Source organism: Ceratotherium simum, chromosome 31 (genome assembly GCF_057802395.1).
Source record: "Ceratotherium simum simum isolate JZ-2026a chromosome 31, ASM5780239v1, whole genome shotgun sequence".
NCBI classification, from domain to species: Eukaryota; Metazoa; Chordata; class Mammalia; order Perissodactyla; family Rhinocerotidae; genus Ceratotherium; species Ceratotherium simum.
In genome coordinates, this window is record NC_141930.1 from 7,469,507 (window position 1) to 7,541,595 (window position 72,089).

At 38.5% G+C, this 72,089-nt stretch overlaps 1 protein-coding gene across 1 annotated transcript; it reads right to left on the reverse strand.

Annotated features, from left to right (window-relative positions):
* Nucleotides 1–5,269: 5,269 nt before the first annotated feature.
* ZBTB10 (zinc finger and BTB domain containing 10) lies at nt 5,270–39,532 on the reverse strand. The gene is made up of 6 exons (XM_004427170.3): nt 38,510–39,532; nt 28,231–29,119; nt 13,488–13,586; nt 9,425–9,601; nt 8,802–8,974; nt 5,270–8,536 (listed from the first exon to the last, which is right to left on the reverse strand). Exons 1-6 carry the CDS (start codon nt 39,464–39,466, stop codon nt 8,231–8,233), a joined length of 2,601 nt encoding a protein of 866 aa, XP_004427227.2. The 5' UTR covers nt 39,467–39,532; the 3' UTR covers nt 5,270–8,230.
* Nucleotides 39,533–72,089: the final 32,557 nt, after the last annotated feature.

Consider the following 72,089-nt stretch of genomic DNA (forward strand, 5'->3'; position numbering starts at 1 on the left):
TAGAAACACTTTTGTTTGCTAGTTAAGACAAAAATATTAAGGTCCATGCAAAAATTATAGGGGTAACAAATCTTTTTTCCCAAAGACTTTATTAAGATATATTTTCCAGGTGAAAGTATTTTTTCTACTGTTATTATGTCTAAGGGAGACAATGCGGGGTGCTGTGTGTGCATTACTTCAACTTAATCTGCACCATTTTATGTTTTTAATCATCCTACTTGTCCACTCCTTCCAATCACTCCTGCTTTTTAAAATTGCTGAAATGAAGGGCCTTTTTGACTACGTTCCCTGCCTGTCTAATTTTGCATCTTTTCCCATCCCAAATGGCTTGTAGTAAAAATAACTGAGAACAGAATATACAGTGTGCTCTCTTATCCAATACAGGTAACCAATTTCTCACAAATGGGTATTCAATATATCATCCATTAAATACATGTATGACAAGAGAGGAAAGACTATAGACTGGAATGGGAGCTCACATGTTGAGTGTGGTGTAACTCAACCAACGGCCCAGTAGTAACCAACGGCCAGAAAACAGATGAGGGTGCCAAAGAGCTCCCTTCAGAAGGCACTAATAGGGCAAAAGTTTAGAATGATTAATGGTTCCAAAAACGGTCTGAACTCTAATGCAGGATTCTAATAAACATCTTAAGTCTGTGAAATAAAATCTTAAAAGGAGGCAAATTTAAGAATACCAATGAAAGAAAAAAAAATATATATGACATATGTAAGACTTTGTTTACCTAAAGCCTTAAAATAATTTCTTCAAATTTCCTTTGCAATAGAAGAAGGATAAGGCCCTGGACTAGTACTCTTGGAGGCTGATCCACTTCCTATAATTGCCATTCTCTGGAATGAGCTCATTGTTTTATTTAATGAGTTAGGTGTCAATTACTCGAAAAATTAGTGTGTAAAACCTGCTTTAGAGAATTACCCATGTCTCTACGTAAATGCCACCATCTCAGTTTAGGAATCCAGGTGCCACCAAAATCCAAGTGGATGACTCAAGAACAGGGGACAGGGTGACTGAAGTACTAGGCCCCAGGTACCTTTCACATGAACACCTATTTGTCTTTCATATGGTAAAATATAAATCCCAACACTCAACATGCCTCTTCACAAATACAAAAACCATATTGGCAACTAAAACATCAGATCCAAATATCTTACTGATGCATTGTTGCACTCTACATCAAGGAATAAACTCCAGAGGGTTTTCTGTCTAGTTTTTCGCCTTACGCTGATTAGACATTTAGATGTTAGTGGTGGCTATGCCAGTCATTATTTTAAAACAAGTATTTTGCAGCAAATAGCTAATACTTAATCTTGTCACTAACTATTCCGAGTTAGGGAGATGGTGTAGGTTAAAAAGACACCACGAGGCCAGCCAGGTGGCATAGTAGTTAAGTTTGTGCGCTCAGCTTCGGCGGCCCAGGGTTTGCAGGTTCAAATCCTGGGCACGGACCTACGTACCGCTCAACAAGCCATGCTGTGGTGGTGTCCCACACCCAAAATAGAGGAAGATGGGCACAGATGTTAGCTCAGGGCCAATCTTCCTCACCACCAACAAAAGAAACCCATCACAAAAGACTGCTTGCATTGAGATCTGTATAGTAATGTTTACTCTAGGTTGGGTTTGGTCATTGTCTTCTGGTATGGTCATCTCTGGGTATATTGGGAGAAAGGGTCCCAAGGGCTTGGTGTGATTCCACATATCCTCTGCTTGGCAACACAAACTACTTCTAAATACAATTAGCTTGATAGCTACATGCCATTACATACTAGCAGGCAAAATCCTGAGATTGCTGATGTCTTTAAATAATCACTCACTTAGTAAATAATTTTGAGCTCAGACTATGTGCCAGGAATTGTCCTTGAATATACTTTGTAGTCCCTAACTTCAGAGCTTTCCCAAATCTTAAATATTTATTGAATGAGTTTAATACAGGGAAATAAACACCGAAATGGAAGGTCAGGAGCCCTGGATCCTAAAATTGACTGCAGTCACTGTAGTAATGTTGCTGGGGATCAATTCTTTATTAGACACACTTAAAGTTTCTTTCAACCTAAAAAATTCTACACTTATCTTGAAACCATTTTATGTATTGTTATGTCACCAACTATTGGGACAATGTGCCAAGAAGTAAAAGATTGTCTTTTGCATATCTTTCACTAAGATTCTAAAACATACCTAACTAAGCTTGGAAGATTAGTATTTTCTTATTGCCAAACTTTGGTTGTGTTGGAAAAAAAAATCTAGCTGATGGTCAGAAGGTAGTATTAATAGCGTGTAAGGCACTATGCGGCTGTGGAGCCTAGTTTTTATTCACTTTAATTAACTGAATTGATTTCCTATAGTCTATTTTTTTATTTCCTTCTTTAGTTCAAAAGTCAGAAAGATAGTTATGACATAGACTAAGATCTGAAGGACCTTTAATTTTCTTATCTAACCAGAGATCCAATAATTGAATTTCCTTACACTAGCTTCCAAACACTGTCTGTGATGATCTGTACTGAAAAACAAAAAAGCTCAAGTAGCAATATTTTCCATAAAGCTAAATATGATTCCTAAATTTCAACTGTGTCCTTTTTAGTGTCAAAACATCCTGAGATACTTATGCATACAGAATTTTCTTAACTAAGCAAGACAAAAGTTGGTAACTACAATAGTCCAAAAAATTTTTTAAAAAAAGCACCTTTAAATAGAAATGTTTGGTCAATACTGCCTTAGCCAAAATGCTTGTCAGGTAATCTTTCGCCTTATCTAGAACATCTCCAGTGGTAGATTTGGATTTTTTCTGAAGCAATCCCAAAAACTGCTTTTTAATCTTGAGCCAAGCAGACCCAACCTTACCCTCTTGGAACCATATAGAATATATCGAATTCTTCTGCCACATGACAGTTCTCTCACGAGTTTAAAGACAGGACGCATTATATGCTATGAGCACCCCGCTCCCCTCCTTTAATTCACTTTTCTCTAAGCTAAATCGAAACTTTCATTTCTTTAGTAAAGTCTAAATATCTGGTCATTCTATGATTTCCCTTGTTCTATTACTACCACCACCACCACAAAAACCTTAAAAAACTAGTTAAGTATGTTTTCTCTATATTATTAAAGTTTCAAAGACTTGAAACTTATATACTTATTTCTAAACCATTAGTCCACTAATATGCAGTATATATGGGATGAAGTAGTTTACCTTTGCTTTTCAACCCATTTCCAAAATTATGCACATGTGTAAATTACAGGGGAAATATTTTAATGTTTTCTAAAACCTGTCGACAATCCCAAAAGTAATCAAGATGAAAAACAGATGATATGCTGATTACAGATCACCCACATCTATTAATTAAAGCAGCTCTCCAAGCATTACTAAGAGGTAGTTTGAGTCATTAACGTACTTCATATAAAAACATACAAACCAAAAAACCCTTATAACATTCTATAATTCAAACTTGTAAACCTTAAGTACAAAGATATCTGAATTATACGTTAAGTCAAAGTTTACAAAGGTGTCCCCCTAGCCGAATTAGTCTAAGTTAGTACACTTTAAATGCAAAGAAATCTGAATAAAATGTGAAGAGTCAACAAAATTCACAAAGCCAGAAGCAGTTTAGTGCTCACAAGTTTATATTTTTAGGTTTGATAAAGATTCTTGTGTATTTTCTAAATACACAGACAACACAGTTCTGGAAGTTTACATACATGTCTTAGGACATTTATACTAGGTAGGTAAATTACATTAAAAAATTGGTCTTCGTAAAAGATCTTCCCAAAGAGCTTTTACAAACAGCAGGCAGAAGAAAGTGTTCTTTTTTGTTTACAGTGTTTAAAATGCTGATTCTCCCATTTCATAATGGCCTCAACCATCCCTCTCCTCAACCCCAAATTTTTTCTCAATAGCCAGTGTACTCCAAATTTAAGTACCCAATGTCATAAAATTCAGGGCTAGAAAACATCCTTTAAAGTGTGCTTATCCCAAACACATTTTAAATTAATCTAGAACTGTTCAATTTTACTTGAAAGCAGGGATACAGGAGGAAAAAAACTTTTCACTTTCAATCCTAAAGTGACTAAGAAAAAATATCTGTTAGTTCTAAGCACGTATATTATGTACCATAGTTAAGTTTAAGGATCTGGGTGACTGAACGGCACAAAAACTGGGGTTCACATCTAGTTCTGCAGTTAAAAACTGTCCTTTCAAAAATGAAAACGCCACAGCCACTTAAGAGCGTGAGCTCCACTGAGGTGGACTATCTCGTTTAGTCAGGTGACAAGACCACCGTGGCATCAGGAGGCACGAGTAACGGGTGTTTGGGGGAGGAAGGGTCAGACACCCAAATTCCTAGCGTAGCTGTTTGACAGGGGAAGTATGTCTCCACAGACGGACTCCTTTTAAGAGCTGCAACCCTACAAAAGTTGTTTAATGAGGCAGCGAGAGGCCCCTAAAAAGAGCAGGGGCCTCAGAATCGGACCTGGAAAAGCCCAGCTCTGCCACTTCGTAGCTGTGCTCCGTTAGGCAAGGTAAATGAGGCAGATTTCTTGGAGCCTTTCCTCTTCCAGAAAACGGAGACAAGAGCACCCACCTAACGGGATTGGTTAAAATAAGGTAAAGCGCAATGGCACGTGTAGGCACTGAGAAACCCAATAGCTTTTGAGATCATGATCCAGAAAATCAACTCGTCATTCTATGTTGACAAAATCCTAACAATATAAATAAAGCTTATCGAAGTTCTCAAATTTCATCACACCACATTTCCCCCAATATTACACTACTCCAGTCATCTTCAAGCCTTTTACGCTATATTTATATAAATTTCCAAGCCGTGATCCTTTCATTTCCTATTTTCTCCCTCTTTTCCCGTTCTCATTTCTTCTTTTCCTCTTGGTTCACATCTATATTAAACAACTAAGGTGTATTATGCCCCTATTATGTACCAGCGTTCTAAGCGCTTTACGTGAATTAACTCATTCATTTCACTCCATCAGGATGGCTCTACCAAAACCAGCGAGTGTTTTCCCCCAAAATTTCAAAGCTACTCTTTACTGTTCAGTTTTCCCTTCCTATACTGTTTTTTTTTTTTAGCTCTTAATTGCTAGGGTACTAATATTTAGCAAAACATCAAGTGAATATGAAAAATGAGGGCCAATAACAACGACAAAGCAGGGACCATAAGGAAGTAACTGTCTGAGAATCCTAAGAAATAATACATGATCTTGATTTATAAGAGAGGGTCTATCCTGTTACTACAGAGTGAATAGGAAAGAAACAGTTTATACTCTTCCCCTTTATTAAAATTAAAAGCTCTAAAATATTTTTCATTTAAAATATAAGTTACAAGAGAAAAATTCAGCAAATGTGTAACACATAATTCTGCCAGGGCTCCACAGACAAAATTATGAGTATTCCATTGTTACCTCTCTGAGACCAATCATAAGTTCTTAGTATCTATCAACTTCCTGAAATTGTACTGTAAGTCAGAAAAAGAATATACTTAAAAAAATAGAAACGTCCAGTAGTACACCTTAGTACTAAAACTATTTTTTAAAAAGATCTAGAAGGAAAAAGGCAGTCCCTCAAGACCATGAAACAAAATAAGTTAGGCAGTCAGCAAGTAGAAAAATCTGTCAATTCTGTTTCTGGTACATGTTTACTTTAAAGAAGAAATTTTTATATAGGCTGAGGCTAATATATTCAAGAGTATAAACATTTTTCCTTTGGATTACCTTTCTAAAACCAAACTTTTAAAGTATCATATTTCAGTTGACTAAAAAATATAGCCAAATCTGTCACAACACAACATAAAAGGTAATGGACAATTATAGAATATTTTAAATTAACAGTAACAAGCCATCTACATCAAACCTTGTTTCCAACTAAAACCAAAACAAAAGCACAACAATCCCGTAGTGTACCAAGTGTGTATTTCAATTTACTGTATGCAATCTAACAAAAATTTGGTCATAATTTACCAGATATACATAAATGATTTAAGTAGTAAAAGAAAATTCAGCTTAACGAGAGTAAGTTCATATCTTGAGGAAAAGTAAAAGTACATTAAGAATGTAAAGCCAAGTCCAGTTTCTATGCAATAAGTGAACTGTAGTCTAATAAAGCAGATTTAGGTGATTTTCAGATATATATCTTTTCTCTTTAATATATATTTATATATAGACAGATCTACCAATTGTAAACTATGGTTTTTTTTAAAGGAGGGGGATAAATGGGATGAAAGAAATCTTTATACTATACTTACATATTCACAAAGCAGAACATTTTACGTTTAAAATACTTTTTCATTCATAGTATCTTTGCCCCACTAACGTCTACTTTGGACCCCACCAGAATTACATTTTACTCATTTGTCTAGAACATTGAGAATAAGATGTATTCTTCAGTCTTAAACAAAAATCAAACCAAAAAAACTATTCATGTCAGTTTTACAGTTATGTAGAAACTACAATAAAGTTTAGATGACAAAACTTGCATCTAACCATGTAACTGTACTTTGATTCAGCCAAGCAGAAAAACACCAATATCTAACATTAGACCATTGTTCTACTGAAATCAGAGACAATGAGGAAGGCTGTCTCTTTAACAACATATCAACTTTTTAACTTTGATCAGATGGAGCACCAAAAGGATTATGTCTGTCAAAGTGTACTTTGCATTTTTTCCCACACAACTAGCATAATTTAGTTACCTGATATAAAATAGGAAAATATACTCAACTTCTATTTAAAAGAAAGCTGAAAATATGATATCCCTCAATCTTATATAATATACAATTATGTTCCTGATAAATGTCGTGCATGTTAATATTGATTATGTGAAATGTTGCTGTGAGTTTAACAATCAGCTAATTCATCTGTCATCAGGCTAAATAAATCTGACAATTTCAACATAATATATCACCCCTTTTACCTTGAAGAATTTAGTTAATAGAATAATAAACTGTAAAGCCTCTCAATATTTTATTTGTAAGATTTTTGCAGATTGTTGAATCATAGCGACTACTAGAAAGACTACATATCAAGGTGTAGTGACTTTAAATAATTGAAAAAAAAATTAATTATCTATCATAATTTCAAAACACTCAATATCCCGGTAAGTATGAAACAAAAGAGAATGCACTTTTTGTGTTAATTTTAATGATAAAAAGGGCACAGGAGTAAAAACCTGATATTTCACTTATATTGCATAACAAGCTAACCAAACTGGACATGGAGGATAAATTATAAAACAAATCATTTTACTTATTGTTTCTATGAATTTTCTTTCGATTATATTTCTGTCTTTTCAAATAGGACTGAGGTATAGTACACTGGCAAAAATAAAAAGAGGCAAACAAGAATAGTGCCAAAGTAACAGATACCCAAACCGAATACCATGTCAGATAATGTCATATAGTAACCATTTATCAGATTAGAGCAGCAGGAGAAAGTTACTTCTAAATCATAATCATTTTAGTGGTATTTGTCAACTTCGCCACGGTAACTTTGCAACATCATTCTTCATTTGTGAAGTAGTAAAATTCATGTCAGAAAGGAAAAGGGGAACAGAGGGAGTCAGTCAGTTCATTCCAATAAATTACCTCTCCAGTTCTTACAAACATGTCCATCAGCACAAAATCGAGAAATAATACCCAAGACTAGAAGAGACTTGGTTTAAGTTATGAAGCAAATTAAAATGGAAAATACAGAAAAGTAGAACCAATGGGGTTGAAAAGGCCCCTCACTGAAAATCTGTATTAAAAAAAAATAAAATTAATAAAAATAAAAATAGAAACAAACTCTACTAGTACAAACTAGCCTGAGTGGTTTGATGGACAGAGTAATTGGGTCAGCTGTCACTGTACTCTCATAAATGGACTTCCTCATTCATGTTCAAGTGGCACATGAATGCAGCTCTTTAAGGACAAGTACTGTATTTTCATGGGACCCAAATAGTTACTGTAGATCCTATAAATAAAAAACATTTTCACTTTGATAACTGACTGAAGATGTGGGGACTCCATGTAATCCAACCACAAGGTTGTTTGCTGTACAGTCCTGTGCAAATATAAAAAAAATTTTTTTTTGCTATAAGGCTTTGACCCTACAGTTTTCACAGCAACATAACTACCATCCAGCATGTACCATATTTTGCAAGCCTTCGAGTTCAACAATTCAAATTGTTGATTCATATTATGTCCAAATGCAGCATCCTTGAGGAGTATAGTGGGTCAGTCAATCATCTAGAGACATGCAAATATCTCCTGACTCATCCCAACGAGATGGCTCATTCTGATCTTCGCCATCATCAACCAGCTCTTCATCAGCATCTCCCACTTCGTTCTCCTCGTATTCTTCATCCCGAGGGAAATCTGTGTCCTGTCCCTGATCTACACCTTCTTGCCCTCCTGGCTGTGATTTATCTGCACAGTCTACACAAACACCATAGCGTCGAGATCCATGTCTTATTCCAACACTGGCTGCTAACATGAAGATCTTCTTACACACCATACATTTGTATTTTTTATCCTTTTTATGCACCTAATTGAAGGGGGGAAAAATCCAATATAAGGATAGCAATAGACAATATAATGCATTTGAACCACTCAAATTAGCTTAAACCACCCATTTAACAACGAGTGAATATATGAAGTTCAGTACCAGTTCATAAATCACATTCTTTGTTTAAAGCAATCTAATAATCAATATTCCTTAAATTTGCAGGAAACAGTGTTAAAAAACCTTAAACTTCACTGACATAAATATAATTTATCTCAAAGATCACTTTATATTTAAAGTTACTTACCAGGGAATGTCTTTTTACATGTTCTCTGCGAGTAAACAGTTTTCCACAAATATCACAGCTAAATGATCTGACTCCCGTATGAATGAGCAAATGCCTTTTTAGTGTTCGTCTGTATTTGGCTACATAGCTACAATGAGGGCATTTTAACTTGTTCATGATTAGAGATGATTCACCTTTGAGAATTAAAAAAAAAAAGCACTTATTATATATTAAACAAAAATCTTGCTATCAAAAGCTTGTCTATCTCTGAGAACAGGGGATGTTATATGGCTACTACTATCTAATTTTTTTTTTTTTTTTGTGAGGAGGACCAGCCCTGAGCTAACATCCAATGCCAATCCTCCTCTTTTTTGCTGAGGAAGACTGGCCCTGGGCTAATATCCGTGCCCATCTTCCTCCACTTTATATGGCACACCGCCACAGCATGGCTTAACAAGCGGTGCGTTGGTGTGCGCCGGGGATCCAAACCGGCAAAGCCCGGGCCTCCGCAGCGGAGCATGCGCATTTAACCGCTGGCGCCACTGGGCCAGCCCACTAATGTTTTTAAAACCCAGAATATGGAAGCTTTTAATTGTTAAAAATTATTTAAGAATTTTGTAGACGCTTAGTTGACTAATACTTGCCATTTTCCCAAGTTTCTTGTTTTGGCCAAGATTCGGGCAATAATCCATACTTGAAATCATTTGAAGCACCTGGTAGCAATCCATACTTGAAATCATTTGAAGTACCTGGTAGCAATCCATACTTGAAATCACTTGAAGGGCCAGGCATCAGACCATACTTGAAATCATGTGAAGTACCTAATACAATTTAGAAGAGATTTTGATGTAATGATGGTAATAAAGATCTGTCTCTTATTAGAATCAAAAAACAGAAAATGTTTATTTATATCTTATGAGCATAATGACAGAACAGCTTAATATAAAACAGTTAAATAAAAACTTTACATTTTAGTCTAAAAATGAGATGTCTTCATACTTTTTAATCCAAATTACAATATCCTGATTGGCAGGCACCTTAAATAGAAAATAAACTAAAGTTTAAAATACAATGCAACCAGAGGAAAAAAATTCAGTGAAATAAATCTGAATACTACTTAATGGTTTCGTGGAGGCCACATGCAACCACCCTTTTAAACACTGTATTTCAAACACCTTCAAAACAGAACTCACTCTTAATAGTTGCTATCCCTAACTATTCCAACACTTGAGACTACCACCCTGACGCCCAGCTGTAGAATAGGACAGTCTCCTTATTGTCCCCAAAACAATCGCATAATCTTAAGACTAAGTAGTTCAGAAAAATGGACTAAGGATGAAGAATATAAATACCTAAGGGAAACTAAGTTCTTGTATTATTATTAGACCCGTTTGTTGTTTCAGACACATTGCGGCAAGGTAACTGAACGTTCTCTTGGGCGTTCATCAAAACCTCTCTTTCTAACTCCATCCTAAAATAAATGAAAATCCATAAGGTAGAATCAAAATAGAATAGTCATGTCCCTTAGGGTATTTATGCCTGAGGATCTTCAGACTAGCTGGATAGGAATTATCTTCCTCTGGAGTTAATTTCATCTTGAATATGTATGTATTTCCTTGGATCCAGGAGTCCTTTGGCAGTGTCAATATATCCGGAATCCTCCATAGCTACTGCCACCCTGATCCAACTGACCATCAACTCTTGCCTCTGCATTATTTTCAGTAGTCATCAGTTTGTCTCTCAGCTCCCACTGTTGCCTTCCTGGAGTCTGTTCTCGACAAAGTAATCAGAGAGTCTTTTAAAACTTGAAATCAGAGCCTGGCACCACTCTGCTCAAAACCCTGCAAGGACTACCCGTCTCACTCACAGTAAAAGCCAAAGGCTTCCCAGAGCCTACAAAAAGCCTTATCTGATCTAGCCCTTGCTTCCCACTGGCCCCTTGGTGACTCTATGCCAACCATACTGGCCTTGATGCTCTTCCTCCATGGTACGGTGGCTCCCACATCAAGGCCTTTGTACTTACTCTTTCCTCTGCCTGGAACACTCCTTTCCAGAACATATGCATAGCTTACTCATGCAGCAACTTATTAATTTTCCTCCTATGGACACCATGGATTTTATAAAAGAATGCTTGCCAAAATGGGCTTTCTAAGAATTCATTTTCCTTTGTCTATTTGCCAGATACATTGCCTCTCTTAAAAATAAAAAGAAATTAAGATTTCCTCTTTGGTGAAAATATCAATACCCAACAATGTAAAAAGGTCTCTAAGGTATTTTAAAAATTGCACTTCATTACTATTAATGCAAATTGTTTTGTATGTGGGATACCTTCACCCACTTTTTTTAATGTTAGGAAAACCCTCTGAATCCACAATTACATGAGACTGGGATGGGGTGGTAGCTTGTGAAGGTGAATCTATCAATTTTCAGTTTCACATTTCCAAATAAAGTTTGAGCTTTCTGACTCACAGTTCATGTCCAAATCAGGGCACAACAAAGCTCTGAGAGCAAGGACTGTCTGTGCCTCTCTTATTTACCTTAGTACTTCCAAGGTCCAAAACATAGCCCCTTCAATCACTTGTTGAATAAAGGTACCTAGCAAATGCTAACATGCACACAATATTTTTGACTTACTCAAAATACTTGGAAAGCTAACATTAGAAATCATGTTAGATATGCTTATATCCTCAACTAAATATTATTCACTACATATAACAATAAAGAGATAGAAGAACAGCCCTAAAACAAGGTATGAATTGATAATCTGAGATTCTGGATTCAAGATTTTTAATGCTTGAAATTCCATCTCTCTAGATAATGTACAATAAAGATGTAATAAAAAGCATCCATGTTAACAAGCAAGAAACATCATATCTGGAATACAAATGATAATTCAAATTTAGAAAGCCTCATCCCAAAATTTTCGTCTCTCATCAACAAGCCAGAAACACCATATCTGGAACACAAATGCTAACCCAAATTAAGAAAGCCTCATCCCAAACTTCTTTCATCTCTCCAAATTCTTATGATTACTTGTAGGAAGTATAAGAGCAATTTGAACAAAGGTATTGCCTTTCTAATTCAATACACTGAAGGATCATTAAGATCTACTTCAAAATTGTGCTTACTGTTCAGTAATACCCTCCTAGGTACATTATTCCATAATGGCAAACTAAGAAGAAAGCAATGTTTTCGAAGTCACAATCACAAGATAAAGGCTTATGCAAAAATAATAATGGATCAAAATGTCCCCTAACGAGAATGACTCTAAATCAAGGGTTTACTTTTTTGAGAATGAGATAAATTATATGGATGATTCTCCACTGAAAACATTTATATGCACAAATTTAAAATTTTACATATGAATTCACATAGCCCAACAAACCCATTCTTGAACCAGATTTCTAAACCAAGAAAGCAAATGTGATAAAATAATCTCCCACTATTAGTGATTTTCTGTGCAAGCAAAAAGTCTTCAAAATTCAACTGATCTGATCTGTAAACTGCTGATTTCAAAACCTATTTTTGTAAATTCTTTTCAACGGTTAGGAGAATTCACCTTAAGGCAGTTCCTTGAGAATTATGGCTTAATTTTGGTCAGCGCATACTGTATTCAGAAGCCCCTGGCGGTTTTCTGTAGAGTACCCCTAGCTGTCCCCCACCCATCAAGTTTTAATTGACATAATGCATTTAGTTGGTCTCCTTGCATCTAGTGGTTCCTATGCTTGCCTTTCACGGCATTAACATTTTAGAATCTGGACTAGCTGGATTTGTCTGGTTTTTTCCCTTACGATTAGATTTGGGAGAAACATTTTGGCAAGAAAACTACATAGGTGACGTGTGCCAGCTAGTGCATCATGTCAGGAGGCACGTGACTTCAGTTTCTTTTATTACTAGTATTAAGTTTATTCACTTGGTTATGGTAATGTTCATCAGATCTCTTCATTGTAAAGGTATCTTTTCCCCCTTATAATTGGAAGTGATCTGTTGTATGATACTGAGACCATGTGAATGCGCTATTACAATAAGCTTTCGTCCAGTTATCTTGGGATAAGTGCATCAACAGTGGCTTAACATCCACTGATGATCTTGAATTATCTCCTGTGGGGTTGCAAAATAGGTCTTTTTCCAATTCATCATTTTATATTTATTAGCTTGGCATTCTTCTGTAAAGAGAGCTTTCACCTTTCTAATTCACTCATCACATACTCATGTTATTCTTTGGAATATTCATAGATTCTTTGTCTTTATGTGCAGGACACTTTGATCAAAGTACAGTTGATACAAATATTACTATTTAGAATTAACATTTTCTATAGCCATCAACAACCATATTGTTATCTTACATCAAAGCTAATTAAAATACATTAGCCAACCATTCTCCTAATTACCCTTCTCGTTCCATCTATATACTAGCAGGAAGCCACAAGCTCTAGTACTTTAATTACTTTTGATATTTAAGAGTTTTAGTAACTCGAAACAAATGACTCCCCAAACAAACCAGAAACACCTATCCATTTGTACTTACCAGGCTTCCCAAGTGTATCATAAACATAATCTGTCTACCACAGATTGAAAGTATTTACATATAATACTTTTCGTTAAGGGAAAGAAACTGCAGTAGGTCCTTAATAAACATGTATACAAATATTGCCCAATCTTCAAATTCTCTTGAATGTACTCTTGTTAAAATCCTACTGTACCTACCAGCATCACTTCCATCTTGACCGGAGCTGGCTTCAGCCAATAAACTTGCATTCACATTCCTATCACAATCTGGCCCTGAGAGTAGAGCACCATCCAGATCTGAAAAGGAGATACAGAATAATCTGTTATTTATAACCACACCATAGCCATCACCCAAAACACCATTCCTTTCTTGGAATTGTTTCTTATGCAGACTAAGTAGAGAGGGTATCTCCAAGAATTGAATATCTACTGTGTATTTAATGCTACAAGGCACAGAAGCATCAAACATGGTTTTCAACCACAAGAACACATGCACACTCAGCGGTAAGTACAGTGCACTACATAGGAATGAACTTTAGAGCCAGGGTGATTTAGTGCCCTAGCTCCACCTGTTACTGGCTTGTGAGCATGTGCCTCAGTTTCCTCATATGTATCCACCTATATCATATATTTGATACAGACAATTGGGTAATACAAGCCAAGTGTTACAATTATGGTGTCTGGCACCCAAAAGATAGCTGAAAAAAGATATATAAAACATTATTGTTCCTGTATTGGTTCAGAAGTGGAAAAGACCAATTAAAGCTAGAACAGTAAAGGAAGACTTCAGAGAAGAGGTAATTCCCAAGGGTAAATCTTGAAATATGGAAAGGACGTGGAGAGGCAGCATAAAAAAGGCATACTAATGAGATGAATACTTTTGGTTCTAATCTGCTAATTTCCTTTGCATCTGTTCCACCCCTTCCATTTCTCTACCACTGCCTTAACTCAAGCACTCATCACTACTCTCCTGGATTAGCTACGTGAACCACTGAAACTGTTTCTTGCTCTCCTTGCTTCCAAAATACAGCGTTTGCTGTATTTGAGATCTTCATAAAACATATATTTTAAGTTGCTCCTTTACTTAAAATCTTCAATGATTCACACAGTTTTCAGTATAATCTTCAAATACCTTAGTTTAGAACACAAGGTCCTCATATTCAGGTTTCTGCTTACAAATCTAGCATCACCCCACTGGTACTATCATCTCCCTATCTTCTCTCTCAAATTAATTAAGAGTCTCTCAAGATATTTTTAAACTGCCACTTTTTTATGGACTCTCTCTCCTCCACCTCCCATTCGAGACTCATCTTTGGTATCACCATCCTGTACTGCTCTAGCTTCCCAACACTCAAGGAAAAAAAACAAAAACAAAACAATACTCCTCATCTTTACATAAGCAGATATTTACTTAAAAAAAAATTTATGGGGTCGGCCCAGTGGTGCAAGCAGTTACGTGTATGCACTCTGCTGTGGCGGCCCGGGGTTTGCGGGTTCAGATCCTGGGCACGCACCAAAGCACCGCTTGTCACGCCATGCTGTGGCGGCATCCCATATAAAGTGCAGGAAGATGGGCACAGATGTTATTAGCTCAGGGCCAATCTTCCTTGGCAAAAAAAAAAGAGGAGGATCAGCATCAGGTGTTAGCTCAGGGCTGATCTCCCTCACAAAAGACAAAAAAATTTATGGTGCAGCAAATAAATTGCAGTATAGTCATACAATGGAATACTATCCAGCAATGCTTCTAGTGTATAGTTTAAAACACAAAATCACTGAACAGATCTGGCACTTATATACTAAGAGGCCAGTAGGATTACATAATTGCTTAACAACTGAGAGAGAGAACAGTATAAAATGATCCTCAGGTCATATAGAGCCCCACAGGCCATGGTAAGGATTTGGGCTTTATTCTAAAAGCAGTAAAAGGATTTTCAACAGGGAATTAATTTCTTCTGCTTTTAAAAACTATTCTTCGTATTGTATAATTGAATTAATGGAGGGCAAGAGGTGATATAGGGAGACCAGTCAGGAAGCTTCAGGTGAGAGCAGATGGTGGCCTTGACTTGCTTGATGGCAGTGGCAAGTGGAGGAAAGTGGATGAACTTGGGAAGTGTGGGAGAGAACTGATAGGGCTTGGCGACAGATTGAATATTGGGGGTGGGGGGGGATAGTACCGAGGGACGTTTCTAGCCTATTCTAATGGCAGCTAGGGCACCCTGGAAGAGGACCAGTTTTGGGGGGAATAGGAGGTTTAGGAAGTTTAGTTTATGAACTTATTGAGTCTGACATGCCTAAGAAAGAGGTAGTATGATATGTTTGAGGTGGGGATGGTGTTAAAAGCATAAGTTCTAGATACTGCCTGGGATCAAATCTCAGCTCTGCCACTTCCCAGCTGTGTGACAGCTGTGAAGCAGGTTATTTTGCCTCTCTAACATAGAGGTTCTCAAAGTGTAGTCCCTAGACCAGCAGCATCATTTGACCCTTAAACTTAAAGGATCAAATGAGATAATAAATGAAAAGTGCTTAGCTCTTTGCCTGGCATATGGCAAACATTCAAAATTTTAATTCTTTTTTTTCGTTTAAGCTTCCAAGTGGAGAAATTCAGTACCAAAGGCTATAGATCTGTGCTTGAGGTAGTAATAAAAATGTTTGAGTTGCCAGAATATACATGGTAAATAAAGCAATGGAATGAGCCGATAAGACCGTGAGGAAAAGCCTATGACAAATACATTGAGGAATCCTAGCATAAGTTAGAAAAGGATATAAAAAGACTTAAGCAAAAGAGTATTTCAAGAAGTAGTCCACTGTGACAATGCTGCCAGAAATTCAAGATGAGGACTGAAATGTGCATTCCTCTCATTTCATTCAGTAAATATTGAGCACCCAGGTGGTCACTGGTGATCTCAGGGAGACTGACACTGGCAGATCAGCGGGGCAAGTGAAAGAGTAGGAGTAGCTTATGTTGTGAATTGAAGATGATGAATTACCAGATACAAAACAGACAATTTGAGAAATCTGGCTGTAAAAGAGTGAGAAATAAGAGTAAAAAGAGTTTTAAGGTGAAAGTAAGAAACATATTTAAATACTGAAAGGAAGAAGTCACTAAGAAAACGAGAAGTTAAAAGATATTGAAGAAACACTGCAAAGAGAAGGAATTATCAATTTTGTAAGATTCCTAGGCAATCTGGTATCCAGAAGCATACATTTGAGCACTTCAGAGCGACAGCAAAGACAACCAGTATAGAGAGAGGGAAGTGTGAAGACGGGCACTTGAGGACATTCCAGTTACTAGCTTTTACACTCTCCGTAAAGCAGAAGAGTGGAACGGGAGGTCACTGCCTGCAGCAAATGGGCTGGAAGTCTGGACAATGAACACGCAGTTGAAGGGGAAAGCAGGAACAGTAAATAGACTCCTTCACCTGTTCCTTGAGAGCAGGGATACTGTTTAGGTTTTATTTTCCCAGTATTTATCACAATGCATGACAAATAAAAGGCTCTTCAACAAATGTTGTCAGATGTTGGCTTGAATATTCTGCCCTTTGCAACCTGTATTACTAGTCTAGTTTTAATTAATGGTATTTGAAGACTAATTTCTCAGTTTTCTGGTGTACGATAACACTAAAACATATCCATAAACTGAAAACAGTTAACTTAAATTTAGTGGCTTTGTTTTCCTATGAAAAGTTAAATGTATTTCAATAATCAAAAAATAACATTTAAATCATTATCCAAACATTTTACTAGGTTTCCCAATATCTTTTTTAAAAAGTCATTATTCTAAAGTGTAGAGTCTGTTCAGAAGATATTTCTTAAAATTCTGCCAAGAAAGTTTGTAAATACAGGGTGTTTCTATTTATGTAGCATTCTATAGTGATCTGTTGAAGGCTTTCCTCAGCTAGTTCTTAACATAGACATTTCCTGTCTCCTACTCTACCTCTAAAGTATTAGAATTCATTTGTGATGTTTAATCCTACATAGACACCAAGTACAGAGCATCTCAACATAAAAGCGTACTAGATGGCAAATGTATTCTTCCGGGGAACAATATTTCCTCTCTAAACCAAAATCACACCCATGCAACAGATATTAAATCTCTGAACAGTACCAACTACTTGGCTCTTGATATCAAAAACAAATCTCAAAATAGGCGAGCTCTTTCAGGATGACAATACATAACAGCATGCTTAACTCAGGAATCAACACATATAATTACATCACTGCTGCACCTTATTTGAAACCCGCCAAACCACCTAGCAACTCATTTTTTATCAGTTATGTTGATGTGAGTGGGTAGAGCCAGGCAACCAACCATTAACTTGATACAGGAATGAATTTTGCTTCACTAGGAAGCAAAAGCAGTTAATTCTTAATCATCTTTTTCTCTAGAACTACAGGATTAAAAAATAAACTCTAATATACTTGCTTTTGTGACACTCATGACCTTCTTATGGCAACTTTTCAGTTCATTTAAACTTAGCAAAAAAGGCTAAGATCTCTCCGCAAACAACAAAAGACCTTTTTGAAGAGCTATTAAAACGTTAGTCTCACAAGATAACAGCTACCTTTCTGAATGGTAGCAGGTATATGTGCGCTATGTAATACCACTGAAATGATCAGGGCTAAATGATCAGCCACATACGACTTCTTTCATTTTTACAAAGGTCTTTCCCCAGGGAACAGGTAAAAGCAGACCTCTCCCCAAAAGAACACACTAACAAAACACAGATTTTACGCATCAAGCAGTAAGTCCTTTTGTACACGCTATCTCATTTAAATTTCACTATCTATTGATGTAATAATAGTAAGACAATTCTTATCCTCAACTTGATGAGGAAACTAAGCTAAGCTAGTGGCAGAGTGCTGCACTATTTACAAACTGTATTACACTGCCTCCTGATAATATATTATGAGCACAAAACCTGTGTGCCTGCCATACAGCAGGTAATCAAAACAACCGTACAATTTGCAGTACTGCAAATGAGAGCGCAGAAGTACACTCATCTTAAGCTAACTTTCCTAATGATACTTGATGTACTTTTTTACTAAATGAACAAAGTTAAACCTTACCTATACTGTGTGTTAAACCAGCATTCACTTTATTAACTTTCTCTTCATTTAATAAAACCATCTCCAAAATCTTAAGTGTACCTAGGCATCAGCTATCACTGTTCTTTATAGTAATACACTTGTCTATCTTGAAAGCAACCTCCTTAGAATTCATTTTTTTATAATTCTGATTAACCATGTATTGCATTTTTAAAAATGATATTTTACTCATGGGTTTAAAAACACCTGATCAATAAGCAATGCAAAGAGAATGAGATTAAAAAGAATGGTATATTGGGCCGGCGCCATGGCTTAGCGGTTAAGTGCACGCGCTCTGCTGCTGGCGGCCCGGGTTCAGATCCCGGGCGCGCACCGACGCACCGCTTCTCCGGCCACGCTGAGGCCGTGTCCCACATACAGCAACTAGAAGGATGTGCAGCTATGACGTACAACTATCTACTGGGGTTTTGGGGGAAATAAATAAATAAATAAATAAAATTAAAAAGAATGGTATAATCTCAGTCTCTACCCCCCAAAAATCATAACTTTATTTTCTTCACATGGAAAAGAGTAGCAATATTTTCCCACTTTACAAGGTTGCTATGAAAAGTGACATCAGTAAATGAAAATACTGAGTAAATTATAAAGTGCAATATAACTCAAGGTGTCGTTCAGAGAGCTTAACTTTGGTGCTTGTGGTTCCAGGATTCTCTTGGACCACAGTGGGCCAGCAAGGCTTCCAAACCATCTGGTGAGTGAGCAGTCCAGCACCTGCCTGTGAGTGCTAACCATCCTATGTTGGGAAGAATGTCTCCCTGATCAGACACGAGGGAGGTGCAGACTAATCCACATTTTCTTAAAACACAAATATTCATGAAAAGAATGAAATATGAGAGAGGACATCAGAAATCAAGGTTTTAGAAATAACTAAAATGCCATTGTACAAAAACTCTTAAGAGACTCTACAGTAAGATCTATTAGCTTTCGCTTTCATAAAAAAAATATACCAGCATCAAGTTTCTCTTCTCTGAAGACAAATAGTTTCAGAACTAAGGTCTTTTGTTTTTTCATAAACAGGTACAGACTGTTTTCTCTTCATTCATTCGATCAGGTTTTTTCCCCCTTTCAGTGGAAAGTAAATTCAGTTGCAAATGTATTATACAAAGCACACTTAACAGTTCCTGTAGCAGCCTAGACTCAACAAATAGTAGTTTCCATTCACGCCCAAACTCCTTGACTCAAGTGACTGCCTCGTCTTACTTAGACTAGGCTCCGCTGTTCTTCTTTGCACTACTCAAACAAGGCTGTTATTTCTGCCATTACTAGGCCGTAACAAGTCTCCAGGTTACTCCCCACTCCAATCCATAAACAACATCATCCAAACGTTTTTGTGTTAAAGACAAATATAAACAAATTGAATCTCTAGTTCAAACCTCTCATTGCCTCCGAGCCTGTAAAATAAAACTCACAATTTATTACCATGTAAAACAAAGAGAATCACAATCTAGTGCTAACCTATTGACCCAATCTCATCTCCCTACTACCCTCCTCTTTCTATTCTTTTATCACTTATCCAATTTCTTGCCACCCTGTAGTCAGTGAATGCCATTTTCCCTCTCTGGGCAAACCGCTACACCATATGAGATCCAACTCTGTTGCTGCCTTCTCTATGAAGCTTCCTCCAACTCTTCTGAGCAGTCAGGAACCTCCCACTGCACCCCCTGCCATACTTCTTATTTTAAGGTTTATCACATTGCACTGGGTATGTTTCTACCCGACAGCCATCCTATTGCGAACAAGTTCCAGGTAAGGGACTCTTCTCAATCTTGACATCAACACCATATGGCATGCTTATTAGTTTCTTGGATTTATTTATTTCTTTATTTATTTTTTTTTCCCCTCCAAAGCCCCAGCAGATAGATGTATGTCATAGCTGCATATCCTTCTAGTTGCTGTACGTGGGACGCGGCCTCAGCATGGCTGGAAAAGCGGTGCGTCGGTGCGCGCCCGGGATCTGAACCCGGGCCGCCAGCAGCGGAGCACGCGCACTTAACCGCTAAGCCACCGGGCCGGCCCCAGTTTCTTGGATTTAAATAAAAATTTTATTACCAAATTTCTTCTTATATTATGATGTGGAAAGCTACTTTGGAGTCCCAGAAAAATAATATTTGGTTATAACATATTTTTCTGGAGAGTAAGCTTTGAATGAAAATTTAACACTATCAGGTCACCCCAGAATATTAAGGCTGTGTCAGAAATCAAAAATTCAGGGGCTGGCCCAGTGGCTTAGTGGTTAAGTGCTCGCACTCCGCTGCTGGCAGCCCAGGTTCGGATCCCGGGCGCGCACCGACGCACCGCTTGTCAGGCCATGCTGTGGCAGTGCCCCATATAAAGTGGAGGAAGATGGGTACGGATGTGAGCCCAGGGCCAGTCTTCCTCAGCAAAAAGAGGAGGATTGGCAGATGTTAGCTCAGGGCTGATCTTTCCTCACAAAAAAAAAAAAAAAAAAAAAAGGAAGAAAAATCAAAAATTCAGTTTTATAAAAATGCTCAGATTGACACTTATAGGATTTAGACAACTTAATACCCTCAGCAGGCAGAAGTCACAAAAATGCTTTTATAACTGATCCACACAAGGCTTCTTCAGTACCCAGCTTTAGTCTGGCCACACAAATTCTATTTCTTTGTTTTTTGTGAGGAGGACCAGCCCTGAGCTAACATCCATGCTAATCTTCCTCTTGTTTTGCTGAGTAAGACCAGCTCTGAGCTAACATCTATTGCCAATCCTCCTCCTTTTTTTTTTTTTTCCTCCCCCAAAGCCCCAGTAGACAGTTGTATGTCATAGCTGCAGATCCTTCTAGTCGCTGTATGTGGGCCATGGCCTCAGCATGGCCAGAGAAGCGGTGCGTCGGTGCGCGCCCGGGATCTGAACCCAGGCCGCCAGCAGCGGAGCGTGCGCACTTAACCGCTAAGCCATGGGGCTGGCCCACAAATTCTATTTCCTTAGGGTTCCTAAATTATAGGTAATAATCATTAGTACAGCCATCTCTTGGGTCAAATATGGCAGACAGGGAAGGAAAGGAACACTAGGAAGAGGAAAAATAAAGAGGAAGGGAAAAAAAGATGGCAGAATATTCCTACTACCATATTCAGTCATGTGCCATATAACAGCATTTTGGTCCACGACAGACTGCATATACGCCAGGGGTCCCATAAGATTAGTACCAGATAGCCTAGGTGTGTAGTAGGCTATACCATCTAGGTTTGTGTAAGTATACTGTATGATGTTCGTTTGACAAAATCGCTGAATGACACTTTTCTCAGAATGTATCCCCGTTGTTCAGCAACCCATGACTGTAGCTGCCTACTTATCATCCTTTTAAGATTAAATATTGAAGAATCTTATGTATTGGTATATTTTACAGCCTTTAACTACTGGTGGACAATTATTTTCTAAAATGAGCATCAGGTCTTCAAACCATTTAATAACCTGACTATAACAGTTTCTAAGAAAAATGACTTAACATTATCACTTGTAGCTCATCCTTCATAGCATACTCAACCAAAAGAACGCCTGAAAGGTAGAGCAGAACATCTGGAATCCCCCATGAGAAAGAAAACTAATCCGGGTCCATAAATCTGTTTCCTGAAACGCTTGGGGTAAGATGTAGAATGCAGACATTTTCAGATTTTAGAAAAGTAATAACTGCAACACCCCCAGTATGGTGTAGGGTAGCATGCTGTAACTAAAACAGTATTTCTGCAACAAAACATATAGATATTCATATATACGGAATTAAGTAAAAAATACAAATAGCTGGTTTTGCTGCCAACTGGGTATCAGGTTTGTTGCCAAAATGATTAAGAAAAAGGTTTGGGTAGTTTCTACAGCTTTCAATATGCAGAATTATGAAATTTTTCCCTCCTTCTTTCCCATTAGAGACATTATACGGGATACACTCAAGGCTAGTTAAGTGTCAGAACTGAGTCCAAAGCCCAAATTTCATGGTTTTAAAACATATTTTAAATAGTTCATACAGTAAATTTATATGGCATGGTCAAAATATTAGGAAGTCTCAACTCAATCTGGCCAATTTTCGAAATTGTAAAAGTGTAATAATTTAAAAAATTTGATCATGTAGGAAGCATTTCAAGTTTCCGAAACATCTGAAAGTAACGCCAAATATTAATTATCACCCAAAACACAGACGGCAGAAGCACTGTTTAGTAGATAACTCTAATTAAAGAGTTTACTGCAATTAGAAGTAATAATTCATTACTTCAAATATACGACTCATTAGGATATCTTAAAGATATTTAGTTTGAGCATTCTTTTCTCAGACTTGTTTTCTAAATACTCAAATTATATGTTCTTTAACCAGATGGCAATTATACAAATTGAAAATGAAAAGCTTAAACCTGATTTTTAACTCTACTTAAAGTAAAGATTAATAAAAATTTACAAATGTTGTAAAGCTGTTTTTCCACCAGAAGTGTAGATCAGAGAAAAGAATTTTTACTTAAAACAACTCTAAACTGGGGCCAGCCTGGTGGCGCTACAGTTAAGTGCATGGGCTCCGCTGCTGGTGGCCCGGGTTCGGATCCCGGGCGCGCAGTGATTGTCAGGCCATGCTGTGCAGTGTCCCATATAAAGTGAAGGAAGATGGGCACAGATGTTGGCCCAGGGCCAATCTTCCTCGGCAAAAAGAGAAGGATTGAGGATTGGCATTGGATGTTATCTCAGGGCTGATCTTCCTCAAAACAAAACAAAACAAAAAAAAAAAAGGGCCGGCCAGGTGGCACGGGCTGTTAAGCGTGCGCGCTCCGCTGCAGCGGTCCGGGGTTCGCCGGTTCGGATCCGGGTGCGAACCGACACACCGCTTGTCAAGGCATGCTATGGCAGCGTCCCACATAAAGTGGAGGAAGATGGGCAGAGATGTTAGCCCAGGGCCAGTCTTCCTCAGCAAAAAGAGGAGGATTGGCAGATGTTAGCTCAGGGCCGATCTTCTTCACACACACACACACCAAAAAACTCTATATCCTTCAATCAACTAAAACCACCTTGCATCTGAATACTTTTATGGCATTAAGAAAAATTTCAATCATCTGTACAAAATTATATTAGCTTTTATTAAATACAAAAATCAGGGGCCGGCCTGGTGGCGTAGCAGTTAAGTTCTCGCACTCTGCTTCGGCCTGCGGTTTGCAGGTTCAGATCCCAGCGCGAACCAACGCACCACTGTCAAGCCATGCTGTGGTGGCATCCCATATAACCCATATAAAGTAGAGGAAGATGGGCATGGAAGTTAGTCCAGGGCCAATCTTCCTCAGCAAAAAAAGGACTGGCAACAGGTGTTAGCTCAGGGCTAATATTCCTCACAAAAAACAAACAAATAAATAAATATAAAAATTAATGATATAATCTACTGCTGCATTTACTAGAAAATGCTTTTGAGGAAACTGTCCATTATACTACGTGGTGTCAACTAAACAAAACCCCACTGGATAAATTCCTTTCAGAATTCAGTACCAGAAAAGTCTATCATCCTGCAGACCTGGCGTGTTTCCTTCTTTTGAGAGGCTGCTTAGTATCTTAGAGCCAATTAAAAGCTTAATTAGAGCCACCATATTAACACCCTTAACAAGTGCACAAAACTTCTTTATTGCTAAATTTTAGTTGTATTTTGCTAATCTGTTTATCAGCCATTTCAAAATCTTTGTTTCAAAATGAGGTATGTATGCATGCATAAATAAAATGTATGTATATACATGCAAAGTACAGTTATTTACAAAGGGTGCAACCTGCTAGTGTGACTGGTATAAATATTATAAAAATCTAGACTCAGAAAACCATATTCCATACGGGTCCAGAGCATCAAAAGATCAAAAACAGGATTAATATCTGACTCGTTCTGATTAAAAGCAACAACATACGTGAATACACTTTCTAAAACATTTCAGGCATTGTTTTTACTTCTAAAATTTCATTTCTAATCTTAGACTTTTATCTACCTTATTTGGCTGAAATTTATTTTCTGGTTGTGAATCACCAAGACAATGATTTGAAATTCACAGCAATTCATTAATGACACTTTTTTTCCTATTTTATTACCCAGAATTTAGTTTTTCCTGACAATTATCCCATAAACCCAATAAAACAGTAAAAAAGAAGTTTCTCACCTTTCCTGAGTTCTACTTTCAAGTATCCTCATGATTATCAAAAATGATTTGAAGCGAATCCCAGTGGTGCGTCAAATAACAGATATGCTAGCCTCTTTAAGATTAAAAAACTACCATCTGAATAAAATCCCTGATATCTGTGGGTATACTTTCTTATCTCAATATCTTAAAACCTTTCTTTATGAGGCATCCAAACACCAGCTTCAACATCATGTGGCAAGAAGACAACATCATTCAGAGCTGTGGTTTACAAACTGCAGGCTTAAAAATCTGGGGAAGTCACAGTTCCTACAAGGGATCCACAAATCCAAATACGATGCCAAGCACTGCTTGTAGACTAAATGAATAATTCACTATGACTTTTCAGAAGTTTAGGTATAGAACTTTAAATTCATTTAAAGGCATTTATTTTACTGAAATTTTTCACTGTTTTCTCAATAAATGAAAATTAAAGTATAACCAGTGATGTGGGGTTCATAAAAATGTTTGAAGTTTTAAAAGGGACTCATTTTTTTAAAACCTGGGTCTACTAGTTTATTAATGGCAAGGTTTTAATGTGAGACAGTCCTCAACATGAAACCTGCCTCTATTTTTACTAGCTGAATGACCTTGAGCAAGGCCTTAACCTTAGTAAGCACAGACCCACTGTGTTATACATTGGTCAGAACTTGCCTGCAGAGTTGTAGTCAATTCTGTGCACAAAATCTGAGGATGAAACAAGCTATGTAAGACTATAAGAAAGACAGTAAAAGGGTTTGGAATTCACAAGGTGGCAGGTACAGCATTCAGCCTAGAAGAAGGGGACTTTAGGGGAATTTTTTAAATGTCTACTATCTGAAGGGTTATCAGGTAGATTAGAGAGATTAGAGGTTAGGCTCAGATTTTACTACTCAAAATGGCAGCATTAGGAAGTTAAAGAGAAGCAAATTTTGGCTCAATATAAAATAACTTCCTAATACTCAGTCAACCTACACTGGAATAGGCTGTTTCAAAAGTATTTTTTTTAATATTTCAACAAAATGTCAAGCTGAGGCTCTGAGACCACCTATCTAGAATTTGGTAGAAAGTACTCTGCACTGGAAAACTGACTTTAAATAACCTCAATAGTTTCCCAACTTCAAGGGGGGGACTAAGATGACCAAGATAGTTGTGCTTTTATGTTCATCATTTAATTTTCATAATAATCTTATAAAATAAGTACTATATTTTAAAGATGAGGAATCTGAGGGTAAGAGTTTAACTTAATTTGATCATGGTCACATAGAGGGTAAGTGGCAGAGCTCATTTTCAAATCCTGACTCAGTGTGGACTCTTTCCTCTTATTAGTGGATCTCAACCTTGACTCACAGTATAATCACCTGTAGAGCTTAGAAAAATTCCAATAATCAGGCCACATCCCAGACCAATTAAATTGCAATCCCTAGTGGAGAGACCAAATCATCATGGTCTGTAAAGTTCCCAAGTGATGCCAGGAGCAGCCACGATTAAGACCCACTGCTCTATTCCAAGGGTTGGCAATAAAGTACTGGAAACATTCATGTCCATTTGTTTACATATTGCCTATGACTGACTTCATGCTACAATGGCAGATAAGTAACTGACCTTATGACCAGCAAAGCCAAAAATATTTACTGTTTGGCCCTTTACAGTAAAAATTTGCCAACCCCTGGCTCTATATCATATTAAGTCCTAACCCTAATACTCTTATATAAGACTCATTTTCTGCCACTGAATGAAGTTGGATTTAGAGGCACTAAAAAGTTGTAAAAATTTTAACAGTTGGAATGTAGTACCTCACTGATACAACCAAGCTTGTGAGTTAAGCAAGGTTCATCAGTTACCAAAGTGATACCAATGACATATTAAAATTATAAGATATAAGAGAGAAACTGAAAGCATATTAGACTACCAAAAATTAATTTATGATAGACCTAGTCCACTGATACAACCTCAGCTAGGGGTGCTTGCTAGGGTAATCGCAAGTAAAATTATTTTTGGAAGTGCAAACTGGGGTTCAATATTAGTGTTTTTCTTTTCTTTGAATTACTCCAATTATATGGGGCATTAATTTTAAGAATGGGGTAGCTCTGATTAGTTTTGCCAATGAACTACTACCCTCCAAAATCTGCTTATTCCTTAAATTGTGTGTTGTATATGTACTTAAAAAAACACTCAATGTTTTTTAGGGTTCCCACCATACTAACCAAATGATTAATGTAGCAGAAAGATAACATAGCTCAAATTTTTGACAATTGCTTCAAGGTCTTTTATATTAAAAATTAAACCAAAATAAAGTGCTGTTAAGAAAGTCTATTTAGGGGCCGGCCCTGTGGCTTAGTGGTTAAGTGCACGCGCTCCGCTGCTGGCGTCCCGGGTTCGGATCCCGGGCGCGCACCACTTCTCCGGCCATGCTGAGGCCGCGTCCCACATACAGCAACTAGAAAGATGTGCAGCTATGACATACAACTATCTACTGGGGCTTTGGGGGGAAAAAATAAATAAATAAAATCTTAAAAAAAAAAAAAAAAAGAAAGTCTATCTACCCTTAATACTTTAAAGAAATTGCCTCTGAGGCTTTATTGCTAAAGACTTGATAAGTATGAGGGAAAAGATCAGTAAATAGTACTCATTATGCATGCATGCTGATTTAATGTATGTAAAATGTCTATCAACGAACACTAAACCCAAACCTAAAAAAGCCAGAGGAACCATTTCACAGGATTACTATGGCATTTTGCCCTTTGGGAACTAAAAACAATGATTCTTTTTAACAGAAAGTACTCCATCCCCAGATGATCAACATCATGTAAATCAGACACTGAACAGTTACAGAACTTTGAGGCAAAACAAACATTAAATCATGAATGACAGTGGTAGACAGTCTGGGGTCTGTATAGGAAAACCTCAAACCCACTGGGCTGCTTCTTCAAATAAAATTAATTTAGGCACACGCAATTAAAGGTAAAGAAAGGTTTCAAATCTTTCTATTTACACTCTTCAACAATGGTCCCCTACCCCATTTTTTAAAAAACCCACACTATAAAAGTGATATGCTAAGAATCTTGTCAATATATCCGCAAAGGAATGTATACAAGTAAGGTCTCAGAGGCCTCTCAAGTAATGCAAATGAGAATGAAAATAAGGCGACAGCAGGACAAACTTAAAATATTCCAGCTTCTGGAAGATTTATGGTGAGAATAGAACAGTAAGTAGCTCTAAACAAACAAGAATAATCCTATTATCATTTGCAAAATTATATAAAGCACTTAAATGTTTAATTACAAAAAAAATTAGAGTAAAGAACGTTAACTAGGTCTCAAAAAGGTTCTAAAATGACCAACTGAATATATATTACAGCTAAAGATTTTATTTTTCCCACCACTGGGTGCAAAAAAAAGTGGGCACCGAGGCCAAAGATCAGAAAAGTCAAAGAACTATACACAGAGTCCATATGCCATATAACAATAAAGGAAAATGCCTGATTATTAACACAACCTTTGAGAAACCCACATATACATGCCTAGAGAAAAAACTAAGGTATACTAAAATTATGTGCTTGTTTGAGTGATTCTTCCTCTTCTAACATTCAAATTTAGTATTACTTATGTGTATTACTTACATAATGAAAAAAATACTTAAAAAATATACTTCAAGATTATATCCAACTAGAATTAGAATGAAAACTGATGAGATACCTTTATATATACAATATTTACCTGGTTCTTCCTTGATGAACGACAAATCTTCTTCTGGATAGGCAACAGGTGGCTGCATCACTGAGCAATCTTCTAAATTTGCTTCATTATTAGGTGGTATATTATAAATAAATCTCTTTGTAGTTTGGTTTTTCCTCCTTGCTTTGCCAGTCTCTTGAATTCCCTGGGATCCCATATTATTCCAAATAAACACTTTTGTTTGACCTTGAGATTCATTTTCAGCCAATTCAGGTGAACCATCCTGGACCCAACTACTGTCATTCATTTGGTAGTTTTCTATTTGGCCCTCGTCGACATTACAACCATCATTTTCAATTTTTACATTACTTGCCAAATTGGTAAGATTCCTTGTTGCCCAAAAACTGGCAATTTTTTGATCCCGTGATGAAGGCAGACCATCTCTATTAACTGGTTTTCTATTATTATAGTCCACAACTACAGACTCTGGAGCTTCTGATTTAATGCTTATATTTAAGGCATCTTTAATGAAATTTCGGCAAGTTTGAACAACTTCACTCATTTGAAGATAGCTGGCCACTGTCATCACTTCAATGGCATTTTGGCTTGTGAGCACCAGGTTACCAGAATACAAGAAGTCCAAGATGACTGAAAAACCTTGAACTGCAGCAATATCTAAATGGGTAGTATTGTTTTGGTTAGGGCTTTCTTTGTTTGAAAAGCAGTATAAAGTCTTAAAGAAACGGCTGCCTGCAACCAGGATGTTCTTATGAGCTTTAAAGATTTTTCCGCTCACAACAATGCTGACATCACAAAGAATACCTTTCTTTCTCTGTTCATTCAGTTGTCGAAGAAGTTGATAGCAATAAGAGTTCTCATTTGGCCTACTATTAAAGTCACAGTACCCCTCCTCTGATGGTATTTCTGACTCCTGTAATTGGATGGAAAACATATTAAATTTTATTTACTTTTTAAAGCCCCCAAACCAAGAAAACAAATATCATCAATATAACTTTTTAAAGCACTAATCATATCCTAATTTGTTAGTAATCATTATGTATTTTGAGACTGACGTGTTCACAATCCCAAATATCGAGAGGAAAGAAGTGAACAGTTTGGTGCAAGCCATTGCTATTATAAGAAAAATCAAACACATCTGGATGAGGATCAGCAGGATTTCATTTAAACAACATGTATCATGTTATTCTTTCCAAATATAAGCTAAGAACATGGATTAAGAATTATTTAAAATTAAAATGTGCATTTTATTTTATAAAAGAAACTTTCATTTATAGGAATCAAATTAGTTTGCCTTATCTCTTCAACTGATAGGAATGCAGCAGTCTTTCTAACTGAACTTAAAATATTCAAGTTACAATATGCCAGGCTTCTCATCCTATTTAACACTATTAAAAAGGCAAATTTTAAGTCTTGGCGAACATTGAATCAAATAGTTTAGGTCAATGAAGTTAATTAAATCTAACTAGAGATAAAGTTAAGACCCTAATAGGAAAATGTGCTTCAACTACAAGAATATCCAGTTATATAATTTCCCAATCGACTTTCAAAATGTCTTCTCTCTTTAGGGTCATAAATGGTAACTGTAAGGTAAAAATTCCTGAACTCAAAATTCTTAATGTTTATAATTTCCCCTCTTATCAATGTTGTAAGTATTCATTATAGTTCTGTTCAGCATCACTCAAGTTATGGTAATGTTCTATAAAACAATAAAGGTTGTGTGATATAACAGCAAGAATAAAGGAGTATGATCTAGATTTCGGAATGCTGTCTACACTAGTTGTTAACTGTATGACCTTGATCACCATCCCTGAGTCTTTTTCTTACTGTAAAGCAGTACTAGAATGTTTATAATTAAGGCTCCCTAAAGGCAGAGATACATATCCTTGCAGCACCTTGAGAAGTGCCTGGCACACTGTTTAATAACTTAGCTAGATAACTGAAGTAATCATTTTTGCTAATAGAAAAATTGCTTAGACTTTTCTGTAGAAAAGATGACTGAAAATGCTGACCTTATTTGGGTGTTAAAAATTCACATTTTCTTTGATACAAAATATTAATTTAAACGGGCCATTTCTATAAAATAATGACACACACACATACGGATCTACGAATATATGAGCATGGGAAAAACATGGAAAGATGCATATTAGATTGTAAAAATGCTGGGAGGACTGATATGCCTGGAGAGAAGAGAGGAAGGGGGAATTAGGGAAAAAAAATAGACAGGTGTAGAGAACACAGCTGTTAAGATTGCAAAAGAATTCTCATGGAAACAATATTCTAAATGGTGGTGAGATTCCTAAACAACCCCAAAACTCTGTTTAACCTCATCATGAGTATGGCTAAATTACAAAAACACTAAGTTTAATTCTGAGTTCTGAACACAGGAGGCCATACATATAATAATCCCAACTCTTTGAAACTAAGCTAGGTCACATGGTCCATCTAAGAATTTTTGTTCTGCTTCCAGATATAAGAAGTCAATTGAAAGCACCAAAATATTAGAATTCCAGGACACTTTAGTATTTCACAGGGATAATGAGACAGTAGATAACCCTGCAAATCTGGGGTATATGATCACTACAGAACGAAGCACGGAAAGCAGAGAATTTCTTTTTCATTTCCAACTGAGCCTTGGCAGCCTCCTATCACCCCCAGTACCTCAAATGCATAATGCCTTTATATTCCGTCACCTCCCTCCCCTACATTCTCACTCCACCACACCAAAATGTCCCACGCTCTAAATTAGCTATTTTATCCTCCTACCAAAACATCCAGTCCTCAGCAAAAACTGGTAATAGCCAAGGTTGGAGTAAAATAATGAAAACAAATAATTCATGAGTAAGTCCCACATTTTTGCTTTTGTCGGGTGGAGGAAAGAAGTGAGGTAAAAAAGATGTTTTAACCTTAGATCTTGTATATTAACTGTATGTTGTGAAATTTCAAACCATTTAGCAAAGGGGAATGAAAATATTTAGGACTTGTGTGAAGAGATGTAGAACTAAACCAATACTAAAAACGTCTATAATAATTACTGCTACAGTATAATTTTCTATAAAAGCATCATACTGTTTAGTTGATTCCCTTTTACGACACTATACGAATAAGACTTTTTACTAATTTGCTTATGCTCTCTGCTTATGCTCTCTACTCACTACAGAAATTCCCGAACTTGAACTAGGAATCTTTCCGAGGCAGGCCTGAAACTAAGCTTTGCTCATGCGTGCCGTCCCTGCCCAGCGAAGCTCACTTGGTTCAAAGTTCCAACAGGTACTGCTCTAACAGTACAAACGGAAAAAGCAAAAATTGTAAGCACTGATCAAAATTTGGCAGCACATCATGAAGTGTTTGTGGAAGCAGTGAATTAGCATTCACAAGTCAAGAACTGCCTTAAGTTTATACATCAAGCAGTTCAAAACACTTTAAGGAGGTGGCCATGTCTAACTGTAGTAAGTCATTTTAGGCTATGGTCACTTTGTTCTGAATTTTCTGGGCCAGCCCCAATTTCTGAAATTCTTTGCCATTATCAGACCAAATGTCCTAATTTTTAAAAATAACTCAGACAAAAGCCTATCCACCAAAATACCTGCCCATTCTATTTTAACACAAACTATACAAATCAAACACAACTATTCAACCACTGTTTTTTCTCATTACTACTGTACAAGAACAGTAATGTTCCCTGCTTTTACAAGCAACACCAGCAATTTCTTTTTCACTACTGATTAGAGCACCACGCCATGTTTCTGTAGCAACTATTAAATATACCCTTCACAATGAAAGGTTTACAAGTCAAGAGTATATATACTCTCCAAGGGGAGTATTATTTGAGGATTTGGGTAAAACAGAGCTAAATAAGCACACAGAACTAAAATAAATTGCCAATATTATTTGCTGAACCAAATAAATCAAGAAATTGTTAGTTCCGAAGACAAATCTTAGAGTAGGTCCCAAAAAACTCAAGTCATTTCTGTCTTTTTGGTTTCTTATCTTTCCATGTCCACTCTTAGTATATTGATAATATGAGATTATCACCGATAAGTAAAAATATACTGATGAAAAGGTTTAACTATTTCCAGAACTGGTCCTTTCAGATGTTGGGAAACTTTTTCTATTCCCTTTCCCAAAAAGGAAAACACAACTTAGCCCAGACATTAGTCTAAACTGGCTAACCAGGAGATTTTAAGGAAATGGACATTCAGACTTCTAAAATCAGACAGTTTGTTACACTGGGGATTCTATAAATACAAAAAGTCCTCAATTTTTTTATTTGTGAAGATGCCCATAAGTAAAATTGCAATTGGAGATCTAAGAATTAACTCTTCCAAAATTAAGAGAATATGGAAAGGTGTCTATTTAGTTAAAATCCTCATAACACATTATCTTCAAATTTATTTCCAGAGAGGCTAAAAATAGTAAATATTTTACTCATGAGGAAAAAGCTACTAAAGCTTGAAAAATCCTGACTTTACTTGTTTATGTAACAAGCATTAAATGAATGCCTACCTTAAACAGGTTCTACACTGGGGACCCAAAATGAGTAAGTATAGTTCCCAACTTGAAGGTACCCTACTGGGCAGGACTCTTAAGGTACTGAAAAGTATACAACTGTGGAACAACAGCAGAGAGCAGGTGTATCTAATCCAGTTTTTTGGAGGTGGGGGAAATGCTTTTTGGAAGAAAGATCTGAACAAAGCCTTAAAGGATGCAAGAGTGGGATGGGAGGATGAGCATTCTAAGCACATAAGACAGCATGAGAAAAAGAGCCAAGATGGTCTATAGCAGCCTCACAATTTCAGATTTATGAAAGAACTTCAAGCTGATCCAAAAAAACCTCAAGAAATGCAAATATGCACTTATGAATATTTTTGGAGGTAAGTGTCTACAGCTTTCATCAGATAATCAAAAGAGACTGGAACTCCCCACAAGTTTAAGAACCACTGTTATAGGTGCCTTACAGAGCTTTAGGAGCACAGTGATCTGACTGGATTAGCAGATATAAAATGACTGTGGCAAAGTGGAGGGTTAATATCAAGGAACTAAGACTAGAGGTACTGTGACATGGGGAAGCTACTGTTAACAGTGCAACATACTTGCCAGAAACAAGGCCCCTAACTAGGGAGGAGGGACAATGTTAATGGGAGGAAGAGGAGGTGAGGCAGAGCCTGAAAACATATTTGGAAGGTAAGAATCAGCAGGATCTGAGGGATTAACTACATGGGGAGGGGGAATCACAGAGTCTTCAGCATTCTAGCTTAGGGAGCTAGGTAACGCCACCAACTCGTAGAGAATCCAAAACCACAACCCAGTCTCCCCACACTTCTGAGGGGAGAATGGGAGAGAGAACTTCAGTTGCAAACAGTGAGCTCATCTGTGGTCAATCCATAAAGGATAAGAAAATATATTTAACTAAAAATCAACAAGTAATTAGTATTTACTTCCCTACCTAGAATTATAGTTCTCTTTTGATAAAGGGATTAGCAGGAAAAGAGACATTTCCAACACAAATATCAAAGTGTAAACTGAAAGCATTAAAAATATAAAAATCTTTACTACTTTTGTTGCAGCAACCCACTGGAACAGTATATTGAAAGAACAAAACATCAATTTCTACTTCCAAATCCAAATTTTAGAGAAAAAGCAAATTCAATTTCTAGAATGAGGACAAACAAGGCCACAGCAAACGTGATGCCCAATAGATGCCTGCTAGTGGTACCAACACTCTAACAGCCAGGAGAGAAAGACAGAAGGTCTCCTTCACAATACTCTGATAACCTCTATGATCTCCTAAAGTAATGGCATCTTCTCTTGCAGTTTGAGTACTATCCCCAGAAATTCTAAATCTATAGGTCTGGGGTGGAAATCTTCAGGTGACTATAAAATCCAGCCAACTTTGGATACTGAAGATATGCTTTATTACCAGCTCTCTCCTCAAAACCCACACACACTACACAGGTGCTTCTAAACAGCAACATATACACGTTTCATCATAATTTTCCTTTCTTTAAAACTGCTAAATAGTTTGCCCATTTGTTAACAAAATAAAATACATCCAATTTTAGCGTGACAAGAGATATTCCATAACCTGGAGTCTGTCTAAGAGATATTCCATAACCTGGAGTCTACCTATTCAAACTTGATTTTTCATCCTGCTCAGCAACCAAATTATCCACTTCTCGGACAAATCAAGACATCAATTTCCATTTTGCTCGTGTTGCTTCCAAATGCAGTGCCTGGAATGCCCTCCCCTCCTTGTTCAACACCTATTGTCATTTAACACAATTAAGTTCAGGAGCCAATTCTACAAGCTTCTCCTAACCTTCACAAGCAGAACTGATGACTTCTTTCCTTTAGTGTCCTCACTATAACCTGAACACACCTCTAACATGGTATCTATCATTTTATTGTCATATCTGTCTCTCGCCACTAGACTACAAGTTCCTTGAGGGCAGAGAAAATTTCTTACTTATATGTTTATCTCCAGTGCCTTGCATCTGCTTAGTAAGTAAATTAAAGGGGCACAAAGAAGCCAATCTTAGATACACTATAAGGTATAGTCAAAGACACACTACTAAAAAGTTGAAAAACACAAGGGAATGAACCCGTTCTTACTGAATCGAACACAATCAATGTTAGAACCTATACAGTTAGACAAAATGGTTTTTAATGGGCCATAGGCTCATCTTTAATATCTATTTCTCCTTCTTAGTGGAAGGTTTTTCAGACTTTCTTCCTCAATTGTTAAAAACAAACAAACCTTTGAGCCTTATTTTTGCCAAATGCAAAGAGGGCTGGTACATCTGTCCCACCTTTGCTTTAGCCGCTGACCTCAACATACTCCAATTTGTAATTTCAATCAGATCACTGATCTGAATTCAGCTGTCTACTTTCTGGGAAGTAGATAACTAAATCTATAACAATAACACATTTAAGTGCTTGTTTTAGGCTTAGTAAACTGCAAAGAGTTGACAGAATGTGTGATTTAGGCTACAAAAATTTCACAATTGGGTAGAAAGTGATCTAAACCAAGATACACTGGTAATCACTATTATTAAAGCAATTTTAAAGTCCTTTGAGCCAAACGGTCAAATCCTGTATGAGCTAATCACTGAACTTGACTCTATGAAGATACAGTCAGTTGTCACTCAAAATAAAAACTATTTGTTGTCCTGCACATCCTTATACTCACATCCTTATAAAGAATACAGGGATTTCTCTGAAATAGAAGGCTCAGAACAGATTCCGAAAGCATATTTAGACTCTCCCATGAGCACTCCTTAACAACCAACATCCGATTAACAGAAAAATATCAAACTTTTTAAGTATCCGCTACAATTTTTTGGTTACCTCCATGGAATTAATGAAAAAGGACTTTTCTTACAGAAAGTCCAAGAAAGAAAAGTAACTCTTAGTGACATACTAAGATCTGGCCCAACTCCTCTCAAACAAGCCTCCTTGAAATTTAAAAAAAAAAAGGGTATGTGAGGCAAATAGAATGAACTGCCCCCGGGCTCAAACTGAATTCTTGCCTGCAGAACTTCAGGACTCTCATTTCAATACTTTTAAGGCAGGAGAAAACTAATGCAAGATATTCTTCATGAAGCTGAGAAAAATTGCATGCATGATGAGAAAGTCTCAGGATGTTCAAAGAACTGGATGGCTAAAGCCTCTGAAGGTACGAAAAAGGAGAACTGGATCACTCTCTAGAATCAAGAGTGATTCCATGAGGTAAAGTGGCTCCCAAACTGACAGAACTGCTAACACTGAGACATGAAGTACCAGGCCACACACACACAATCTTCTCATAGGACAGTTATCTGCGATGAAAATGGGTAACGATCACAATAATGATTATTGTTTACTAAGTGATTAGGTGCTGGCATATATACTTTGCATACATGAGGAAGCTAGACGTTAACTCATTTATTTGCCTGCCAAGAAAGTAGAGGATTAGGACTCAGGTCCTCCTAACCTTAAGCCCAAGAAGGCTCTTACAGACTGTGTTATACTGCCTCCTACAGGTATCAAAGGCTACAGGGCAGTGGAAAAAAAAGATTGAACCCTGCCCAAAGGAAGAAATAAGTCAGTTGAAACTGTCACTCATACTAACAAGACAAAGAGATTATGTAGGTGGTACCAGGGGTCAACAGCAAAGTAACACCCCAAACTAAGGTTAGTTAGAATGAAAATAGAGAAATGATTAGGATCAGTTCAGAGTGGAAACATCCAAAATCCAATCAAGGGAACCAATACATAGCCTTAGACAAACATGCCTTACTAAAGTATACTGTCTTCAGTCTAATGAAGGAATGTCCTAAGAGAAAGATGGTCTGCAGATTGTATCTATAGAAAGGGAGTTTCAAAGAGACAAAGGGGAAGGGAGGGATAATTCAGAGATCAAGTTGAGAAAAGGTTTTACCTAGGAATGAATTTCCTGATCCAGATATATACCTAGGGGAGAAGGATGCTAAGTCTATTATAAGGTTATCCAACTAATTCCCCTTCCTCTGATTTCAGGTTCACTAAGCAGCTAATTATAATTTGCATTCCCATTCAGATTTGCCTACAGGGAGAGAAGATGCTGATATGAGGAGTAAACTGGTCCACCGTACAACAAGAAAATTCATTCTGTGTTTCTAAAATTTTCTAAATAACCAACCTACCATTATTTAGAAAAGTACACTTTCATTTTCACAAGTCCCCCACCTCCATCATCTTACTAAATAACTTCAAGAATACATTACTTAACCCTTTAGAGCCTCAGACTCCTCTTCCGTAAAATGGGAACTTACTTTGCAGAGTAAGGTAAAGGTGTGTTTGGCATATGGAAGACAAGGAAATGTTAGTTCTATTTCTGTTAGTTCTATTTCACTCCACTGCCCAAACTCACAAAGCTAGTAATTGCAGAAAGCTGAGATCTGAACCCAGATTTACTCCAAAACCCATTCTTTTTCCATTACAACATTCCTCATAGGCTCTCGTCTCAGTTGTCACTAACGACTCTAAGACTTAGGACAATTTACTTAACCTTTCTAGGCCTTATATTTTTAAGTGACCTTCCTTCTAGTGCTTAGGCAACTAAAATTTGTGCAAAACCTATTGCCACTGTCCACTGGGAAAAATAACCCTATGCTTTAAAGCCTTAACTTCTGAGAAACATCTGTGCTACGGACTTACTGGATAGTGCCTAATTAACTCCAGTATAAGAGTTCGGAACAGCAAGATCACTCCAATAAAAACACAGAGGAACTAATATCTGAAAGATGACTCTCTAAAACCAATGACTGGCTACCAATACAAAAGAATGAATTCCATCCACCACCACAGATTGTCTAAAAGTCTTAAAAGGAGGACTGATCAACATCTGTTTGACTTGAAAAGGGATTATCGAAATGCTAAGACTACTATCTTTAGACTGGAAATATTAAAGTACTAAGAATTAAAATATGGCTTACTTGTTTTGTAACTTACAATTTCAAGGAGTTTGGTAAATATATTCCCTACCAGTCTAAATCAACTACTTGATACAAATAACCTCGTATTAAACATTTCTAATATGCTAAATTTAATGTAAACTGCATTTATAAGAAACTTTTCGAAAAGAGGGATTATAGAAAATCTCAGCACAGAAATCTGGGTAGAAGGAAACAAGTAAAAACTACAATTTACCAAAGGCACGCCTTTGGTAAGAAAGTTCAACGGAGATGAATTTAGTAAAATTATTCACAAGAAAAAGGAGTGTTATCCAAATAGCTTCCTCTATATTTACATACTACTCTCATATTTCACATTATCCTGACCTGATGATAGAATTTTCTCGGTTGGATGTTTTCCTGAAAAGGGTAGCGTCAAACCTTAAGGAAATTGTTTAATTCATTCTTCAAAGATGTGCCAGATTTTACTTCCACCAGCACGCTAAAAGACTACGAACATAAGGCAGCTTTTCTAAAATCACAGCAAATAAAATTCTCGACCGCAAAATCAACCTTTTAGGGTTAAAACCTTCAACCTCGCTTTATTAAACTTTCCTTTTGATTTAATCTGATGGGCCAAGAAATCTGAGTCATAAAAACATAAGCCAAATTCAGCGCTGCGATTAGAAAATTGCCATTCCACCCCCCTCCCCGCCCCCAACGCTGATAACTTTCGAAAACTTGTTCCCAGCCTCTCCAAACCCCCACGCGGAAGATCCCTGCACCTCTCTCCCAACGGGAACGATGCCTTCACCCAGGAAAAGTGGTTTTAAGGGGACAAATCTTGCCCTAAAAGGTCTGAAAAGTGGGAGCAGGAGCTACCGTACCTGGGCGTTGGCTTCGTGCAGTTTGTGCTCGGTGGAGACGTGGTGCCTCAGCAGAAGGGTTTTCTTGTAGTTGCGGGTGCCTCGCGAAAGCTCGTCGTGCCCCACCTGGGGCGGGTCCCCGCTGGCCCCGTCCTCGGGGGGCTTCTGGCACCAGCCACACGACATAAGGCCAGTCTCCTTGGAATACCGCAGCCAGGGAAAATCTTTGAGCCAGGAGGTCTGGAAGGAGCACTGGAGCTTCTGCATCAGGGACTTGGGGCGCGCGAGCGGGAAGTGCTGGACAGTCTCGCCCTCGCCCGCGCCCGCAGCGCTGCCCTCCGCGTCGTCCCCGCCATCGCCGCCCGACCGCCTGCTGCTGCTGCAGCTGCCGCCTTCCGCCCCGCTGCCGTCGCCCAGGCTCGCCCCCTCCTCCTCGTCCTCGCTGCTGTCGCTCAGGGACGCGCCGTCCGGCACCGGCTCCTTCCCCTCCAGCGCGTCCAGCTCCAGCTCCACGGCCGCCGGCCCGCGCCCATTGAAATGCCTCAGGGGCCACGCCGAGGGCTCGGGGCGCCCGCGGCTGCTGCCATTGTTGCCGAGCCCCCCGCCGCCGCGGAAGGCCAGAGTCCGACGGTTCCTCTCGGCGAGCAGGGGGCCCCCCGCGCCGCCGCCGCCCAGCGAGCTGGGGCCCCCCGCGTCGGCGGGCAGCAGCAGCTCCTTGGCGTCCTCGGCGGCCGGCGCGGCGGCGGCGGCGGCCTCCAGGTCCCGCGGCTCCAGGCCCTCCAATTCCGCTTCCTCGTCGGCCCCCCGCGCACTGGGCTGCGGAGGCGCGGGCGGCGGGGGCTGTCTCGGCTGCGGCTGCGGAGGCCAAGCCGAGGCCTCCCCGCCGGCGTTATTGTTCGCGGACCCGCCGCCGCCGCCGGTGACCAACCCGCCTCCTCGGAACGCCAGCGTCCTGCGGTTCATCTCACTGAACGACATGGCGCGCGCCGCCGCCGCCGCCGCCCGGCGCCCCGCTCGCGCCCGGCCCCGGGCCGCGTCCCGCGCGCTCCCCGCCGCGGCGCCCCCGCCCCGCGCCGGCGCTCCGCTCTCGCGGGGCCCGGCCTCGCCCTCCCGCCCGGCCGCCCGGCCCGCGCTCGCCCCGGGGCCGCCTCACGCGTCCGCCGCCGCCCGCCGGGCCGCCGCCTCCGGGCGCCTCCGCGTCCTCCGCCCCCGCCCCGCGGCGCTCCGGGCAGCGTCCCGCGCGGAGAGGGGGGCGGGCGGCGGGGAGGCGAGCGGCGAGCCGGGCCGCGCGGGGCCTCCGAAGTTGAGCGGCGGAGTGCGGGGCCCCGGGCTGCCCCGCTGGAACGCCGCGCGCGCACACCGACCCTCCGACAGATATCCCTCCTCCGGCGCGCCGGCGAGTCCCGACGCCGCCTCCGGCTCCCGAGGCGCCGCGGCCGAGAGGCACGTTACACGGCCGCGCTCCGCCACATAACGAGCCGACAATAAAGCCGGCGGAGCGTTTCCGTCCGACCAGGCCCTGGCGGAGGTCGAATGGCAAATGAACAACGGACCGTGCGCCCACAATGCACCGGGGTAGCAGTAACCGCTGGAGGGGGAAAGGGTGGGGGCCGGGCGGGGGGGGGGGGGCGGGGCCGGGGCTGGGCCGGGGTGGGGTGGGGGCGCCAGGGGACCGGGAAAGGGGCCGGGCCGCGCCGCCGGCCCGGGGGCGGGGGTGCGGCCGCGGGGAAGGAAGTGGGCCGCGGGGCGGGGGACAAAGGCCGGCGCAGGCCGGGGGTCCCGGGGAGGGGCGGGCGTGCGCGGCGCGGCCGGGCTCGCGGAGGACGAGCAGCTGGCGAGTGTCAGGGCCGGCCGCCTCCCCGCCGCCCGCGCGCACCTCCCCGCGCCCGGGGCGCACATCGCCCTGCCCGCGCCACGAGTTCACCTGGGGCTCGGGGGTGACCGTGCCGCCGGCGCGCGCGCTCCGGCCGCGTCTGGTGCTGGGCGTGGGTGGCGGTGCCCGGGGCAGGGAACTTAGGGCGTCCCCTCACAAAGACGGGGCCAGGCGGTGCCTGGGGCGCGAGGAGCTGGCGGCCAGGGACACCTCCTCGGCCGGGGCATTGTGTGCGCCGGGCCGCACCTCGGGCCCCGGGCGGTAATCGTTTGGCAGAGAACGCACCGCCCCGAGTGTCTTATTGCTGTGATGAAATGGAAATTTAAATAAAAGGTCGAACACGTGCGTTCACTGGGAAGTATTGACATGGGTGTTACATCACCAGCAGCCAATCAGATAAGCGCAGTCGTGTTTATACTTCTACAACCACCTTGTGAGTATTACAGTATGTCATAACGTTATAAATATTAGGGTTTTCCCCAGGAGCGGGGCGGAGTCTGCTGATACCGACGTGGTGTGCGACTCCGAAGACGGTGTGTTCAGAGGCAAGAATCAGTTTTTAAGATTTGTTTTTTGCTAACCGTGTACGTTGCAGATGGAATTTAGAATGATGAGAAGAACAAATTAAGATGGCAATGAAACTCTTACCATCATCGTCTTGGTCGAGTTTTTCAGAAAAAGGTGTTGCAACTTAGAGCCCTTACGCTCCTTATTTTTAACATTTCAAGACGCTAATGCAGAAATAGAAGTATAATGATGTACACCTGAAATTGATGCAATGTTAATAAACCAATGTTACTGCAATAAACAAAAAATTAAAAAATAAATCAATAAAATTTCAAGACGCTAAATTTAGCAAATTCTAAAGTGTTCAGATTCATTTTACTGTTTTAAAATGTGGAATCTTAAATTATTTTTATTTAAACCTATTTCAGGTAAGAAAGATGTTCTCAAACTAAGAAGGGTCTTGTTACTCTTAAGAAATATGTTGAACATCTCATCACAAGCTAATATAAAATATGTTCAAGATAATTATTGAGTGGAAAAAAAGGATATTTATATGGCAGGATACATTTTTTCATGAATACAAGGATATGCATAGAAAAATGAGAAATACACATGAACTCTTTACAGTTAGAGATTATCTAGTGTTAGAGGCTTTAACCTATGTTATGGAAAGTTATATATTATGTTTTGTAAAGAGGATGTATTACAATTTTTAGGCCCTCTAGTTTTATGATTCTGTTCTCTTCAGGAATTTCTATTTTTAAAATAACAATATTTAAAGCTTTGAATATATAATATGGAATATGGTAGGTTTTTCAAGATTAACTTTAAAAAACAGATTTCCCCAGACATATTATAAAATGCCATTTGTCTTAATTATTTTTAAATGGACTAAATACATACATGCACATCCAGACTCGCATATACTATTGATTGTATAGATTCATTGAAAGCAACTTTCACTTAATTAAATGTAATTTTTGTATCTGTGTAAATAAGCAGTGTTGTATATCAAACAAGAAACATTAGTTCTACCTCATAGATGAAATGTAATTTTAATGTAAAAAATGATGCTACTAACCTGCCACAAAAAGATTTTGGCTGTGAGTTATTTTTCCAGTAATAATCATATTTTCACCTGGCCACCAGTGAGCAACAGCTTGAAATTCGGATATAGGTCCTCAGATTGGTACAGTTGGTGGGTTTTTTAAAAATTTTGTCCTGCTTTGTTTTAGTTGTTGGCAAGTTTAGGACTGCAGAATCTCTGACGTTGTCCTAGTTTTTACCTTGGAGAAGTGAGAGGATTCTGCCTGCTTGGCTGTATATAATATGTGCTTCCATGTGATATATGGAAGAATGTTATAATAATACTGTGCTTTATCCTTAATGCATTTTTAAAATTCCAGGCACTTTGCAAATAAATACATTATTTATTATATTTTAACCACCACTGCTTCCCCCGTAAAAGAAGGTAAGAGTTAACTGAAGTTAATTGCTTATCTAGGCTTAAAGTGATGGGAAGTGAAAAGGGACTTCAGAATTTTTATTTCAACTTTAAATGCTGTTTTCATTCCAAAACTGTTAAATTCATATCTTTGTTTCTTTTTGTCTCATATGCCTAGTAAGTACATAATAGGCACTGTATAAGTTTATGCCAGTATTATTATTTTTGCTTTCTGGGAACGTCAGAATCACCAAAACTGTTTGAATCCATAATGGTGTTAATTGTGTCAGGAGTGTATTTTTCTCAGACATCTATCTTAATATAAGTACAATATATACAAAATATAAGTACAATAAATACAAAATATAAGTATTTTGTTAGATGCACATTGTCTTCTCTCTGGAATTATGTTTAAACGTGGACTAATTAGGAATGAATGACAGAGTCAAGTGGTACGAATGAATGACGTAGACTCTAGGACCACTGAACTCCTAACAGCCAAACAGTGTGAGTGTGGGGTATACGTATGTGTGTGTGTATGTATTTATATTTTTATCATTTTATGTGTATAAAGGTATATTCAGTTGTCTTCCTCTAGACCCTGAAGGGAGATTGAATCAGAAACAAAGTTCAAGAGGATAGTATTCACAAATGTCTCAGAATACCCTGTACAAGGGAACTTTGAGTAACAGAAGGGGATCTCCTATTCTGTAAATGGAGTTTTTAAGAATTCCCCCACCCCTTCCAGTCTCCTACCAGCGAGGATGGATCTGTTCTCCTCTCTAGCCCCTATATTTACTGTTGGGGTTCTACCATATTTAAGGGGATTCCCCTTTATACTTACCAGGGGAACCCCTCAAGAATGGGGCATCCCCAACCAGTCTGTCCCCTAATTTCACTTTAGGCTATGTAAAACCATTGCAGGTTACCTTGATCTTCTCCCGCTATGACTTGGTGATGAGGCTGAGCTCCTATACCTGGTTCAGCTGATCTTCAATGGCTGAACCTAAGTGTTCTTTACTGCCTTGAGAGGCCCTTTGCCTCTGTGAGAGCTTTGCCTCTTTAGGTTCTGGGGACAGTGGCCTGTGATTCTGTTTGTAGAACTGACGTGTCATCCACCAGAATGAAGTACCTGAGAATAGAGACTGTATTATTCACTCTTATACTCTCCTACCCCAACCCCACCCTGGCACATAGTAGGCAATTAGTAAATTATTCAAATTGTTGAATAATTTAACTTCCCTTGCCGTCTCTTTTGGTAGGCAACATTTTCTTCTGTTCTTGTTTTTTCTGTAGCTAAGTAAAAAAATATTCTTTTTAAAGATATTGAGCTAATATTTCCATTGCATTTACGTTAAAAGCAACAATAATCATATATACATACCATGGAATGTTATTCAGCCCTAAAAAAGAAGGAAATCCTGCCATTTGCAACACCGTGGATGAATGTAGAAGACGTTATGAGAAGTAACATAAGCCAGACACAAAAGGGAAAATACTCTATGGTACCCCTTATATGAGGAATCTAGTCAAATTCGTAGAAGCAGAAAGTAGAATCGTGGTTGCCAGGGGTTGGGGGGAGAGGGAAAGGAGAAGTAATAGTCAAGGGTACGAAGTTTCAGTTAGACAAGATGAATAGTCTTAGAGATCTACTGTACAGTGTGGTGCCTATAGTTAACAATACTGTATTGTATACTTAAAATTTTGCTAAGAGGGTAGATCTTAAGTGTCCTTATAAAAAAATAATAAAGTGGGCAGTAGGAAGCTTTTGAAGGTGATGGATGTGTTTATGGCACAGATTGTGCTGATGGTTTCACGGGTTTATACTTATTTCCAAAGTCATCAAGTTATATACATTAAATATATACAGCTTTTTGTGTCAATCATACCTCAATAAAAGAGTTTAAGGAAAAAAAAGCCATGATAATCATATAGTTATAAAATTATGTTATTAGTGCCATTTTCTTTGTAGCTTACAGTGAATTACAGACGGTTTACACAGCCTCCTTGTGAGTTAAATCAGGGTAAGGAGTATTATCCTCATTTAACAAATGGAAAGCCAAGTACAGAAAGGTTAACCAATTTGTTCAAAGTTTATAAGGTTGCAGACAACAGTAATACCCTCTAGCCTAAGGCACCCTTAGCTACTAAAACACACATGAGACACTTAACAATGTTATATCTGCATAATTATAGGCTACACTAAATTTTAAACTTTTTTTTTATTGTTCAAATGTGCTCTTGGAGAAAAGAAAAAGAAAAAAGATCACCCATTATTTTCAATACCCAGAACTAATCACTATGGTGTAAATACAGTTGTCTTTTTCTGTGCCTAGCTAAAATTGTTTTCTAGTGTTTATGAATTAGATCTTAGCATATTTGTACTTTTAGTATTAGTATGTTTTAATATGATTAAATGTTTTTAAGTACCATTTTAATGGCTATGGATATCCGATAGTTGATTTAACCTGTCTTCCATTGTTGAACTTTTCATTGTTTATAGTGTTTTTTTTTGCCGTTATAAACAATTGTTTAGTGAATATCCCTGAAACTAAACTAAACTAAACTTATTTCTTTAAGATAAATTCTAAAAGGGGAATTTCTGGCAAAGGGAATGGACATTTTAATAAAGTCTCATTAGTGTCACATGACTACCCTTCAGAAACACTCTCAAAAGTGTAAAAAGTGCCAAAAGAAAATACTATTAGGGAGGTATTTTTATAATATTGGGGAGTGAAAGACCTAGTTTTAAGTAGAACACAAAAGCCAGAAACCTTAAAGGAGAAGATTAACAGAATTGACTATATAAATTATAAAACCTTTGTTTTTCAAAAACATAATAAACAAGGGTTTTTAAAAGTAAACTAAGAAAAAGAAATCTGGGATATATATGACAGACAAAAGCTTAATATCATTGATCATTAATATCATTAATAATTTCATCACAGAAGACTCAATCTATAAGACAAACACATATCTAGTAGAAGAAGAAAATATGCAAAGTACATGTATCAGAAAATCACATAAGAAATAACAGTAAACATATGAAAAGAAGTGCAGACTTGGCCAATAATCAGAGAAGTATGCATAAAAACACCAGTGGGTAAGTAATTTTTTAACCCATCAGAGGTATAGGAAAATGAATATAGTTGGGAATGTAGATAGGAATAACTTTTCTGGAAGGCTGTTTGGCTATGTGTATCGAAATATAAAATGTGTATATATCTTTATACCCAGCAATTTCAGTTCTAGGAATTTCTCCTTGACAGTTGTTAAGATGTCTGTGCAGGGGTGTTTATTGTAGCACTTTAAAAGCCTAAAAAACTTGGGCTTCGATCAGTGTGGGGTTATTTACATACGTTATGGCACATGTCTGTAATGAATTATTGATAGCTATTAAAAAGGTTGATGTGGTATTATGTAAGTCCAAAGCCACTAGGCATAATTATGTTGCTGAACAAAACAGCCATAGTCCTTAGACCCATACGTAAATTCGTATGTAAATATAAGCGTGGAAAGTAGTTTAAAAGGATGTTCACCAGAATGGGGACAATAATTATCTCAGTAGTAGAATTTCAGTTTCTAGAAAACTTTCTTAATACACCTTCTGTACTGTCTTATATTGAGAATACAATTTATATTGAGTATATAATCCAAAAAAACAATAAAGCTATTTTTATTTTGGGGGGAAAAAGTTTATTTTGATAATCAATGACATGTTTTCCCCCAGGACTTCTGGGAAGGAGTACTATTCATTCTTCCTTTTCTCCACTTATTGTGAACCACTCTTGCCCTGCCCCCCAAAAATAAACACAAAAGATTTAAAAGATAAAAACCAGTGTTTCTTTTCTCAGAAAATTCCAATCCCTTTAAAACATTATGTATTTTTCAAAAGCTTAGGTTGATATGCATATGTCCAGGGAGGCATCTACAGGTATCTCAATAAAGCATACATTCTGGCCCTCCATTCCATTCCATTCCTACTGTGAAGCCAGTAATCTTTTCAAAATGCAAATCTGATCCAATCACCCCACCCACACTTAAAACCCTACAAAGCTTTCAGTTATTTTCTGTTGGTCTACATCTCAAAACACTTTTTAAATGCCTGCAGAGCCCAGCAAGGTCTGGCTGCCTTCCACCGCTCCAGCCTCGTCTCATGCCCGGCTCCCCACTTCCTGCAACACTCTCCTCCAGAAGCTAGCTTCCTCCTGTCCTTCATGTTTGCTTTGATCCCTGTCTGGCCTTTGCACAAGCTGTTCCCTGTCTGTAACTCTCTTCCGTCTCTTCTCCTAATTAACCCACATTCTTCCTTAGATCACTTCCTCAAGGCAGCTTTCTCTGACCACCCACACCCCCAAGATTCAAATATCCTGTTGCAGACTCTCCTAGCATTTTTTAACTCTCCGTCACAGCATTTGTCACAAATGCAGTTTTTAAACGTGTAATTATTTGGTTATTGCATACTCCCCCAGTAAACTGATAGCTCCATGAGGGCAGGGACCTTTTCTGGTTTTGCTCAATATTGTATTTCCAGCATTTAGACAGTAAGGATTTGTTGAATGAATCAATATCAATGAATGTGCAAGTTTGCAAGCACTAGGTGCACACAACCTTGAACTTTCAACAAAAGACTAAAACATAGATCAAAGTTTTACTGCATTCTGTTTACTAGTAGAACAGAGATGTTATGGTGGGTTTTAAGTGATGATGATATTTGCATGTTATACAACGTAAGGCATTCCATAATGTATATGGTTGTAGGAAGATTGTTTTGAAATTCTTTTAAATTAAGGCTAGTGAATAAAAATAATTCCAGTTAAAACTATTAGGTCATTAAAAATACACAGAAATACAAAAACATTGCTTTATCTGTGAAGTTATGCTTCTAATTAAAAATTTTTAAAAATTCCAAATTTAATGATAACTAACCATTTTGTGATTGCAGTTTCTCTGTCGTCTAATAAATCACAAATAGGAGTTAGCTCACTATTCTCAGAGAGATGAAGTAAAAAGTAAAATGCCTCCTTTGTTTATATGAGTTGTACAAAAATAGATTCTTTTTACAATATGAATTTTTATATAGGCTGCGAGGAATGAGAACAATGGAGTAGAGGTAGGGGTTTGATAGTTATTTTTATTGAAGACTGAATTATTAAAACCACATATACATTACTGATTTTTGTAGGAGATCCATCCCAAATATTTAGTTACAGATACTGTTTGGTTCACAGATTTGTATCCCTGATAGGTCGATTAGCTAGGTTCTGTTCAGGCATGACAGATTTCACACTAATCCACCTCTTTCATAAATTTACCAGTGCAAACCAGTTAGCTTCAGAAGCATCGGGTGAGAAAGTATGGAAGGGAGAAAGATGCCAAGGCCTTACATGTACAGTGCTATGAAGAAATACCCTAAAACAAGGCTTTCTACACAACCTGATGCAGTAACTTCATAGGGGGCTTAAATGCCAAATAAGGTAACTCCTTCCCCCCAGTATTTGTAGGTAATGTCAAGGTCAGAAAATGCCATACTTTGAAACTAAAGCTGATGAATCAGTGTATATCATGAGGTCAGTCTTTACAAAAGAAACGCACCATCCCAAAGATGTGATTCGCGTGGCTCTCCCATGTGTTCCAGATTGAGGGTACGTCCTGGGATTGCAATGTAACTGCTTCAAGGAAAACTCGCATACTTGCAAGTCTAGTCCAGGGCTCTTCCAACTGGGGTATGCTTAGCCCTGGAGGTATACAAAGAATTTCCAAGGGATATGTGAGCACATAGCTGGATTGTAACAGAATTAGTTGTCAGGCTTTCAACTTCCATATGCACTCCTTTTCCAAAAAACTGAACTTCTGGAGAATGCGCCTCTCAAGCTGGTTTTCCTTTCCCGCTTACCCTTTCATAATCACCCTTCTCCCAGTTCACCAAAAACGGCAAACCTTTCACCCATCCCTAGTCTGACCGTGTTACATTGCCCCAGGATGGAAAAGGGGCACCAGAGACAGAGAAAGTAAATGTCCCTAATCACTTAGTAGCCATGCTGTTGCAACTCTAAAGGTTTCCAGCTTTTGCTTTCAACAAAACTAAGGAAGGACCTAAGTGAAGTGTTGGTTGATCATTAAAAATAATTTACAACGATAGATCACTAGGGGTTGTTTTTTTATTTTTTGAGGAAGATTGGCCCTGAGTTAACAGCTGTTGCCAGTCTTCCTCCTTTTTTCCTTTTTTTTCTCCCCAAAGCCCCAGTAGGTAGTTGTATGTCGTAGTTGTACATCCTTCTAGTTGCTCTATGTGGGGCGCCGCCTCAGCACAGCCTGATGAGCCGTGTGTACATGCGCGCCTGGGATCCGAACCGGTGACCAGCCGAAGCGGAGCTCGAGAACTTAGCTGCTACGCCACCAGGCCGGCCCCTACTAAGGGTTTTTTGCACATCACTTGGAAGTGCTTTAAAAAATTTTGTGACGTAGCTATAACAGAACCCCTTCTATTCCCACCATCCATAATTTTTTGTGAATGAATGTTCTCAGCATGTATTTGAAAGAAGAAAAAAGGGAATAAAATGTATGACAAACCCTTTCTCACTCTAGTAAACAAATTCTTGGCACATTAATTGGTTGAAAAAACTCAGCTAATTAAGAAATGTGTTTTCAATAAATGTTTCCGTCATGTTTAATATCATATTTATGTTGCTTTGACCAAATGTGCACTAGTAATTATAATGGTAACTCATTTCAGGATATTTTATAGCATTTAGGGTCAGAGAAATTTTTTAAATTACAATTAAATTGATAATAGACTTCTGGGTATAAATATCATATTATAAAACTGTGGTGAAGTAGAATGGAAATAAAGGAATAATGTAAATTTTACAACTATTTGTTCATATATTTTTAAATGAATGATGGTGGATATAAAATAATTGTGGTATATAGATTCCATTGAATGGGTTTTCTATGAAGATATAATTTTATTTTGTAGTGTCAATATTCACAACGTGCCAGAAATGGGTATTCATGACAACAATTTAAAAGTACAATGAAAATATCTCAGATGCCACCTTAAGAATGTATAAAATGATACATAGTATTTCAAAATTATTTGGGGGAGGACACTGGTCTGGTTCAGTGTTTCCCAAATGCTGTTTTTCACCAGTTGGTGGTGAAATGAAAAATAAAGACAATCTAGAGAATTTTTCATAAAGTTAAATTTGTTCAGTTTAAAATACTGCCTATTATTCTGAAATTATATCCTTTCTGATGTTTTAGACTTAAGACATATTTTGAAATTATGATGTCAATAGATGGTAACTTTTTTTTTAAATGTTCTTCATTGCTCCCCAAAATGTTAAAAAGCTGTTTTTTACTTACAAAATTCAAAACCTTGAGAGAGCCTTGGTCTAACGGAATGTAAAGGGGAATATTTTATAAAACAGAATATTCTGGAATTATTGAGGAATGGAGACAGCCAGCTTACCACCTGGTTTAATGGACATAGCCAGCAAGCAGTTTAAAGGCCTTTTTTGAGTTTCTACTGTGTACCAAACACTAAGATTTAATAGATAAATAAGGTTGTTCTATTGTGCAAACCCCCAAGCAACTCACATTTCAGTGAGGGAGAGGAACATGTAAATGAATAATTATAATGGTTAAGTGTTGATAGAGATATGTACAGATTGCTATGAAAAAATGGAGGATAGAGTGACTGTTGCTGGCTTGAAAAATTGAATTAAGCAGGGTTTTGAGGTACAGATATGAATTTTGCCAAAATAAAAGGAAATTTATTCTAAAAGTAAGGAAATTTTAAGTACAGTGTGTTTGGAATATAGAAATGCTTGAGGGGAGATTTGAAAAGAAAAGAGGGGGAGAGATCCACAAAGAGTTTGGATTTTATCCTGAAAGCAATGGGGAGACTGAAAGATTTTTAAGCAATGAATGACTAAATCAGATGCTTTTTAATAACATCTAATTCCTAATTATTTGCTCATCCAAAAATCTGATCTTTGATTTGGCCTCCTATGTAAATTCACCCACTAGGAAGAAATTCTTTTAGTATACAAGGTCGGTTATCCTGCCAGATAAATGTTCTCTTGAAAAATAGTGAATTGGCAGTCTCTTCTGAATTTGATTGGTTTGAAGTAGTGTCCAAAATCTAAAGTATTTTAAATATAGTGATCAGGCCCAGTTTGGGGATGCCCATACCTGTGTTGCAGATCTGAGATAATATTATTGAGATCAACAAGTTATTTCCACCTCTTGAAGTCCTGCCTGAGAAGCTAATAGGGCTTCTAACAACTTTCTCTATAGTACCCTGAAGATTACATATCTATCAACCTCCCACCTCTCAGGTATACTGAGAATTCCATAGTTATGACGGCAATAATTTCAAAAAAGATCGTGATGATACTTTAAAAATCATTAACTTCCAGAAACGAAGATGAAGCTCTTCCAAACATTCGTGATCTACCAACATAAAATTTGCCTCAAAATTTGTGTTACTGTCACAACAAGAGCCATAAAAAATGGCTGTGCTGTTAAGCTTCTGTTCTCAAAAGGAGTGGACCAGACAGTGTGGGTGGAGAAGGAAAAATTCGTAAATACCTTTGGATAAACTGCTCAGAATAGTGGTACTACTTAGAGGGGCTCATTAGTGTCATCTGCGTGTACAAAGACAGTCAATGTAAGTGAGGTAAGTTGTTTTCCGGTTGCTGATATGAAAATCAAGTGATTAGTTTTGGCTTGATCAGTTTTTTGACTGCTCTAAGATATATTTCCCCGGGCCAGTCACAGTTAGTGTGGCGCTGTGCAAAGTTACCATGCCTCAATGATCAGTGGAACAATTAGGCTCATTGAACAAGTACAATTCAGGTACAGCCTACCTTTTTCTTCTATTTAAGTAACCTGACCTAACAACCATGGGATTCTGTTGTTGCCTCTTAAATATTTCAGGATTTTCAGGTTTGCTCAAGAGACATAAACCATCAATTCATGATTCAGAGATTTCTTCCTTCTCACATGCTCGGTGTTACTTTAGTTAATACATTTAGATCTACAAAGATATCCACAAATGACGGGCACTAGTCACACATACCGTAGAGGACTTCAGTTTTCATATTGTGAGAGTTGGGAAAATTACCTAACATCTCCAGACCTTGTTTTTCTCATTTGTAAAATGGAGCTAATAATAGAATGGTAGTAACCTCATAAGTCTGTTGTGAAAATTTAATGAGATGGTACACGTACAGCTCTTAGCTCAGTGCCTAGCAAATATAAACCAACAAATTATTCAAGTTTTCAAATACTTCTTACATGCCAAGTGCTGTACTAAGTACTGGATATAAAATATTGAGCAAGAATAGACACAGTTCTTGCTGCCATGAAGCTTACAATCTAATGGAGGAGGTTGGCAAATAATCACAAAAACAAATGTAAAAGGAAGAAAGGGAAGGTAGAAGGAGCAGGACGTGATGCTTTTGCAGCTTGTAATAAAATGATTGACTTGACTCTTCAGGGGGATCAGAGAAGACTTCTCTGGGGAAGCGACTCTTGAGCTGGTATCTAAAGGATGAGTAAGAGTCAATGAGGTGAAGTGGAGAAGAAAGGTGGCTTTCCAGCCTGTGTAGAGGCCTGCAGAGGCATGGGTCATCACAGGTTTGAAGGATGGAAAGCCAGCCCAAGTGGTTGGAGCAGTTGAGGGGTGGTGCAGGATGTGCGATAAGGTGGGTTTGAGATGAAGTGGGTGGGATCTATTGTGTAGCAGTTTTAAGTTTGTCTTTGATAAGAACAATGAGATGCTACTGAAGGGCTTTTGAATGAAGTAGGAGGAAGAGGCAGCAGGAAGTACCATGATCACATTTGGATTCTGAGATCATCTGCGCTGTAGAAAATGGATAAGAGGACCAGAGGGAATAGAGGCTAGTATAAGAGATGATGAAAGCTCGGACTAGGTTGGTAATGGTGCAGCTGGAGAGAACTGGACAAATTCGATAGATATTTAGGAGGGAAGATTTATAGAGGTTAATGATGGATTAGATAGGGGGATTAAAAAACAGCAAAGTGTTGAGGATGACTCTTGGGTTTCTGACAGGATTCACCAAGACAGATAACATCAGAAGAACAAAGTTTGAGGGTAAAATTATGAATTCATTTTTGGAAAATTTGACTTTGAAGTTCTTTTGAGATATTCAAGAGGACATGTTAAGTAGGCTCAGCTCATGGGATATATATGTATCATAAACATATATGTGTATACACACACGCACAACATGTGTGTCATCTGCATGCAGGTAGTGACTTTCTCACCTGTAAAATGGGCGTACAATCCTGCTTCATAGGAATGCTGTAAGAGCTGACTTGGAGATGATAAAGTGCCTCAGCATGTATCAGTAACTGTGCTAGGCTAGGAGAGAGCAAGGGCCCACTACTGGGTCCCGCAGTGGGAGAGTAATATGGAAATGCCTGAGGAAATGCTGCAAGGAATGTCAGACGAGCAGCAGCCTGAATGCAACATGATAAACAGAATAGTCTGGTATATATTACTTTTGAAGGTTGATCACTAGATTCTGTTAGTAAGCTGCTTAACTCAGATGTCTAAATGAGCAGTTACTGAATCTGAAGCCTGGAAAGGCTGCTACTGATACTAACTACAACATTAAAGTATTCAAGGGAAGTTTTCATGGAAATTCATGAACATTTATTGAGGATCACTACTCCAACATGGCAAAGTCAGAGAAAAATTCCTGCAACTGGGGTAGATGTTGGCCACAGAAAGAAGTGGAGAGGTGTGTTCTAGGAGGAGTGAAGAGTACAGAGACTTACAAAAGCACAGGGCCATAAAAGCGCAGTGGGATGACAGAAGTGAAATTATCTTGGAATCAATAACATTTGGGGAGTGACAGGAGCTGCTACTAGATAAGTCAGGGGCCAAATGATGGAAAGCAACTAAGTGATGGGGACCCATTGGAAGATTTTAAGCAAGGAAATGACATGATTAGACTGGCTTTTAGATAGGAAGGTTCAGACCATCACATAGACCAGAGAATGGAATTGAAGACTGGAGAGACAAGGCTGTCAGTCACGATGCTATTGCAATAGAACAGCAAAAGATAAAAGCCTGATGTCCAGCAGGCATTTGGACAGTGGTCTGGATTGGAGATGTTTAGGGACATATTTGGGAATTATCAGCTTATAATGGGTAATTAAAATCAGAGTAAATGAAATAAACTAAGGAGAAAGTGTAAAGTGAGAAGAGATGTAGAATTTGAAAAGAACCCTGTGAAACAGCATCATTTAAGGAACAGGTGCAAGAAGAGACTCCTGAGAAGGTCTCTCATCCAATAATCCTCCTTCTCAAAATTTCTTCTTTATATCTAACTTAGATCTTTCATGCTGTAATCAAAGTCTATTTCTTCTGTCCACTCTCCAGTTGAGATAGAAAGCAGCTGTTCGTCATCTTGTATATAACAACCCTTCCTATGCTTGAATACTGTTATTAAGAAACCTGGTAGTCTTCTCTAACTTAGGCTAAATAATTTCTAGCTCCTATTTTTCCAACCCTTTAATCATCTCTGTGACTCTGTTGAATCCCTTCCACCTTCTCCACATCCCCCTAACTTGTGGAGTCTGTTGCTGGACGTTGTACTTTTGAGATTCACTTTCAGGATTGTGGAAGAATTTTCTTAAAATTTTATTGTGGTGACTGCATGTATCCCAGTGCTATGCTTGGATTTGCTCCATGTTAAATACAGGGTTTCTAGTAAACCAGTTTATTTTGGCTATTTATGTCTAACTGGCTAAGTTTTTGTATTTATTGTTAACATTAAATCCTTGTTGATTGTGACACTTCAAAGACGTAATTCTCAGTACCCTTATGTGATTGAATGAAATCAGTTGGTCTGCCCAGGATCTCATGGATGTCAGTTTGGGTAGCAGGTAAAAGCTTTGTACTCCATGTACCTGTATAGGATGATGTAGATTAAGAGTATGTTTTCTTCATCCCCCCTTTTTGTTTTAACTGTAAAATCAAATTAAACTGTAAATGCAAAGGAACCTCCCTTATTTCACTTCTCTCACATGTCTGTCTCCATCACTCCACTGTGAGCTCCTTGAAGGAGGAGCACAGTTCTGCTTATCTTTATATTCTCAGGTCACTTTTTGATCTCAAGGAAAATCACATTTGATACCTGCCTTAAATCAAGTGAAAAGGAAGGTCTTGACCAGCAATGGCACTCGAGTTGCATCCTGCTTGTCAGCTCCCATTGATTGGTAGTAATTTAGTTATTGCTGAACAATGTGATTAGAAGTATTCTGAAGTACAGGCGTGGATCATCAAAAAATGCTGTGGCGAATTGGAATTGTTCAGAATTAGAATTGTGACTTGCTCTAGCAAGTTGTTTACCACAGACATGAGACGTGGGAGAGGAGGCACAGGCAGCCCATATTGGCCATTAAGAACAACCACCACAGGAGGTATGCCGTCCTTCCTACCCAATGCCTTGGTCTCAGCCTAGTAATGGACTACTCCTATAAGAAAGAAGACAGCACTTTGCTCACTTTCTAGATCATAGCAAAGACAACAGAACATCTCAGAGGTCATGGCCCTACCTAAGAAGAAAATCTATCCACCCACTCATTTTGCCCAATTGCACAAGGTCTATTTTTAGTAGCTCTTGGAAACTGTGTGAGTGCTAATCTGCATGATTGCCACACACGGTTCTAAAATGTCACTACAAGAATTATGTTCACGATTCTTTCCTTGAAGGTGCTCAGAAGATAGTTTTGATTTAACTTAAAAGTCAACGAAAATAATAGTTTTTTAAAATTAATCAAAGAATTCAGCTGCCACTTTAAAACTTCCACAAGAAGTCTTATGGTGCTGTTGCTGTTGCCTTGACAGCATGTTGTCAAATGAGGTATTAATAAACAAAGAACTGAATCACTAAAAATTTAGGGATGTCTTTGCTAGAAAGGTAGAGCTTGGTATAAAAGTTGAACTAGGAGGAGGAACATACTGAAGAATTCCCATGTTGGGGGTATTGTCAAGCCTCTGGAATGTAAGACATAGTCCTGAAGAGCTGTCAGTACATTCAATTCTAGATGCTTCTGTTTGCTTGCTTGTTTTTGTCATCGTTGTTCTGTGCTTCTTCCCTTAACCTGAGCCTCCATGTATAGCGTTTGGAGAGCGACCTCAAAGACATATAAATTAATGATAAATCAAGCAGGTTGATCCACTCACCATAGGTACTGTGTCTACAGTCCACAGTTAATGGTGGAGAGAAGCACTCTAAAAGTATCACCTCACAGGGAGTTGAGAGAGAAAAATTCTCTCTCTACTTTCTTTCTGAGTTACTTGACCCCTTGACATAATTTTAACTATCACTTGGTAATGGCACCAAGTCTGAAGGTACACCCCAAAACTTCGTCCAGAGCTGCTGGTTGTGTGCTGAATGTATGCTCCAGGTCCACCTCAGACTCAACAGGTCGAAAATGGTTCAAGTCCTCACTTCCTGTTAAACCCAGCCTTTCTCCTGTGTTCTCTGTTGTACGTGGTATTGATGCTATGCTCCACAATTATCTTGAACTCTTCCATTTTCTGTATTTCCCACATTCAGCCAATCACCAAGTCTTACCAGTTATACCTGGTAATTAGTTCTTGCGTCCTCTTCCTACTCTCCACCTCTGCTGCCACTGTCCCGGTGCAGGCTCTCATCCTCTCTCATCCCGAATACTGCAACATCCTCTTAGCCAGTGTTCTAGTCTCTGGTCTGGCCCTGTTCATATCTTACCATTTTGTCTCCCTATTTAAAAAGTTCATGGGCCGGCCCCGTGGCTTAGTGGATAAGTGCGCGCGCTCCGCTGCTGGCGGCCTGGGTTCAGATCCCGGGCGCGCACCGACGCACGGCTTCTCCGGCCATGCTGAGGCCGCGTCCCACATACAGCAACTAGAAGGATGTGCAACTACGACATACAACTATCTACTGGGGCTTTGGGGGAAAAATAAGTAAATAAATAAAATTAAAAAATAAAAAGTTCGGTGACTCCTCATTGCTTGTAAGATAAAGTTCAAGCTCCTTAACATGGAATTCAAGAATTCTATGATCTGGTTCCCATCTAACTTTCTATTTTAATCTCTCATCACTCCTCCACTTCTTGTCTTTCACTTTGCTGTCTAGCAATGGTGCTGTTTCTCCTCTGTCTCTATCTGGAACGCCCTCCCCTTCCCTACCCTCTTGCTCATCATTTGGTTAATTCCTAATTATTCTTTAATAAAACCTATCTCAGTTACCATCTCTTCCTAGAAGCTCTTTTCTACCCACACACACACACAAACACATATACATACATGTAAACCTTTGTACTTTTCTAATACCCAGGACCCATGCCTATCTTTCCCCTTACCACATTATATTAACATGCCTATGCATGGATTTGTCTGCACCGCCATGCTATGAACTCCCCAAAGGGACACTGTGTCATATTTACCTTTGTATCCATAACACCCTAGCATGGTGCCTTACACTGATAATCTTCCTGTGGATGTTGACTGAAAAAATGACAGAGTGTCATTATTGGTGCATGTAACAGAACACAATTAGAAGCAATAATATTATCGACTTGAATTTTCAACAGATTATACTGAAATGAATAATACAAAATATAGTGATTAAGCAAGGACAATAACTCTCGTTTGTACTTTTAAGTCCCCTAGAAATCATTGAAGCCTGTATTTCAAGTGAATATAGCAAATATGAATAAGTGTAATTATCTTTAGTGCCAAACTCTCATAAATGACTAAGTAATGTAGTCATGTGCCGCATAACAATGTTTTGGTCAACGCCAGAGCGCATGTACAACGGCAGTCCCATAAGATTAGTACCACGTAGGCTACGTGTGTAGTAGGCTGTACCATCTAGGTTTGTGTAAGTACACTCTGTGATCGCACAATAATGAAATTGTCTAATGATGTGTTTCTCAGAATGCGTCCCTGTCGTTAAGGGACACATGACTGTATTTAAAGGTTGCTAACCAAATCAGGATTGTTAAGTAACACACTTCTAAATGAAAGTATTTAGACCAAAAAAACATTTTCGTGGAGACGTACAAGCCCCTCTTAGAAGGAAAATGCACAAAAAAGTATTACTATTATTCAAAGCATTGGACTATTAGAATCATCAGTATTACAAGAATTGAAAGAGTAGCTAGTCATGCCCCTTTCTTTCCTTCATTGTCAGTCTTCAGTTAAATAGATCATCTAAGTTCTAAAAGTATACATTTTTTCTCCCTGTAGTACCAATACTATTTCCGTTTTGAATGAAAAATTTTACATATAGTCCATAATATTTTCATTTTTCTTAAATTACCTCCTAGGCCTCACCCCCTGCCCCCTAAAAGTTGATAACCAAGATTCTAATATGATGAACAGGATAACAATTCCTCATTTGTGGGTGTTGGAATCTAGGCCTTTCTTTGCTAGTCACTTTCCCTGTTGATCCCCCAGGTTAGTTACTTATTTTCCCTGCTAACATGTTTTATGGTTGTGTGTGTTTGTTAAATCATCTACATATGTACTTCTGCAAGGATTTTTTGAAAAATCTTAGGTATTATAAGACAGCTACAATTTTAATCATCAGGTTTGAAACTTTGATATTTTTGTTTTTAAAAAGAAACTCATGGAAATACTTACTTGCTTATTTTGGAGTACCTGATGAATTTTAACAATTCATTCTTTGAATATTTTGTTTATTGGGCATTCTATTTTTACTAGAAAGCAGGTTCTTCATATTTTGCTCACTGAAAATTATGCAAGCATATGACCATGACTAAAATACCTATCTGCGCAGTCGTTAGTTGATTAGTAGGGATGTTGGATCCATATTAGTGTCTTCAGACATTTCAGTGAGAGGATACTGAAAAGGCAGAGAGACCACAGTTACTTGGTTAGAGCTCTTTGTGGTTCTGTTTAATTTTTACCATAAATAAGTTTAAAATGAGATAGTTTAATGTGAAATTTACTTTTCATAGCTAAGGGACAGTCTGAGTAAAAATGCCTCTTCCCTGAACTCACATGAAACAAAAAGATGCTCTCTGTCTTCTTAAATACGTACAATTATGCCTCGTGTGTTACTTTCTAAAAGATATCAGTATTTTTAACACTCATTCTCTTTCAGTTTGATAAAATCAAAAATCTTTAGAGATAATTTCACATAATTTATACTTCTTTTAACTAATTTGTACAGTCAGAATAATAATTCCATAAATACCATATGTTCTTGATAGATATGTATTGAATGAATAAACAAAGCAATCAATTAATGACATTAAGAAGGATGATGCGTTTTAAAATTTTCTGTGTAGTATTTTAAATATGTTATGGTGGATCTCTTATTATGTGACTGTTCTTTTGTGACTGCCCATCCCTTGATTCCTAGCAGAGCTGCCAAGTTCCCACGTGATGCTGCTGGTTGCAGTGGTGGGTACTTGAAATGAGCTGGACCAATGAATCCTAGATTTTTTGAACTTTTGATCTAGAAAATAAGGTCAATAGCTTTCTTTTTTTTTTTTTTTTAAGATTTTATTTATTTATTTATTTTTCCCCCCAAAGCCCCAGCAGATTGTTGTCTGTCATAGCTGCACATCCTTCTAGTTGCTGTATGGGGGACGCGGCCTCAGCATGGCCGGAGAAGCGGTGCATCAGTGCTCGCCCGGGGTTCCGAACTCAGGCCGCCAGCAGCAGAGCACATGCACTTAACCGCTAAGCCACGGGGCCGGCCCAAGGTCAATAGCTTTCTAATGGTTCAGATTATAAAGTGTAAAGTCTGGATGGTGTTACTGGTAGCGTAGCAGTCTGAAGTGTAGGCTCTGAGCTTGAAGAGGCTTCCACTGGCCAAAGATGGGACAATTTGAGCATCAATAAATAATAAATAAATTATTAATAATAATTAATAAATAATAAATAAAAATAATAAATGCAATGGATTGAAACAATCAAATATGTTAGAATTTATGAGTTCATAATGACACTAAAAAATATTAATTGGTTACTTTTGCTAGGGAACCAACTCATTATTTTGAACACTAGTTAATAAAGGAAAAGAACCAAGGATTTATCTTGCCTTCCTTGAGTTTACTGTACATTCTGGTAATTAAATAATTACTGTAGAAAAGTTTTCTCTGTAGAACTATTCCAGCTAATAAACAAAGAAGGAATGGTGGAATAAATTACGCTCGTTTGCAAACCCATAACGGACTTTGCAGTACAATATCCACTAGCCATTCATGGTTATTGAGCACTTGAAATGTGGCTGGTCCAAATTGAGATATGTTATTAGCAGTGGTGTGCTGGTAAATGTTTAATAACTGGCTCTCTGAGTTGGGAAAAAACCTGCTTTGTGGTGTTTGCTGTGGTGTAAATACTACCACCATAGCCAATTTCAAGCTACTAATAGAATGTCATGAATGTAGAGCTGGCATGAGATACTCACAATCGCTCTGGTGAGCCAGTGTGAGGCAGCTCCAGCACCCAGTAGCTGCGAGTGGAAAAAATACACGAGAATTTGAAGACTTAGTATGAAAATAAGAATATAAAGTCTCAGTCATTTTTAATGAATGTCAAAATGATAATAGTTTGATATATTGAGTTAAATATATTATTAAAATTAATTTCACTTTTAAAAAGACGAGGGGTACTAGAACATTTAAAATTACATATGTGGCTCATATGTTTCTCTTGGGCAGTGATGCTCTAAACGATGATCATCACTAACTGCCATCATATCAGGTAGGTAGACAACCAGATATTATGTGACTCCTGATGAGAGTATACGACACAACTGTGATGTAATCTTTTCAAAGAACCAAACCTGTACAAGATCAATCCCCTAGGATAAATTACTAGGTTAGCAGGAAATACAGGAGACAGAGGAACATGTTAAATGACATCGTAGGGCTACTGTCAGCAAAATCCAGGACGTGGGATATGCTATAGCACCCAGTTTCTTCAACAAATACATTGCAAGAGAGGAAAAAGAGAAATGGAGAGAGAACCTGTACAGTAAAAGAGACTTAAGGAACTGTCAACCAGTTATAATTTGGGAACCTTATTTGTGTCTTCATTCAAACAAACGTAATGTATGAAAGAAGCCCCTTTATGAAATTTATGAGACAACTGGAAATTTGAACACTGACTGGATATTTGATGATACTAAGGGATCATTAATAGTTTAGGTGTGACAGTGGCATTTTTATTATGTTTTTTAAAATCCTTATTTTTTAGAGATAGATACTGAAATATTTACAGATAAAATGATATGATGTCTTGGATTTGCTTAGATGGTTAGTCCATGCATGGGATGAATTGCACTAGTCTCTACTTCTGTGTATCTTCAAAATACTCCATAATAAAAAGTTAGTGAGTGTGAGCTCTTGCGCTAGACTGATTGGGTTTGAATCCTGGCTCTGCCACTTTATGACCGTGTGATCCTGCATAAGTTACTGTGCCTCAGTTTCCTCATCTGTAAAATGAAAATATTAATTGTATCTACTTCAGAGGTTATGAAAATTTAATTAATTGATATAAAAGAAAGGAAGGAAGTAGATGTGCATAGGAACAGAGGCTTGAGACCGCGGGGACTGATGTGATTCAAGTCCGTGGGTCCAGTTCCCCGAGACCCATATTTCTCTCCATAGGTCCCATAAAACACTCCAGAATCCTCCTCATCCATTCCCCTTTTTGCTTAAGCAAGTTCAAACTGTGTCTCTGTCACTTGCAACTAAAACAGTGCCAACTAATGGATAAACGTACACTTTCAGTCTAATGTCCTAAGAGATGTGAAGCTTTTTTTGTGCTGGGAGCAGCCAGTCTTTGATTGGTTACTTTTCTGTAGTTGCTACTTGGGATCCATGATGGTAGCCTCTCAGTTTGCGTTATTTGATGTTTAGCGCAGAATTTAGAAGCTTTCCTTCATTTTATTGATTGATTGTTTAACTTAAGAAGGTTAACTTGACTGCTCTATGATTTCATTTAAGTTGAAAGATTTAAGGTAGCTTTGGTACTTCCAAGGAGTTGTATGTCTGAAATAACAGTATTTTGTTTTTTGAAGTTCTCTAGGCCAGTTACCTCCAAAGTATCATGATTTATTGGGGCACATGAAATAGATACCATTTTAATTTCTATTTATTTTATCTATACAATAAATTAATTACTAATGTTTAATGTAGAGATTGGCAATATTTCATGATTTACAAATAAATACAATTTATGGGGCTACTGACTAAGAAAATTTTTTTACTCATAATCTTGGGAAATCAAAAAAGTTAGAGATCGGGCTGGCCCCGTGGTGTAGCGGTTAAGTGCTCGCGCTCCACTGCTGGCGACCCAGGTTCAGATCCCGGGCATGCAACAACGCACCGCTTGTCAGGCCGTGCTGTGGCGGCATCCCATATAAAGTGGAGGAAGATGGGCACGGATGTTAGCCCAAGGCCAGTCTTCCTCAGCAAAAAGAGGAGGATTGGCATGGATGTTAGCTTAGGGCTGATCTTCCTCACACACACACAAAAAACTTAGAGATCGCTTTTCTCAACCAATGGGTTTCAAACCTTCCTTTATGACAACTGTCTGATGCAACCCAGCCCAGCCTCATTCTTCCAACTGCTTACTTCTTCAAATTGAATTTATAATATTCACTCCCCATACTCTTCTCACTCCCTCTGGGGTCCCAATCCCATTAATTAACACCTCCTTCTTACTTTGGAAATATGGCCAATCAGTCCAGAAACCTTCCTATCCCTCATACTCTAAGGCAATCAATCACAAATCCTGTCTGTTCTACTTCATAAATATGTCTTGAATCTATCCAGTTCTCTCTACCCAATGAGATGTGTTATCAAGTCTCACCTGTACCATTGTGATGACCCCTCCTAAATAGTCTTTCTGCATTCACATTGATTTCTCTCCAATGTGTTCTCTACCAGGCAGATGTAGTGATGTCTTTAAAACACAAATCTGGTCTTGTCCCTCTCTGGTTTAAAACCTTCAGTGTCTATTCATTGCTCTTAGATAAAGCCCCAAACCTTTAAGTCCCTGCATGATCTCCCTCACCCCACCTCTCCACTCTCTTCACCATGCTCCACCCAAAGTGGTTGCCTTCCAGTTTTTCAAATACCATGCTGCTTTCTGCCTTGGGACCTTTAGATGTAACGTTCACTCTGCCTTGAATGCTTATACCTACTGCTTTGCCTGACAAACTCCTATTTACTTTTCTAGTTCCAACTTAAGTGCCAGTTCCTAAGGACCCTCCAAGGACCTTAGCTGAAGTCCCCAACTCTCAAAGTAGCGTGGGCTTTTCTTTCAAAGCATGTATATATATTAATATCTACCTGCCCTACTAGCTTGTAAGGTCAGTGAGAGCAGGAACAGTATTCCCAATGTCAAGCACAGCATCTGTCACAAAGTACTAATGAATATTTGTTGCATTAATGAATGGAAAAATGTCTTTAACTGTGGTTAATTCCTTACCCTGTCCGTGTCTCTAAATGACTACTTTAGGGATAAATTTTCCTATTTGTTCTCGTTCGTTTATTCATTTATTCTACAAATAATTGTTCTAGGTACCACTCTCTTTCGACTGATTTGTAGTTGTTTATGTTTCCCAGGATATCATTTGTAACCAAACAATTTATGAAGTTTAAGGCTTCTACACAGACAAACTTGAGTTCTGGTCACTGCACTACCACTTACTAATTGTAGAGATTTGAGGCGTGTTAATTAATTATATCTGTCTTAGAGGGTTTTGATGACGGCTACGTAATAGAAGGTAGGTAAAACAGTGCAGTTCATGACATCTAGTTGGAGCCCCATGAATGTTCTTTTCTGTCTGACCTCAATAGTTAAAGAAAAAGGACTTAGTCCTTGCTCCCTCTGGGTATAATTCTGAATCCCTTCTCCCTAAACACTAATCAGAAAAGTCTCTGAGGCGAAATTCAGAGAGATCTCTCCAATTTTAATCCCTTATTAGCTTAGTGAGTAATTAAGTTTTCTGTTTGGTAAGTAAAAATTGGATCTGAGTTCTATAATTTAGGCTGTTATCTGTATGCTTAACAAAGGAGAAAATTACAATTTTCCACGGATCTTATCCCCTCTTTCCCAGAACAATCAAATAGAAGATCAGACTAGCAGCAGGATATGGAGTTGATTCTGGAGTCAGGAAGCTGTTATACTAATGTGCATGGGGCGATGAGGGCCTCTTGGCAGAGGAGTAGAAGGGAAGGGCGAAGAGGAGAAACATCCCAAAGGGAGGCCTTTTCTGACAATCCCCCTTTCTACCTATCATTTTGTTCTAATTCTCTATGAAGCACTTACCATTATCTGGTATTTTTCTTATTTGTTTACTTCTTTGCTTATTGACTTTCTCTCTCCTCTAGAATGTAAGCTCCAAAAGATAAGGAACCTTGTCTGTCCTGTTTGCCATTATATACCTAGCGCCCAGAGCAATGCATGGTATAAAGTAACACTCGGTATGCATTTGTGGGATGAGTAAATGGTTACTGGAAATGAGAAGCAACCAGATAGAGTCAAAATAATTTCAAGATTTAAAGCTTGACCCAGATAATAAGGTGCCAATGATAAGGAGAAATATTCTTGCAGAGGGAGTAGGGAGGTTTTTGTTTTGTTTTGTTTTTTTGTAGGAGGAGATATGAATTTTAATAGTTTTAGATATATTGAGTTGAAATGATGATAAATCCCTAAAGGTGAAAATTTCTGATGTATGGCTATTTATACTATAGGATTCCTTTTGAAATTGAAATTTAAACAGAACAAACAGGGCCGGCTCCGTGGCTTGGCGGTTAGGTGTGCGCGCTCTGATGCTGGCGGCCCGGGTTCGGATCCCGGGGGCGCCCCGAGGCACCACTTCTCCGTCCAACGTGAGGCCGAGTCCCACGTACAGCAACTAGAAGGATGTGAACCTATGACATACAACTATCTGCTGGGGCTTTGGGGGGAAAAAACTGAATAAATAAAATCTTTAAACAGAACAAACAAAACCCACTTTAGTTCCAGGCCCTGTCCTAGGCCCTAAGAACACAAGGCTGCCCTTTGGGAGCCCATAATTAGCAGGAGGAAATAGACTACTAATTATGATATAAAGTAAAAGTTATGATAATAGAGTGATCAACACATTGTATTGGAGCACAGAGGAGGGAATAAGTAATTCTGTTGAAGTTATAGAAGTCCAGGATGCCTTCCCAGTGTGAAAAGATGAGTAAGTACTAAATTCAAGGAAAATAAGATTGGGGGGAAAGCCCTGAGCTTGGTAGTATTATTCACGTACAGTACACAGTCTGTGCTCAACAAATCATTGGAAGATGATTGATGGACGTTAAGCCAGGTGCTGGTTATTTAAGAAAGAGCATATCCAGGGGCTGGCCCGGTGGCGTAGTGGTTAAGTTCGCGCACTCCGCATTGGCAGCTGGGGGTTCGCAGACCTGGATCCTGGGTGTGGGACTGCACACCACTTATCAGGCCATGCTGTGGCGGCAGGGCGTCCCACATCTAAAGTGGAGGAAGATGGGCACGGATGTTAGCCCAGGGCCAGTCTTCCTCAGCAAGAAGAGGAGGATTGGCAACAGACGTTAGCTCAGGGCTAATCATCCTCACCAAAAAAAAAAAAAAAGAGTATCCATATCATTGTCTATTTTGTTGATGTTAGAAACCATGCTTCTGAAGAATTTTTAGTAATATGAGAAAATGTTTGTGCTATAACAGTTTTTAAAAAGTAGGATACAAAAGTACACACACAGTTGGATTCTAAAGCTTTATTTTCTTCTTTTTGGAGTTTCCAAATGTTTCACATAGAGGATATATTAATCACCCCCCAATTCATAACAAACGTATTTACAAAGGTAGCGTGGAAGAAATAAAAATAGGAAAAAAAGAGATGGAAAGGAGGTGCATAAGAATGTTAATCATAGTTGTCTCAGGATGCTGGGGTTATGTGTGATTTTTGTTTCCCGCTTCCTACTTTTCTGAAATTTCAAGGTTTCCACAAGGAACTATAAATATTAAAATGTGAAAAATTTATCATATAGTCATAGATTTCATTTACTTGTTCACTAATTTGTTTAACAAATAAGTATTTGTTTATGTGGTTGGCACTTTCATTAGTGCTAGAGTTAGAAACTTAGAGGTTATTTAATACAAGCCAGAGGGGTCATAAGACAACCTTAGTTAGGTAGTTAGTGACAGAACTACAACAGGGATCACTCTCCTCTGGTTCCAGACTCACCTCACTTTTATCATTTTCACATCATGTACAAGAAGGACGTGATTTGACCAACCACATAATCAAATAGCAGTATGTTCCTTAGTGGACAACCCTTCCTTTTCCCTTTGATGCACTATCCTCACATTCTTCATTCAAGAGTTCCGTTTTGTAAGTACTGTGTCTCTAGTCTGAAACCTTCAAAGGCTACTCGTTATCTCTCAAATAAAGTTTGGACTTTCCACCCTGACATTCAAGGCCTTCTCCAGTCTGGTTTTTACATGCTTCTCAGATATTACATTTGGTCTGCTCATTGCTCATGTGTAGAAAATAACAAACTTATCTATGATTTGTGCCCTTCATGCTCCATGACTATTCTCAGCTTCTCCCCTATTATTAAGGAATTTTCTCAACAGAGTTGTGTGGCAGGAGGGGGAGACAGCCGACGGCCAAACAGGACCGAACCCTAAACTATCAATCATAAAGGCTTAACTTCTATTTGGTTCACCACTTAACAGGTATGTCATCATTAGTAAATAATTTTGGCCTCTTCGAAAAGCCTGTGCACTTCACAGGGTTATTGTTCATTTTTTCATCTATGAATTCTCATGTAACGCGTTTTTACTGCATGTTTACTACTCATGAGGCTCTGTGTTAGGTACTGGGCATTCATCAGAACAAGACGGGCATAGGGGGCTGGCCCGGTGGTGCAAGCAGTTAAGTGTGCGTGCTCTGCTGTGGCGGCCCGGGGTTCGCCGGTTCGGATCCCAGGCGCACACCGACGCACCGCTTGTCAAGCCATGCTGTGGCGGCTTGACATATAAAGTGGAGGAAGATGGGCCCATATAAAGTGGAGGAAGATGGGCATGGATGTTAGCCCAGGGCCAGTCTTCCTCGGCAAAAAGAGGAGGATCGGCAGATGTTAGCTCAGGGCCGATCCTCCTCACCAAAAAAAAAAAAAAAAGAACAAGATGGGCATAGTCTCTGTGATCATGGGTCTAGGAGGGAAAAGACAAAAACACCGAGTAAACTGAAAATAAACAAAGCGGTTACAAATTGTGGCAAGTGTTATGAAGAAACAAATGAGAGAGAAAGAAAGAGAAACTTTAGAAAAGGATGATAATATTTTAGCCAAAATATGAGAAGGAACTATCTTAGCTAATAGTAGAGAATGTGTTTTTTAAGCAGAACTGCATGTACAGAAACCCTGAGATTGGAAAGGCTTTATAATATTGGAGGAATTAGAAGAAGACTCTTGCCGGGAGTGAAGTGAATGAGAGAGAAGGGCATGAGGTTACGATGGAGGTAGGCAGGGTCCAGATCTGTAGTAGACATATGGATGTTATTCTAAGAGTTATGGGCTAGCAGGAGAGTGTTAAACCAGCGAGTGACAAAGTCTGATTTAAATTGTTCTACCAGTTGTGTGGAGAATGGAATAAAGTAAAAGCCATCAATTGTAACCCAAGGCAGTAATGATGAATGCTTGGACTAGGGAGGGGCAGCATAGGTAGAAAGAGAGACGTAGAAATACTCAAGATGTATTTTGGAGGTAGAAATTATGAAGACATTATAAAATAATGAATTGAACAAAGTTAGTAAACTACAAAACGCTGTGTATATGTTGACTTTTACTGTCACCCCTCCGAGCCTTGTTGAACTAAGAGGTCTGCATTGAGTTCCTGTGCTGCCGATGGGACGTCATTGTATCTGCTCTTCGCATCTGTATGGTATCACCTGTCTTATCCAGCTACATGTGCTTTTAAAAAATGTACCTTGTTCTTAAATTCTCAATATAAAATTCATTTATTCAAGAAATATTCATTAAACAAAAAATATTGAGCTCTTAGCATAAATCCACAGAGGTAGTATATTTGAATATAAATTGATTCAGAACATAATTTATATATTATTCAAAGATATAGTTGCTCTGTAAACGGCTCTTTAAATACAAAAGAAGCTCCTTTATCAAACTGTGAGAATTATGTGCTGGCATAAGCAAAGTATGTTGATGGAAAATAGCAGAACAGAATCATAATTTGCACTGGAATTTGAGGTTACAGAGACTCAGTATTTTTATGTCTAAATAAATAATGACAAATTGAGTAAAGAAGAGTAAGAATAACCATTGCATAGAAATATGACTGATTTTAGAACCTTTCTTTTACTAATAAGATGTAGTACAGTAAATTAATCTTGGTGAATTTTCCTATACCTTAATAAACCGAAATATGCTTCTGTACAAACAAGAAGTCCTCCTACCTGCCAAAACAAAACTCAAAACAAAATAAAAAATGCTTCCTTTGCTCCAATTTAACCTTAACATTCTTTGAGGAGGTTCTGAATTTCAAATAGATGCAATCACTCCCAAATAATGACAAATGCTAGCCTATCTGCCTACTTCAAGTCTTAGCCTTTGTTTAAAGTAAATGGATTAACATTTTCATTGTGGGGATTTTCTCCAATCTAGGTTTGATAGGTTATCAGCAATTTAAAAAACTTCACCACCACAGCCCATCTTAGCTCTTTCTCTTCACTCTTCCCCACTGCTCCCCAAACACCTTTCTTCCCCACAAGATCATATGACTTAGTGTTTTGAATGTGGGCAATGGTCTAGTACCTTCCTTTAAGCACACAGTTGCAAAAGTTTCTCCTTGTTGAGAAGCTTTTGATAAATGTTTGCCTAATATTATTTTTAAGTCCAGGTGTCTCTTAAAATTTTTTCGTATGGAAAAAGTTAATTATCTGATTCTGTTCTTTCTCTATTGCTTTTTCAGAGCATTTCTCGTACTAGGCAGATCAAAGCAAGTTTTCGAGGATTCTTGGTTCTAAGCACCCCAAGGGGTAACTTGATGGTCCCCTCGGTTCTGCGTGCCCAGAGCTGTGGCTAGGACTTCTGAGCATCTGTGTTTTCCTGTGTAATCTGATTCCCTGCTGATTATCTGGATTGGCCCAAAGGACAAAGTGGCCTAAGTCTTAACAGGTCCATGCATGGCATTCAGGAACCAGAAGAGAGTTTCTGTGCTGTGATCAGAGCTTGCCATCGAGGCACTTTCTTTCTTCCAGAGAGACTCTTTTTTTTTATTTTGACAGGCTTCATTTTGGTTCTGATTACTACTATGAATATGATGGCCTCTTGAATTGTGCTTCCTTTTTTTTTTTTTCCATTTCTTCATTATTTGGTCAAGTATATGTTCTCTATCTCTGAATGTTTCCTAAACACTGACATTTATAGGCTACATAATTTCATTGTCTCATCAATAATGGAAAATTGAAAAACAGTTACGGTAGATATTGATCTGTATTCTCTTGCAAATGTATAGTCATTATATATATATTTTATATATATATATATATATAATATGTATATACACACATAGAAAATATATGAATATATCCCCTGAATGTGCAGATTTCCATTTATTCCTGTCTCCCTTCCTCCATCCCTTCTGACCAGATCTCAAGTTTACATCAGCTATGAGCAGAGCAACCATTTCTTACAAGAGGAGACACATCTACCTTCTGACAAAAATAGTTTTCTAGGGATGGCAGTCCTGAACTAAGTCCCTGACTTTCCGTGCCCTTCCCCTCACCAGCAGTGACAGAACCTTCGCTGTCAGCGTGGAGATATTGGGACTCTGGAAACTGGAGAGGCAGTCAAATGCAGCAGAGCTGGCCCAGGAGCTGAGAAGGGCTAGCTTCTTTCCAGTATGAGCTCTGGAGATCCTATGCAAGACACTTACTTAGCTCCTCTAAGCCTCAGTTTCTCTTTCAGTTAAATAGGAATAATACCTTACAGGTTCAAATGTATAGCAAAGTATTTTATAAAGTGATATACTAACGTTAATTGTTGCTATCATTTAAAAGTAAAGGCAGAAATTGTAAATAAACAAACAAATAAAAGTCGGAATTTAAAGAATCTAACTTTGGACCTGGTCCAAAAATACCTTGTCCTAACCTGAATTTCCCCCCTTTCTGTTGTTAAATTGCATTACGTTCTTCCTCCAAAAAACATAAATGTTCGAAATAATATATATTCCCTGTCTTTTTTTTAGAAGAGCTCTGTAAATATTGAGAATCCATTAGTCATTCACATATGGGTGTTCAATTAGAATGTTTTGATGGAAAGTTGAGATAACTACACTGAGGGCATGGGAGTTTTATTACGGAAGAAAGAAGCGATCATTAGGAAATATGACATTTTTAAGGAGTTGGAACAGGCCCAAATGGAGGGAAGCAATGAGAACTTGAAGACAGCATGAGGGTCCTGGAGAAGCACCAGCATGAAAGAAAAATAGGGAGGAAAAGGTGGAGATAAAAAGACAGACTTCACATTTTCTAGAATTTTCCTCTTTATATTGAAAATGGGGAGAAAGCTCTCTTCGTTCCACTTTCCTCAGTAACACTTCTAGGACCCAAAATTCAAACAAGTGATATACATCCAAGATTGACCAGGTTTTTGTGCGCTTGCCTAGGAACTCAACCATCACAGTGTTTCCGAAAGAAAAATGTATTCCAACTTTCAAAGAGCCAGCCCTCAAATGCATTTTTGAAATGCAATCTGTTTGAAAGTGAAATAACCAAGCGGCCTGTATAAGTTATCTTTCAAAAAGAATTTGCAGTTAGAAACATATCAACTTCTACGAAAAACTGTTTTCTGATGGGGGCTAAATCTTGTGGAACTATCTTGTATACTTTTTGGAAGGAGATGGGCTATAAATATGTAAATGAGGTGTGCAGATAACATTTAGGTAGATTTTAAGATTTTTAAGACAGAGCTATAGAATAGTTTCGCTACGTTCAGACATTTCTAGAATCAACTATTCACTTTAGGACAGAATGGGGCTTCCTTAAATATATCCTAAGAATAATCTCATCTACAATAAATCATATCTATGTGAAAAAAAGCTCTGCAAAACATTTATAATACTATAGCCACGTCCATGGTTTGTTAAAGCCCTTTCAGAGTATTTAAAATCACTTATACTCACGATTTAAAAAATAAAATGGCAAGTTGGGGGTGAAATAATTTCCAAAGTTCAACAAGTACTCGAAATTTTGTCAATTAGGATAGGTACAAGCTAGAATTTCTCCTACAGTAATTTTACTCAGATAAATGATATGATTAATGAATAATTCATTGCTAAATTATTCTAGCCAATTCATCCCTTTTACACACTAGCTTATGACAGCAACGCCAGTAAACTTTGTGTTCAAGACAAGAACTAACTTATTTTTCCTTCTAAGGGCAGTCATCCATAAGTAGGGTGACTATAATTTTTGGTCCAAATCAGGACACTCTGCTTCAGAAAAACGCTAAACCAGATGAGATATCAGGACAATGGGTGTAAAACAGGACTATCTGGGGAAATCATGACTATGGTACCCAATTCATAACTGCGATTTGGCTGCCCAAATTTCTATCTCAACACAGCATGATCTGCAATAGGAGAGAGAGAACATGGCAGGGCAAAGAACCCTGAGCCAACTGACTTGGGTTCCCTCCTAGAGAATAAACACATCATCCACCAGCTCTTTAAACTAGGGAAACGTAGACCTCCTTCTTTTCCTTCACCTCCTTTCAACCAATTATCAAGTCTCATTGTTTTCGCTTCCTAAGTCCATCCACTTCTCCCCATTCCGCTCGCATACCTTAGCTCAGGTCACCTTTATCTATCACCTGCATTATTGCAACAGCTTCCTGTTGGCTCCCAGTTTTACCTCCTGACCCTTCCAATCCATTCTTCACGCTGATGCCTAATTGATCTTTCTCAATTGATCCTTCTGCTTCTTAAAATCCTTATTGGGTCCCTTTGTCCTCAGATCAATCTTTAGCTCGTGCTGTAAGGCCCTTCATAATTGGATGCACATCTCTGCCTCCTCTCTTAAAAACCCCTCGCCCACTCCAACTGCACACTGTGCTTCAGCATATTGAATTATGTTCAGTTCCTGGAATGCAACTCCCATTGAACTATATTTTGCATAAACACTTCCTCCTCCACGCTCCCCATCCTAGCCCACCCCATCCCACTTCTGTGCCTGAAATTCCATCTTTGTCATTTCCATCTCAGTTTAGAAAGGACTTCCTCCAGGATGCCGGCCTCCCCACAGGCCCCAGATTCTCCCTCAGTGCTACCATCCCAGTGATCTCTACTTCCCTCATCGGAGTACTTGATCCAACTATGGGTCACTTCTCTGAAATCGCACTGGAGTGTGATCTCTGTGAGGGCCTAAACTTCAAAATTCCCTGACCCTGACCTTCCAGCAACATGCTTTGCAAAACAAGTCAAGAAAATCTACTTGCTTTCATGAATGCTGCCCTGACTTGGTGCACATTCCTAACCCCCAGCCTCCAGGCTAATTTATATATTCTTTTGCAAGTCACAGTAAATAACTAATCATACCATCCTCTCTCACTCATTCCCCGCCCCCTCATGCTCTAAGGCTTCTCCTTCAGTGGAAATGAATCTCATGTACCTTATGAGTGCCCCAGGGCAAACAACATATGGAAAGGAAAATTGGCTTATT

Excerpts from the sequence above, each read along its gene's own strand:
- ZBTB10 (XM_004427170.3), bottom strand. The coding sequence starts at position 39,466 with ATGTCGTTCAGTGAGATGAACCGCAGGACGCTGGCGTTCCGAGGAGGC. Across the intron at positions 13,587-28,230 it reads GTTCATCAAGGAAGAACCAG|ATCTGGATGGTGCTCTACTC; the intron begins GTAAATATTGTA and ends TCTCCTTTTCAG. Across the intron at positions 8,537-8,801 it reads ATGTAAAAAGACATTCCCTG|GTGCATAAAAAGGATAAAAA; the intron begins GTAAGTAACTTT and ends CCCTTCAATTAG.